Source organism: Nicotiana tomentosiformis, chromosome 6 (assembly GCF_000390325.3).
Source record: "Nicotiana tomentosiformis chromosome 6, ASM39032v3, whole genome shotgun sequence".
NCBI classification, from domain to species: Eukaryota; Viridiplantae; Streptophyta; class Magnoliopsida; order Solanales; family Solanaceae; genus Nicotiana; species Nicotiana tomentosiformis.
In genome coordinates, this window is record NC_090817.1 from 52,466,510 (window position 1) to 52,538,598 (window position 72,089).

General features: G+C 41.7%; 2 long non-coding RNA genes across 2 annotated transcripts; both read left to right on the forward strand.

Annotated features, from left to right (window-relative positions):
- Nucleotides 1-22,561: 22,561 nt before the first annotated feature.
- LOC138893313 (uncharacterized) lies at nucleotides 22,562-24,339 on the forward strand. The gene is made up of 2 exons (XR_011408562.1): nucleotides 22,562-23,258; nucleotides 24,044-24,339. It is a non-coding gene; the product is annotated as an uncharacterized lncRNA (long non-coding RNA).
- Nucleotides 24,340-25,718: 1,379 nt separating this feature from the next.
- Nucleotides 25,719-45,687, forward strand: LOC104085315 (uncharacterized). Its single transcript, XR_011408563.1, has 2 exons — nucleotides 25,719-28,017; nucleotides 28,100-45,687. It is a non-coding gene; the product is annotated as an uncharacterized lncRNA (long non-coding RNA).
- The last annotated feature ends 26,402 nt before the right edge of the window (nucleotides 45,688-72,089 follow it).

Genomic DNA, 72,089 nt, shown 5'->3' on the forward strand with positions numbered 1-72,089 from the left:
CTTAACCTAGGACTATAGAAACAAGTATATAGATTACCTAAAGACCGGAAATTGTCCTCGAATCCTAAAGAATCGAGAGCTTTGCGCACAAAGGCGATAAAGTTTAGCTTGTCCGAAGACAACACTCTATTCAGGAGAACGTTCGATGACCCGCTCACCATATATCTGGGACCGGGAGATACCGAATATGTTTTGAGGGAAGTTCACGAAGGCACCTGCGGGAACCATTCGGGTGCTGAATCGTTGGTTCGTAAGATAATCAGAGCCGGGTACTACTAGATCGACATGGAGAAAGACGCAAAGGAGTTCGTGCAAAAATGCGATGGATGCCAGAGGCATGCACCGATGATTCATCAGCTCAGGGAGCTACTACATTCGGTCTTGTCAACCTGGCCATTCATGAAATGGGGAATGGACATCATTGGTCCCCTGCCATGGGCACCCAGTAAGGCTCAATTTATATTATTTATGACTGACTATTTTTCTAAATGGGTGGAAGCCTAGGCATTTGAGAAAGTTAGGGAGAAAGAAATTATTGACTTCATTTCGGACCACATAATATGCCGGTTCGGAATGCCGGCCGAGATCATGTGTGACAATGGGAAGCAGTTCATCGGCAGTAAAGTGAGTAAATATTTTTAGGACCATAAGATTAAAAGGATCCTATTGACACCCTATCACCCTAGTGGGAACAGGCAGGCGGAATCTATGAACAAAACAATACTCCAAATCTTAAGAAGAGGTTGACCGACGCCAAAGAAAAATGGAAAGAAATTTTGCCCAAAGTCTTGTGGGCATATCGTATGACCTCAAAATCTAGTACTCGGTCCACCCCGTTCTCATTGGTCTACGGTGCTGAAGCGCTAATACCGGTCGAAGTAGGAGAACCAAGTCTCAGGTTCCGATATGCAGCCAAAGGGTCAAACAATGAGGCCATGAGCACGAGCCCGGAACTGTTGGATGAGAGGTACGAGGCCGCCCTTGTCCGATTGGTCGCCCAAAAACAATGGATCGAAAGGTATTACAACCGAAGAGACAACCTCCGACATTTCAATATTGGGGACTTGGTGTTAAAAAGAGTGACGCTAAACATCTATAATCCGAACGAAGGTAAGCTGGGACCGAATTGGGAAGGTCTGTATCTAGTTATCGAGATCACCAGCAAAGGATCATACAAAGTTGAAGCAAGGAATGGAGAGCGACTACTGAAAAACTGGAACGTGACCTACTTAAAATGGTACTACTGCTAAGGTACGACCCCATTCATTCTTTTCTTTACATATATTACGAATTGAACTAACACTTGCAGGCAAGGGCCAAAGAATGATGCAGTTATTAGGCCTAAAAACATGCGTTGCACTCTTTTTTTCTTGAACCAGTTTTGTCGCAAATGGGTTTTCCGGCAAGGTTTTTAACGAGGTAACAGTAGATCGTGCTAACTTAGAATTGAAGACCATCTGTGAACCAAAATTGAGGGTCACATCAACAATATCCCTCTCTACCATCGGCCTCAAAAACTGGGGGCCATCACCCTCGGATAATGATTTTAGCAAGGAAAGAAACATTGTGCTCAAACAGTCTGGGCTCGGTGGATAGGATTTATTGTAAGGGCCAAACGGTCAAACGAACAGTGTCCACATAGACCACTTATGCTATAACACGAAGCTTGTACATATTTTCAATCTTGTATGTTGCGCACAGAAATGAAAGAAAGTTTCTACCTTGCAGATACATATTTTGTCTCCTAAAAACTACTACATTTTGTTCCTTAAGGACATCGAGCCCAAGGGCCACCTTTATCCGGATCCAAGAGATCACCCCCACTCGGGGACTGTCGTCCAAGGTAAAATTGGATGGCTCGAGCTGTTGAAGTCCAGGGGCACAAAAACCTATTAGGCAGTGCCCGAACTTTAAAGGCTACATCCACCCCCACTCGGGGACTATCGTCCTGGGCAAGCCCGGACGGCTCGGGTATCGAAGCCCGGGGTAATAAGCCTATTAGGCAATACCCGAACTTAAAAGGCTATGGCCATCCTAGAAACGACTTGGAGAAGTCCGAAACCTGTAACAAAAAATAAGGCCTTGAAAACATCCAAACGGGTTCAAAGGCTACCCTCGACAATATTATAATCTAAAAACTTCTAAGTAAGCACTTTGGGGAAAGCTTCCGGTCATACCAAACCCCCACGAGTTTTAAGAAATATTACATCAAGAACAAGCCTTGTTCGAACCTCCAAACAAGACCTTATTACTACGTGTTAAGGCATTTGAAATCTTTGCAATCATAAAAAAAAGCCAAAAGAAACAAACTTGAAAATTGCCAAAAGGAAAAAAGAAAAGCCTTGTATATATATAAAGATCTTTACAAAGGCCAAACGGCCTCAACAAAATATACAAAAATACAAAAACAAAGAAAATCTACAAGGCACCTAAGCCTGATCTTCACTAGAGCCCGCCTCGTCACCGGGACCAACGGGGTCTTCTCCGCCCTTGGATTCGCCAAAACCCTCGGAGCCTTCCTCTTCCTCGGGATCTGCCAACTTCTTGGCCTTGGCCTCGAGCCTCTTAGCGTTTTCGATCTCGGCCGAAAGGTCAAAACCCCGGGCATGAACGTCCTCGATAGCCTCTCTTAGGGACAACCACTTCACGTATTTGATGATAATGTTCAGGCAGTCCCGGGCTGCCTCAGCGTCAGCTTTGTACTGGTCACCATCTCCTCAACATCGGTCCTGGTTATTTCCGCCGCTGACTTGGCCATTTTAAGCTCCTTGCCAAGAGTATCCCGTTCAGCAACGGCTGAACCCAGTTGAGACTGGAGGTCTTCGATATTTTTGGACCGAGCCTCATATTTCTCCCTCGCCGCTCAAAGTTGGACCTCCGCCAAGGCTAGCTGCTCCCGGGTAGTCTCCTTTACCAAAGTCAATCGGTCTATTTTGCTCTTCCACTCTTTGGCTATGGCCTTGACCTCGTCCATCTCGACTCAAAGCTGGTCGATCCGATCAAGCTTCTGCTGGACCTGCGGGTTTTGACCGTTAGTCGCCAAGCATAACTCACCATCACTAACTTTGAAGATCTTTACCTGTTCCACCAGGTCAGCATGTTCTTCCTGAGCCGCGTCCAACTCAGCCAGGAGATTCTTGACTTCTCCTTCATGTTGCTCGTTGAGAAGCTTATACATGCACCTCTTCTCAGTAAGCTCTTTGACCTCAGCCTCGAGTTGGCTAAGCTCATCTCGGTACCGGAGAAATGTTTCATGGTGGAGCACCGAGGCCTGCAAATTATGAAAATGAAAAGGCATTAGAGTCATAAAAAACTGAATTCAAAGACAAAAGAGTGTGATAACACCTTACCCGGTTCAACACCTGTTGTGCTTCGTTGAACAAGCATGGCGCATCCACCTCGTTCATTTTTACCTGGTCTTCTTCGGTTGCCAGGCACCAGAGGTAGCTAGCTACCCTGATAGGGGCGGAAAGAACGCGGGCATCCTCTGGGACGGTGATAACAACTGATCGCTTCTGGCCAGGATCCGTTCTTAAAGCAGGGAACCGATTGATCAACCTCGGCTCGAGTTCGGCCCACCGACCTTTGAGGATGCCTAGATCATCCTCCCCTAATTGCCGACCTACCACTACCACCACTAGAAGAACCACCAAAGTTGCCCGCGGACTCGGCCTTGCTACTACCCGCACGCTCCATTCTATTTTTCAGTTTACGGTTCTCTGTAGCTTGATCAAATGCCACCATCTTTCCATAGTTCATATCAGATTTCAAGGCAGCTGTAGCGGCCTCATTAATAACCAAGGGGCTACAGCCCTGCATAAATCGGCGCACTCTAGCCTCCATAGTGGGCAACATGTGAATAGCATACTTGGACAGGAGCACGAACTCCATATGGTACTCCCACACACTCATGCTACCCTGCTTCAGGCTCTCAAACTCAGCGGCACGGGCCGCCTTAGTCTCGACAGGCAAGAAATGATCCATAAAGGCATCTGTGAACTCACTCCACCTCGCCGAGGGCTCCCCTCCTCACGAGACTCCTCCCACATCTCAAACCAAGAATAGGCCACCCCTTTCAGGCGGTAGGAGGCTAACTCCACTCCCTCTGTCTCAGTAGCACGCATAACTCGGAGAATCTTGTGCATCTCATCAATAAAGTCCTAAGTGTCCTTCTCAGTATCAGTACATGTGAATACTGGAGGATCCAACTGGAGAAACTTGTTCACCATGGAACTAGCGGAATCCTCTGGCTGACTAGAAGAAGTGGGTGCAACATTTGATCTCTGGGCCTGGGAGGCCACTATCTAAGTCAACATCTTTATGGCTCCCCTAAGATCCCTATCAGAAGCACCGAGACCGGAAGCTGGAACTGGAGGTGGAACTGGAATATTAGTTAGAGGGACCGTTGCACCCTCAGTAGGTGTAGGAACTGGTGCAGTCTGAGCAGGAATAGTAGATTCAAGCGGTGAAGTAATTGGGGGAATATCCTCACCCCTCCCCCCCAGGTGCTCACCCGCATCATCAAATATAGAATCAACTGCCACTCCTAGGGTGACATTGGCTCCCTGGCTAGTTCTTTCCTTCTTCCTAGGCGCCATGCATAGAAAGCTAGAGCAAAGCACGAATTAAAGGAAGAACAATCTTACAATCAGCTTTATCGCACGATCGAGAACATCAAAGACGGGTATTATTCCTAAATGCCCAAGTAGCCTCCTAATTATAGATGTCGTCAACAACACACCGATAAGAAGGACTCTACTAGACACGGCTCCAAGACATCCTAGGACACTTTAAAACCTTACGCTCTGATACCAAGTTTGTCACGCCCAGACCTCGGGGGGGCGCAACCGGCACTCAACCGAGATAACACGGCCAAGCAAGCCTACTAGATTTACTTCTACCCAATTCACCGATAAATAAAGAGAAGATAAACTTCATTAATTAACACCAAGAGGGTTCATGAACAACAATAATTCCATCACCATTAGTTACTTCATTTATAAAGTCTCAAAATACATACACTTTCATAGTTTGGAGTGGAACATGTAATACACATACGACATTACTATCTTGACTTTCCCAATACAAATACACAACCCACACCATGTCTATGGAGCCTCTAATAGATACAAAAGAGTACAATGATAGTGTCGGCAACAAGGCTCCGGCTATACCTCAAAATATAATACACACAGAACAAAATATGCATGACCCCGAAATGAAGTAGGGCTCACCAAGTCAACTGGGAAGAGAGTGTACCGCTATCACTGGCCAATGCCTTCCACTGCGGAACCACCTGCATCCACTAAAGATGCAGCGCCCCCGGAAAAAGGGACGTTAGTACATCTCGAATAGTACTAGTATGAAAACCAAACACCAACGCAAGGACTTGGAAATACAACATGAATATGATGAATCATGGTAACAATAAAAGGCTTAGATAGCCATTAAAGCTATAGCAAGTATATTAAGAGCTTTCAATAACATTTATAATTTTTTTAAAGTCGGGGATCCTATACAACTACCTTTACACAAAATAGCCCTGCCGCCTCAACCCCAATGTATGCGGGTGGAGGTGCAATCACAATACTAGAAACTCTACACAAAGCGGTCCTACCGCTTCACCCCAATGTATGCGGGTAGAGGTGTATTCACAATACCACAAACTCTACACAAATAGGCCCTGCCGCCTCACCCCAATGTATACGGGTGGAGGTGTATTCATAATACCACAACTCTACACAAAGCGGACCTACCGCCTCACCCCAATATATGCGGGTGGAGGTGTATTCACAATACCACAACTATACACAAAGCGGCCCTGCCGCCTCACCCCAATGTATGCAGGTGGAGGTGTATTCACAATGCCACACTTCGGATTCCCAAAAATGATAATAGTTTGTACAAAAGAGTTCCCTTTCAAATCTACCATTTGGCACCATTGGTCTTAGCAAGTGTAAGTTTATAAGGTTTCATCATAAGAGAAATAAGTGTTTAATCACATTGATTTCATACAAGATCTTCTTTCCAAAAGAGGTATAACATAATTAAGTCAAAAATAGAGAATCATTAACACATGAGGGTGGGTTCTAACATGTTATGCCAATCAGGAATTAATTTTACTAGTTTGAATACCCCATATCAATAGCGTTCCATGTTGTAACTTCACACGATGGAGTTTTGTAAGAACACGGGAATTCCAATACTAGAAAAAAAAAGTTTAGCCTTCATACCTCTAAAGAGCTTTTCGTAGTGCCAAAATAATGTCCCAACACTCCTAACGATGCCAATCTATCAATGAGGAGAGAATTATAAGCAGGATTAGAGGAATTCGCATGGCAAGGGCTATTACAAGTATGACCCGACCTTTCCCTCAACTAATTCAACAACAAAACCACCCAAGATTGTTCAACACCTTTCCCGCAGTCTCTATTAGCTCATGCATGTGATAAAACGTACCCTCGTCACCCACAATCAACCCAAACCCGAAATTGAAGAATTGGGGGAAGAAATTCTTACCTTTTTGAAGCCCTAGCAAGTTCCTTTTGATGGAATTCCAAGGTTTGATCAAAGCAGAGTAGTAAAATCCTTAGTCCTCCCTTTCCTCTCTCTGGAATAGCTTTCTCCTCTCTCTAAAATATCGGGTAATCCCCTAAAAATGAACCCTTAGGCTAGATAAATGAAATGGGGGTCGGGTTATAATATTGGAAAAATGGAGCCCCAATGCAGATCTATGATCACATATGCAACCGCATAACACTTCTACGATTCGCAACATGGACCGCATAATGGCCCTCCAGAACTAGGCGTTTCTGCTTCACTATGAGATAGGTCTGCGGTCCGCAGGCCAATTATGCGGTCGCATAATGGACCACAAAACCTACTTCAAACATTTTTCATGCTGGATCTGCGATGGGATCTGCGACCCGCAAAATGGTTCTGCGACCGCATAATGGGCCGCATAATGTTCCTCAAAATTGGAAAATTTATCTGCTTCAATCCACGGTCGATCTGCGGTCCGCAAACTAGTTCTGCGGATGCATAGTGGACCACAGAACTGCCATATTCTGCAAACTCTTTCCTTCAACTCCTCGACGCACTGAGCAACCCCAAAAGTCCGTACCGCGTCGAGCTTGCTCGCAGCGAAGAATTTCTACAATCTTCAAACACATTAACTTACCTCGGCACCACAAAAACTGGGTTTTAGGTAAAATTTTATGGGGCCTTACATCCTCCCCTGCTTAGGATCATTCGTCCTCGAATGAGGATCAAAATTCATCATTAGCACCCAATGTGACTCAGCTGCTATAACACACACCAGCAGTTCCAAAATTTTGACTAACTCCCTAAATTTTCAAAAAATTCGCTAGAGTCTCTCCTGTAATTGGGGCCTATCCACCTGCCAGAGAATCTAAAAACCAGTCCTAACAACATAACCACAACACAATGATATAAAATAACAGGAAAACAACACCGGGCACAATGCCATTAAACATTACATTACCAAGGAGGAGCAACCACAACATAAGTCGTACAGGGGAAACATAATTTATAGAAAGTTAGCTTTCAACATCATGGACACAATTACATAGCTACTCAAATAAATTATGATACTTCTTCTTCATCTCTTCCTCGGCCCCCCAGGAGGCCTCTTCGACTTAGGTTTTGCCACGACACTTTCACGGAGGCCATCTCTTTATTCCTCAACTTTTGAACTTGCCTATCAAGAATTGCAACTGGAATTTCTTCATTAACCTCAATTATATCAACCGGAATAATGAGCGACGGATCTCCAACCACCTTCTTCAACATGGGTACGTGGAACACCGAGTGCACTAAAGACATCTCTGGAGGTAGTTCAAGCTTGTATGCCACCCGACCAATCCTCTGAATGATTCTGTATGGTCCGACATACCTCGGACTCAACTTCCCTTTCTTACAAAACCGCATTATGCCGTTCATGGGGGAAACCTTCAAGAATACCCTATCATCCTCTTTGAACTCCAAATCACTGCGACGCATATCCGAATAGGACTTTTGATGACTTTGAGAAGTTTTTAACCGATCCTTAATGATCTTAACCTTCTCCATAGCCTGATGCATGAGGTCTGGTCCTATAAATTCCTCTTCCCCAATCTCAAACCACCCAATGGGAGACCTACATCTCCTACTATATAAAGCCTCGAATGGTGCCATCTGAATACTAGCATGATAACTGTTGTTGTAGGCAAATTCTACGAGTGGCAAATGATCATCCCAGGTACCCTTGAAGTCAAGAACACAAGCATGCAATATATCCTCAAGCGTGTGAATAGTCTGCTCTGCCTGCCCGTCAGTCTGTGGGTGAAAGGCTATACTAAGATTCACCTGAATACCCAAACCTTGCTGAAATTTCTTCCAAAAGTTAGTTGTGAACTATGCCCCTCGATCCGAGATAATAGAAACTGGAGTGCCATGCAACCTGACTATTTTCTTGAAATACAACTGAGCATACTGTTTGCTGTGTCAGTAGCCTTAACAGGTAAGAAGTGAGCTGATTTTGTGAGTCGATCCACAATCACCCAAATCGAGTCATACTTACGAGGTGTGCGAGGTAGTCCCACCAAAAAGTACATATTGATCATTTTCCACTTCCACATTGGAATTTCTATGTTCTTGTTACACCCCATATTTTCGTACGTGAAAGTAGGCCATAAGTAAATTGATGAAAGCTCGGAAAATGAGATGTTACATCCCGCATTTGCGTACGTTAAAGTTTCGTCGTAAGTTAATCGACGTAAGTTCGGGGATGAGGTTATTTTGAGATTATAAGCATTATGCTATTTCAAACAAGTGATGAGTAAATTCGTGAAGGAGAGAGGGTAAGCAAATCAAAGAAAATGAGTTTTGTCAAAGTTTGGCAATTTGGGATAAAATACGGTCCAAGCTATAATACCCCGTATTTATGGACTAGTACCTTACAAGGTACCATATGACCATGATAGTAAGGTGTATAAGGTGTGTCAAAAGTGAGTAGTATTTTAAGTAATTTGAGATAATTCTTAATTATGTGGGTAATTTATTAATTGTTGGTTTAGTGGAGAATTACCAAGTTAATTAAGAAAATTGGTAATTAATTAAGACATTTTGGATAAAATTCTTGAAGCCCAATGTGGCAGCCCACTATGCCTATATAATGACTCTTGAATTATGTGGTAAGGTGGCCTAATTAGAGGCCTTTAGGCAAGGATGAGTCATTCAAGTGGGGCCCACTCAATAAGATAAAAATTCAATCTTCCTAATTCATTAAAGGGAGATGGATTAAGAGATTCAACAAAGAGTTTATATGAAATCTTCAACAAGGTAACAGGTGGAGCTCCTAACTTTGAGAGATCTTCTAATCTGATTTAAAGTATGATGCTAAGCTTAATAAGATATTTGTTTGGTGATGTTAAGATTACGGATGGAGTTCAAGGAATTTGATTGAAACTTCATGATACGATAAAGCGTGAGATTGGCGATTCTAAGGGATTACGGTGCAATCTTTCTCAAGAATATCATACGGATTTTTCTCTACTTCGATCCGCCGTTATGTGATTTGTCGCAATTGACGTGTGTTATAGGGATTGTCAAGAGATTCAGCTCAGGTATGTTAAGACTAAGCCCTTCCTTCATTTTGGAATGATCTCGTAACTAAATGTGTTTGATAACGAGGCATAAAGAGAAGTTCATACTCCCGAATTTATATACATTATCCTAGTCTCATAAGTTATAGTATTCTCCCTTATCAGGACTTTATATTCAATTGAGTATTATCTTCTTCCAGTCAAGAGAATAGAGGGTCTATATACATACAGTACTACAGTATTTTCACCACCATCGAGCTATAATCGATGGGCAGGACCCTATTGGGCAACCTTTGATCATATGGTAAGTTATATACCGAGCCTACTGTGGCCGAGCGCCTATGAGCGAGCCCAGAATGGCCGAGATACAGAGCCTAGTATGGCCGAGCGCGTATGAGCGAGCCTACTATGGCATAGCAGTTATATATACCGAGCCCTATAAGGCCGGACATCTATTTTACTTACGATATTGAGAGAGTTGAGTCAGTATCAGTAGGTAAGCATATCTTTAGATTATCTTTGAGTCCTAGTTACTTTTAGTTATTATATTATCAGTTCAGTTTCAGCTTTCAGTTATTTTGTTGCCTTACATACTCGGTACATTATTTGGTACTGATGTCCCTTTTGCCGGGGACGCTGCATTTCATACGTGCAAGTTCAGACAGACAGACGAGTAGACCTCCTCAGTAGGTGCTGCCCGAGTTCAGCTTTATCAGTAAGCTTCGCATCTTTCGGAGTTGCTGGGTCTAGAGTTTTACGTACATCTTGTGTATATATGTATATATATGTTATGGATAGGTTGGGGACCTGTTCCGATCAAAGTACATCCATCAGTAGAGGCTTGTAGATATATCCTGTCAGTTAGTGCAGTATGTTAGGCTTGTAAGCCTTGTATGTACATTTTATTGGTTTGCCAGCTGTAGTAGTTATGACGGCCTTGTCGGCCCAACTTTAAATTGATGTTTAGTTAGCGTTCGCAAATTGTCTTGCAATGTGGCCCATGGCCAAAGTATGACATTATATGTTTAGAGTCCCTTAGTCGCAAGTTGGTATGCAAGGATAGGTGAGGCACCGGGTGCCGGTCTCTCCCCCCAGGTTCGAGGTGTGACAGTTCTGTGTCAACCCACCGGGCCGTTGGTGTTTGACCTTTACTTGTTGACAATGTGGGCATCTTGCCACAAAGTCCGCTACACTCCTCTTCATATTATTCCACCAGTAGACATCCTTAAGATCATGATACATCTTTGTAGATCCCGGGTGCACGGAATACCTAGAAGTGTGAGCCTCGATCATGATTCTTTCCCGGAGACCATCCGCATTTGGAACACATAGTCGCCCTTGGTACCTTAGTGTACCATTATCCATGCCAAGAGAAAAGGCCATGGTCTTATGTTTATGAATCCCCTCCTTCAATTGTACCAACAATGGGTCGTTGTACTACTTTTCCTTGACTTCCATAACAAGCGATTATTCAGCCCTATTTTGAACAATCACTCCTCCTTCACTAGAACCCGCAAGACGAACTCCCAAACTAGCCAACCAATGAACCTCCTTGGCCAACGGCCTTTGATATGCCTCCAAGTGAGCCAAACTACCCATAGATTTCCGGCTAAGAGCATCCGCTACAACATTAGCCTTCCCCGGATGATACAGAATATCGATGTCATAATCCTTGAGTAACTCAAGTCATCTTCTCTGCCTCAGATTCAATTCCTTCTATTTGAAATGTATTGGAGGCTCTTATGGTCCGTGAATATATCCACATGGACCCCATACAGATAATGATGCCAAATCTTCAATGCAAATACCACTGCCGCAAGCTCTAAGTTATGTGTTGGATAGTTCTTTTCATGATTCTTGATTTGCCTAGAAGCATAAACTATCACCTTGCCATGTTGCATTAATAGAAACCCACGTCCTATTCTTGAAGCATCATAATATACCACAAACCTATATGTACCCTCTGGTAGGGTCAACACCGGTGTCGTAGTTAATCTTGATTTCAACTCTTGGAAGCTCCTTTTACAAGCATCTGACCATTGGAACTTAACCGTCTTCTGCGTCAATTTAGTCAACGGAGAGGCAAAAGTGGAGAACTCCTCCACAAATTTCCTGTAATACCAGGCTAAGCCCAAGAAACCGTGAATCTCTGTTGGAGTTGTAGGTCTAGGCCAATTCTTCACAGCTGCAATCTTCTGGGATCAACCTTAATTCCTTCTCTGGAGATGACATGACCCAAGAATGTAATAGATTCAAGCCAAAATGCACATTTCGAAAACTTCGCATACAACTTGTGTTGATATAGAGTCTGTAGAACTGCCTTGAGATGATCGACATGGTCCTTTCGACTTCATGAATATACCAGAATATCGTCAATGAACACTATCACAAAGGAGTCAAGAAAAGGCTTGAAGACTCGATTCATAAGGTCCATGAAAGGTGCCAGGGCATTTGTTAGCCCAAAAATTCATAGTGCCCATACCGGGTCCTGGAAGCAATTCTCGGAATATCCTGCTCCATGATCTTCAATTAGTCATACCCGGATCTTAAATCAATCTTGGAGAAATACTTAGCACCCTGCAATTGGTCAAACAAACCATCTATCCTTAGTAGTGGGTACTTATTCTTGATCGTGACCTTGTTGAGCTGACGATAGTCAATACACAGCCTTAATGACCCATCTTTCTTTCTTACAAAGAGGACTGGTGTGCCCCAAGGTGACACACTCGGCCAGATGAAACCCTTCTCTAACAAATCCTTCAATTGTTCTTTTAGCTCCTTCAATTCTGCTGGTGCCATTCTGTAGGGTGTAATAGATATAGGCTGCGTGCCCGACATCACATCAATCCCGAAATCAATCTCCCTATCTGGTGAGATCCTAGGGAGCTCATCCGGAATGACCTCCGAAAATTCATTCACATAAGGCACAGACTCAAGTGTAGGTGCCTCAGCATTGGTGTCCGTAACCCGAACCAACTAGTAGATACACCCCTTGTTAATCATCTTCGTGGCCTTAAGGTAAGAAATAAACCTACCCTTAGGCACCACATCATCCCCCTTCCATTCAATCACTGACTCATTTGGAAATTCAAAACTACCGATCCTGGTTCGACAATCAAGCTTAGCGAAACATGAATAAAGCCAGTCCATCCCCATTATTACATCAAAATCAACCATCTCCAATTCAATGAGATCGGCCAGGGTGTCCCGGCCACGCACTATGACAACACAATCCCTATAAACCCTTACAGCCACAATAGACTCGCTAACCGGAGTAGATACAGAGAACGGCTAATGAAGTTGTTCCGGTTCTATCCTAAATTCCATAGCAACATAAGGAGTGACATAGGACAATGTGGAACCGGGATCAATAAGAGCATATACATCATGGGATTGGATAGTCAATATACCTGTGACAATATCTGGAGAAGCCTCTGAATCCCGACACCTCCGCATAGCATAAAATATGTTGGGTCCTCCTGAACTCTGTGCACCACCCCTAGCTGCACCATGCCCTACGGGTGTTGGGATGCCTCGAGCTGGACGAGGTGTTGTGGATGTAGTAGCTGCAGAACTAGCTGGCTGCGCCGCACCTTTGCCCATGATCGGGCAGGATGAGCAGCAATCCCTCTGAATGTGACCCTTCATACTGCACCTGTAGCATATAGGTAGGTCCATGAAGTAGACCCCAAATTGCATCCTTCCACACTTAGAGCATGGGGCCTCCGCTGCTGCTGGAATCTCTCTCCAGGCCGACCCTGCTGGTGGGGTCCCATGTTGCCCTGACTGGGCCCAAATGGTTGTGCACTTATCAAAGACTGAGCGAATGACTGAGACGGCCTTGATGACCACCCCCTAAATGCCGACCTACCACCACCACCACTAGAATAACCACCAAAGTTGCTCGCGGACCAGGCCTTGCTGCTACCCGCCCGCTCCATTCTATTTTTCAGTTTACGGTTATCTGTAGCTTGAGCAAGCGCCATCATATTCCCATAGTTCATATCAGAATTCAAGCAATTGTAGCGGCATCATTAATAACCAAGGGGATAAGGCCCTGCATGTAAGGCCCCGTTAAAAATCTCCTAATGATTTAAGATTTTAAAGTGCGCCAGCGGTATTTGAGGATAATGTATTCGAGTATTAAAGGAGACCTATGGGATAGGACCATATCATTTTGTAATGAAAGTATATGTTTAAGGTGTGTTGGAACATACGAAGGAGTTTTGTGAATGGCAAGAGTTTATGTGGAACAAGTTGGATACATTAAGTGGAAAGGATGTCTCAATTCGCACAATATCCTACTTCAAACACATTATGCTACCAAACTATAACGACTTATGAGGTGATCTACCTATCAAATTAAAGCCCTTTGCGTCTAGTTTCCAACGCATCAAACTGTTCATCATTTGGATATTTCTATAGAAAGTTATGGCCATTTTAACGGACCTATTCCATATGCGCGACCAGATGCGCGGCCGCGCATATTAGAGGGTATTCTGCCTCAGGTGCGCGACCAGGTGCGCAATCGCATACGTAGGAGCCCATTAAATACCCCCAAGGCCAGATAGAGAGAGGGGTTAAGTCATTTCTTGCGCTAAAATCTGATATTTTTAGAGTGAGAGTGTGCCTTAGAGTGGGAAAGTGTTCCTCAACAATTGTTCTTCAATTCTTGCTCAAAGCTTGCAAGATTAACAAGAAAAACCCACAAGGTCTTCATCCTAAAGGTAAGATTCTACACCTCAACCCTCAATCTCGAATTTTATCTAGAATTTGGTAATTAGTAAGATAAATTTTGGGCATGAGAGTTGTTCATCTTGCATGCATGTGTTATCAAAGAGTGTAAGAAGATTGTTGAGCTAAGAATGGTAGATAATGGGTTTGGGATGATGGAATCCACCATAGGAGGACCTTGAAACCTTAATGCACACCTAGTGTTTGATAAAATTCTCAAATGAGCTAGAATCATGATCATCCTCCTAATTTTGGTTCAATTTGTTATATTTCTAAAATAGATTGAAGTTTCTAGAAATCCGGAACATTTTAGAGTTTAAGGAAGCTCAATTGAGTTATGTTGGCTAAACTACTCTCTTAAAATTAAATTCCATGATGTTCCCGTAAGTTTCAAGTATGGTTGTTTCAAGTTCCTTATTCTATGTTCCGAGTTGTTCCCAATAAATTCGATTGTCCCGAATAAGCAAAGTGTCGAGAATTATGTATTCAAAATGTGTTCCGAATGTTCCTATCACATTATGTTATCCTTTGGGAATATGTTCAAGAATGATATGTATATTAAAATGCTATATCTTTGAGTCCTGTTTCAAATGAAGGTTATGATGTCCAATTATGTGTGGAAATCTCAATATGCTTAAGACTCTTAATTGCTCATATGTGTACCTAAAGTCTTGATTGGAAATGTCTTATTGTTGATAATCTATAAAGATGGTTGGAAGTAAAATAAGTGAATTGGGGATAAAAAGTGTGGACAGCGTGCCAAGGGTGAAAGTTATACTTGTGACCAATGGTGCCAATGAAATGAGGTGATATGAGAAAGATTATGAAATGAGCTTTCATTCAACTGTTCCAAAATTGACTTCGAAAATAGAATTGCCTAAAAGCTTATGAACTCAAGTGATGCCCGTATATGACTGTTTTAACTAATGTTATGCCTTGTAAGTAGTTTTGATGTGTTTTGCATTCTACATATTCTTGAGTGGAAATTGTGTATCGCCCTTTTTGTGGAAAAGTGTTTCAAGAATAAATGATGTGTTACTCGTTTATGATTTTAACTTGTACTTCGATTGCCAACCATTTTACTCCATTTCTTGGAAAGAAATCCATTGTGTTTAAAGTCTTCATTACTAATGAACTTAAAGTTGTGATTTTTGAAATATTATATATGTTGATATTTATGATGACGATACATGAGAGGGATGATATGAAAGTGTGGAATATCAAATACGGCCACCGTGCCTTGAATGATGAATCATATGTATGGCCAAGAGAGCCAATGAAGTAATGATGTTGAAAGTGGTTGAAATTTCCAATGAGGCTATATACGGTATGAAAGGTTATGAGGTAAATGCATTTGTATTGTTGTTTTCTTTGTAAGCAAATCAAAAATATTTTTGGGAGTATCGATAGTCACCGAGGAAGGGTAGGTTGAAATAACCTAACCCCGAAACTACACGTGCTAGTGTAGAAGTGGATTGTGATCATTCCCCTTATTTGGGATGAGATTGATGTGATAAAATTATTCCCCTTATTTAGGATGAGATTGATGTGATAACATTATTCCCCTTAATTGGGATGAGATGATTGATAGAAAAGGATCATGTCGATCCACACGGCATTGTGGTGAGATGGCCTAGCCGATCGAGTCATTATCGGACGCCATGCCGCACACACAGTGGTGATTGTGCTGGAAATTGTGATTGTGGTTTATGTCTCTAATGAGATAGCCTAGCCGATCGGGTCATGATCGGACTCCGTGGTCAAAGTACGGTGGTATTGGTATTGAGAGTGACTATGGTTGATGTCTCTAATGAGATGGCCTAGCCGATCGAGTCGTGATTGGACTCCGTGCTAAAAGTATGGTGGTATTGGTATTGTGAATATTGGTACTGTGAACGGTGGTATTGGTAGTGTGAATATTGGTATTGTGAACAGTGGTATATCGCTGCTAAAGATTTCCCAACCAAAAATAATATTATCTTCGTATTTTGGAAATTAATATGTTTTAACTTGAAAATTGGATATCATTAATTGTGACTTGTTGTTTCCATGGTTTTCCCTTTAATGTTGGCATTCTATTTTGAAAGAGGACAGTTAGCTTTACATACTAGTACTATTCTATATGTACTAACGTCCATTTTGCCGGGGGCGGTGCATCTTCAATGGATGCAGGTGGTTCATCAACGGGCAGCTTTGGTCCTCATTAGCAGTCACTCTCTATTCAGAGGGTTTTGGTGAGCCCTACTCAATTACGGGCTTTATGTCATCTTATGTTGTATTTTGTACTATGAGGTATAGTCGGGGCCTTGTCGACGACATTTCCATTCTTCAGTTCTGTTGTACTTAGAGGCTCCGTAGATAGGTTCTGGGTGGTAGTCGATGTTGGGAATTGAACTAGAAATGTTCGTATTTGGCAGACATATTTTTCATTATAAAATTGTAATATTTTGTAAATTATGAATGAAGCTTCTAATGGAAATGAAATGGGAGTTGTTAATGAAATCTTATTAATGTTTGATTAATGGAGTACATCTCCTCTTTATTCATGGTTGAATTTGGGTAGAATGAAATCTAACAGGCTTGCTCAGCTGGGTTTACTCGGTTGAGCGCCGGTCACGCTCCCTGAGTTTAGGGCATGACACTACACAAACTGGCGCACTCTAGTCTCCATAGTGGACAACATGTGAATAGCATACTTGGACAGGCGCACGAACTCCATATGGTACTCCCACACACTCATGCTACCCTGCTTCATGCTCTCAATCTCAGCAGCACGTGCCGCCTTAGTCTCGGCAGGCAAGAAGTGATCCATAAAGGCATCAGTGAACTCACGCCACCTCGCTGGAAGGCTCCCCTCCTCACGGGACTCCACTCACATCTCAAACCAAGAATAGGCCACCCCTTTCAGGCAGTAGGAGGCCAACTCCACTCCCTCCATCTCAGTAGCATGCATAACTCGGAGAGTCTTGTACTTCTCATCAATGAAGTCCTGGGGGTCCTTCTCAGGATCAGTACCTGTGAACACTGGAGGATCTAACTGGAGAAACCTGTTCACCATGGAACTAGCGGAATCCCCTGGCTGACCAGAAGAAGTGGATGCAACATTTGATCTCTGGGCCAGGGAGGCCACTATCTGAGCCAACATCTTTATGGCTCCCCTAAGATCTCCATCAGAAGCACTGGGATCAGAAGCTGGAGCTGGAGGTGGAACTGGAATATCAGTTGGAGGGACCGTTGCACCCTCAGTAGGTGTAGGAACTGGTGCAGTCTGATCAAGAATAATGATGCAGGCGGTGTAGTAATTGGGGGAATATCCTCACCCCCCGGGTGCTCACCCGCATCATCAAATATAGAATCAATGCCACTCCTGGGGTGACATTGGCTCCTTGGCTAGCTCTTGCCTTCTTCCTAGGCGGCATGTACTGAAAGTTAGAGCAAAGCACGTGTTAAAGGAGGAACAATCTTACAATCAGCTTTATCGCATGATCGAGAACATCAAAGAAGGGTATTATTACTAAATGCCCAAGTAGCCTCCTAATTATAGATGTGGTCGACAACACACCGATAAGAAGGACTCTACTAGACACGGCTCCAAGACATCCTAGGACACTTTAAAACCTTACGCTCTATACTAATTTTGTCACACCCCGACATCGGGGAGTGCGACCGACGCTCAACCGAGATAAGCCGATCGAGCAAGCCTACTAGATTGCCTTCTACCCAACTCATCCATAAATAAAGATAATATAAACTTCATTAATTAACACCAATAGGGTTCATGAACAACACTAATTCCATCACCATTAGTTACTTCATTTATAAAGTCTCAAAATACATTCACTTTCATAGTTTGGAGTGGAACATGTAATACACATACGAAATTACTATCTTGACTTTCCCAATACCAATACACAACCCACACCATGTCTACGGAGCCTTTAATAGATACAAAAGAGTACAATGATAATGCCGGCAACAAGGCTCCGGCTATACCTCAAAACATAATATACACAAAACAAAAGATGCACGGCCCCGAAATGAAGTGGGGCTCACCAAGTCAACTAGGAAGAGAGTGTACTGCTATCACTGGTCAATGCTTTCTGCTGTGGAACCACCTGCATCCATTAAAGATGCAGCACCCCTGGAAAAATGGATGTTAGTACATTTCGAATAGTACTAGTATGAAAACCAAACACCTATGCAAGGACATGGAAATACAACATGAATATAATGAATCATGGTAACAATAAAAGGCTTAGATAGCTGTTAAAGCCATAGCAAGTTTATTAAGAGCTTTCAATAACATTTATAATTTTTTTTAAGTCGGGGATCCTCTGCAACTACCTTTAGACAAAACATCTCTGCCGCCTCACCCCAATATATACGGGTGGAGGTGCAATCACAATACCAGAAACTCTACACAAAACGACCCTTCCGCCTTACCCCAATGTATGCGGGTGGAGGTATATTCACAACACTACAAACTCTACACAAAGAGGCCCTATCGCCTCACCCCAATGTATGCGGGTGGAGATGTACTCACAATACCAAAAATCTACATAAAGTGGCACTACCGCCTCACCCCAATGTATGCAGGTGGAGGTGTATTCACAATACCACAACTCTACACAAAGCGTCCCCGCCGCCTCACCCCAATGTATGCGAGTGGAGGTGTATTCACAATATCAAAACTCTACATAAAGCGGCACTGCCATCTCACCCCAATGTATGCAGGTGGAGGTGTATTCACAATACCACAACTCTACACAAAACGTCCCCACCGCCTCACCCCAATGTATGTGAGTGGAGGTGTATTCACAATGCCACACTTCGGATTCCCAAAATGATAATAGTTTGTATAAAAGAATTCCCTTTCAAATCAACCATTTGGCACCTTTGGCCTTAGCAAATGTAAGTTTATAAGGTTTCATCATAAGATAAATAAGTGTTTAATCACATTGATTTCATACAAGATCTTCTTCCCAAAAGGGGTATAACATAATTAAGTCAAAAATAGAGAATTAATAACATATGAGGGTTCTAACATGTTATGCCAATCGGGAATCAATTTTACTAGTTTGAATACCCCACATCAATAGCGTTCCATGTTCTAACTTCACACGATGGAGTTTTTTAAGAACACGGGAATTCCAATACCAGAAAAAAAAAGTTTAGCCTTCATACCTCGAAAGAGCTTTTCGTAGTACCACAATAGTGTCCCAACACTCCTAACGATGCCAATCTATCAAGGATGAGAGAAATATAAACACGATTAGAGGAATTCGTATGGCAAGGGCTGTTACAAGTATGACCCAACCTTTCCCTCAACTAATTCAATAACAAAACCACCCAAGACTGTTCAACAACTTCCCCACAGTCTATATTAGCTCATGCATGTGATAAAACCTACCCTCATCACCCACAATCAACCCAAACCCGAAATTGAAGAATTGGGGGAAGAAATTCTTACCTTTTTGAAGCCCTAGCAAGTTCCTTTTGATGGAATTCCAAGGTTTGATCAAAGTAGAGTAGTGAAATCCTTAGTCCTCCATTTTCTCTCTCTAGAATAGCTCTCTTCTCTCTCTAAGATTTCAGGTAATCCCCTAAAAATGAACCCTTAGGCTAGATAAATGAAATGGGGGTCGGGTTATAAGATTGGAAAAATTGAGCCCCGACGCAGATCTGCGGTCGCATATGCAACCGCATAACACTTCTGCGGTCCGCAAAATGGACCGCATAATGGCCCTCCAAAACTGGGCATTTCTGCTTCGCTCTGCGACAGGTCTGCGGTCGCATAATAGGCCACAAAATCTCCTCCCAAAATTTCTCATGCTCGATCTGCGATGGGATCTGCGGCCAGCAAAATGGTTCTACGGCCGTATAATGGTCCTCAAAAGTAGAAAATCTATCTGCTTCAATCCGCGGCCGATCTGCAGTCTGCAAACTGGTTCTGCGGTCACCCTCGACACCATTAAACCTCGGGTTTTAGGTAAAATTTTGTGGGTCCTTACAGGCCAGCCCAAATGACATTGCTAGGAACTTGTAGTGACTATACCGAGTCCTGAAAGCAATCTTCAAAATATTCGGATCCCGAATCTTCAGCTGATGATACCCTGACCTCAAATCAATCTTCGACAACACTCTGGCATCCTGAAGCTGGTCAAATAAGTCATCAATGCATGGTAATAGATACTTATTCTTGATTGTGACATTGTTCAATTGCCTATAATCAATACACATCCGTATAGTCCCATCCTTATTCTTAACAAACAGAACTGGAGCACCCCAAGGTGACACACTAGGCTGGCTGAAACCCTTATCAAGCAACTTCTAAAGCTTCTCTTTCAATTTCTTCAACTCCATATGTGCCATACGATATGGTGGAATAGAAATGGGCTGAGTGCCCGGCACCAAGTCAATACCAAAATCAATATCCCTATCGGGCGGCATGCCCGAGAGATTTGTTGGAAATACATTTGGGAAATCTCTCACTACCAAAACTGACTCAACTGTAGGAGTATCAGCACTAACATCTTTCACAAAGGCTAAGTATGCCTCACACCCCTTCTCAACCATTCATTTTGCCTTTAGGAAGGATACAACCCTACTAGGAATATAATCCAATGTACCCCTCCACTCCAACCGCGGCAAACCTGGCATAGCCAGTGTTACAGTCTTGGCGTGACAATCTAAAACATCATGATAGGGTGACAACCAGTCCATGCCCAAGATCACATAAAAGTCTACCATATTGAGTAACAATAGATCAACTCTGGTCTCAAAACTACCAATAAAAACTAAACACAACCAATAAATACGGTCCACAAAGAATCATATGTTATATCCAAATACGGAGCAAAGTAAGATGACACATATGAGCAAGTGGAGCCCGGATCAAATAAAAATGAGGCATCCCTGAAACAGATCGGAACAATACCTGTGATGACTGCATCTGAAGTGGTAGCCTCCGTCCTACCCGAAAAAGAAAAGAACTGAGCTTGGACTCCCCCTCTAGGGCGACCTCTGCCTGCCCGACCTCCACCCCTAGCTAGCGGTGCAGGTGGGGCGGCAACTGAAGCAGCAACCACGGCCTGTGGACCCTGTGGAATCCTTGGAGCCTATGTAGTCGGTGGAGGTGCACCCCTCCTGAGTCTGGAGCAGTCCCTCACCATATGCCTAGTATCACCACACTCAAAGCAAGCTCTCGGTGGGCACGACTGCTGAAACTTACTCTGGCCTGATCGGCTGGACTGACCACTGAATGCACCCTGTTTGGGAGGTGCGCTAGAAAGTGGATGAGCATGGTGGGCAACCTGAGGCCTAGAAATAGCCATAGCACTGCTAGTAGCTATAAGTGTTGAATGAACTAGCCGACTCACATACCCCCTACCGTGACGGGATGTAGTTGCAGTGTGGCCACCACTAAATCCTCCAGTACCTCGAGGCTTCTTGTCCGCCCTGTCCTCTCTCTCTCTCGGCCCTGCATACCGTCCAACCTCCACACGATCTCCACTACGTGCTGATACAGAGTGTTGACACTCAATGTTTACCCTCTGTATTTAAAAATTAAATTCTGCAGGCTTCCTTGTCAAAAAAAGATAAAATGTAGTATTTTGTACATTTTTAACTATGATGCAATTTATTGATAATCATTCCCATTTTTACAAAATACAGGAATTTTTATCGTTTTTATTGTAATTAATTAAATACTACCATTTTTGTGCATTTTTATAAAATTTAAATAATTTATTGATAATTGTGCTATTTTTCAAATATTAGGATATTCTATCAATTTATTGTCTTTTCAAAAAATAAATAATAATTACTACAACACAATTGTAGTAGTTATATTTTTAAATAAATACTACAAGATTTTCTAATTTATAGCGCAGTCTATTTAATTACATGGAAGCCAGTAGAGTTTACTCCAAATACGGATCAAGCCCCATCAAATCATACGTCTTGTCCACATCTAATGTGATATGATAGTTGATGTGACTAGACACATGACATGATGCCTAGTGTGACATATCATGTGATGTGACATGATGCCTAGTGTGACATGTCAATGGATGTGACATGACTCTCTTTTATCCAATGGGTAAACCTTCTACCCAACGGGTAAAGACCATTGGTTTGTCTTCTCCCGTAAGTCAAATAAATTGCACTGATACACATGTGCATACACAGATAAATAAAGGGTACATAGTACATTGCCCATGGGTTTCAAACTTAGTGGTTTTATTTTGGACCACATGTTTATTTTTACATTGTCTTTATTTTTTACTTAAAAATAATGACCACATATTTTCCTTACATGTACTTATTCTACACTATGCATGAGAGGGGAACCATATCAGATTTTTAAGGCAAAAAACCCTAGCTATCTCTCACTTCTGATCTCTCTAAACTTAGAGAGATCACCCGCATTCTCTAAAAATTGGAGACTCTTATTTCTCTCTATCTCACGCCTGTCAACCCCCCTCCCTTTCTCGCCGGCCAACCGTCGGATTTGACTACCGGTGGGTCTGGTCGGCCACCACTGCTACCACCTCACCTCCCTGCTCACATCTCTCTCACCTCTTTCTCTGTTGCGACGAACTCACTGAAAATCGGTGAACTTGCACATGGCATTTCAGATCTAACAAGATCTGGCTATAATTGATGTTAAATCTGGCGACCTCTATGAAACTAACACCGCTTGACCGAAGAACATTTTTTGGTAATCTTTTGAATGTTGAGGCGTCGTTCCGATACTTTTGCCGTTGAAGCGGCGTCATTGACTCTAGAACTCTCTAGATCTGGCCATTTGTCCATTTTATGCTAGTTGCCTGAATTTTAGTTACCAGAACCTTATTTTCAGTGACCCTCACATTTTTCGGCGAGCTTCACCAGCGGACGACGCCATTGTTTTTTTTGGTACTATTCGGGTGTTTGTTTTCCCTATTGTTATGGTCGATGGCTCCTGTCTCGGTATTATTGGACCTCGTCCCTATGATGTTGGTTTTTATGTTGGTTGGACTCTTGATTTTTTTCGGCAATCTCTTTGGTCGCTATTTTGTGTTATTGTTTATGTTCATGGATGTTAATGTTTTAATTCTTTTGGTTGACTTATCTTTATGGTGATGGATGTTGTCGGCTTTAACTCCACTGTGGCTCCCTCTACTAGCCGGAAATTTGTTGATGATTTTAAGACTATTTGCCTCTTTAATAATAGTATCTTTGTTTAGGCTCAGTTATTTCTTGTCCACGTTGTCGATGCTGTTGTGCGGATGCTTTAACAGTATTCATGTCGTGGATTTTGTTGTGATATGCTCGATGGGAATACTTTTTAGAGGTACGATGCCCCGAATGACTCTCAGATTTGGCCTGAAATAACGAGCCGATGACCATAAACATCGAAAAGGAAAAAGATGAGAATTTGACGAACCAATAGCCCTTCGAAAATACGACACAATTAGCTATCTAGTCGCAACCAAGGCGGTTATCGTTATCATGTCTAGTCGGATATTACATATATCTGAGCCTCCTATATTATTTTTCTAAACTATTTTCCAATAAATAAACAATTTTCCAAAAGCATTTTCAAACTATTTTCAAAAACAATCTTCCAAAAATATTTTCAAATAAAATCATTTCAAAATAAATTAGTTTATTATTTACTTTATATTTTACTAATAATTTCCCTTCTTTTGTCTTGTGAGGTACTATCACACGAGGTTGCTTTCGGAAGATGATACCCGAAGACGAAAAGACAAATCCCCGTCAAGCCTCCCATTTCGTAACTTCCCTTCTTAGATGTACAAAACGCAAGTACAGTGAAACCGTAGATAGATATCATATTTGCTAGTTTACTTGATGTTTACATATTTGCCAACACTTCGGTTGTGTTGCATCTAGTTAATAATCCGGTCAACTTAAGATATTATGTGCTAGATAATTTTGCGAAACTTGTACGCAGATTTAGTATGTCAGATATATTTATAACTCATTTGATTAATTAGGATTAGTGTACACCTAGTTAATTAATTGAGTTAATAAAATGAAAGGCGTGTCATTTCCTTGTCAAAATAGGCGACTTTACCTCTTTACAACTGCATTAACATGATCTTTCTTTTAACCAATCTCTTTGTAAATTATTTTTGACTATCTTACTTCAAATAGACATAACTTGTAAAAGCATAAATGAGTCTACCATATGTAGGATTAATTCAACTATTGCATACACATGGGTCTAACTTGATGACAACGTTCTTTATGGGCTTTTATGATATTTTGTACAGGGTTGGTAATACTCTTAGCCTCTTTATATATTTGTTATCTACATATGCATTTTATATTTACTTATCTGTTCATTCAATTCTTTTGAACCAAGCTCTAGTTGCTTTCTTGTATGGTCTTAATTTTCTTTTGTTATAAAAATCAATATTCCTTTATACTCATACACTCTTGACAAAACCTTTTACGTTTTATTCTTTATACATTTAGTCAAGTATTTTAGTCAAGTATTTTAGTCAATTACAAAACACTTACTCATTTTTGAAGATAATTTTCTCCATTATTTATTTATTTTTTACATATTTTCTTGTATATTTAATACAACTCATTGTAGTAATTATTTGACTTTAATCATAAAATAACTTCTTCAAGTTTATTCAAACTCTTTTAGAACGTTTCACTTGTTGATATACATTACTTATATTTGATTTAATTACTCCATTGTTATATGTAAGATTTATGTGGATAATTTCCTTTTTATACTCCCCTATTCATGACAACTTTCCCTACTTTAGTCGATCATTTCTTTAAGCTAATTGCTAATTGTTTTATTTAAAATAATTCTTTACCATTTTATTATATGCGTTCAATTAAGATCAATCTTGTACAGTCAAATCACTCGACGTTAATTGTAAATTGGGATCTCCTTTATACCTTATTTAGAACCCAATTCTTTCAATCGAACTCCGAAAACGATTTTTTTTTGTTCATTAATTTACTTTGCATATCTTACTGTATATATTTTACCACAAATGAAATGATCATACTTTGAATATTTATCCACCTCATGACATTGCATTGGCTACTCTTTGATAGGAATTCTTTTTGAAATAACTAATCATTCTTTTCAACCTTCCCTCCCTTATTTGATCGAGTCAACCAGAACTATATTTTTGTGGATATTGAGGGATGCCTAACAGCTTTCCCTCGAGATAACTTGAACCCTTACCTATAATCTCAACAGTTTCGCAGAGTACTATAAGTTGTAATTTATTTCGTCTTGTGTAAAATAGGGTGCAACAACATGGCGACTCTACTGGGGATACTTCAGTTTCTAATCACAGCAGACTTGATCAATTACTTGAGGGATTACAGGTTCTCTGATACTCCAACTTCTATTCTTTCTGTCACATGCTTCAACTTATATATTCACTGCTTCAAGTTTTATACTCTTTGTTTCAAGCTGTATATTCATTGCTTTAAGTTGCATATTCTTTGTTTCAAGTTGTATATTCTTCATCGCATGCTTAAAGTAGTCTATTCTTTGTCATCCGCTTCAAGCAGTATATTTTGTTATGCGCTTCAAGCGGTATATTATTGTTATGCGCTTCAAGCAGTATATTCTTGTTGTGCATTTCAAGCGGTATATTCTTTGTCATATGCTTTAAGTGGTATATTCTCTGTCATCTGTATCAGGCGGCGTATTCTCTGTCATGCTCATGTTGTATATGCTCCCCACATATCTAAGTTGTATATTCTTGTTTATCCTAAAAAATGGAGAACAATTAAATTTGTTAGTGGTTTTAAGGATACGTGGATTTATTCAATACAAACGGTAAAGAATGCTAGAATAAACAGATAAGAGATGTAATAAATTATCATACCTCTTGAAAATAAAGGGGGGTGATTCTGGACTCGAGGGCAACCTCAATGAATAATCAGACCCCCCTTTATATAGTAAGGGAGTCCTACTCTAGGTACAATTCTATAAAAGGCAAAAAATCTTTCGTTTAACTAATCATCGAATTTCCGCCGGTACATGCCAAGATCCACGTCGCGATACCCAGCTGGTCAGGGATATCACGACCTCCCGTTAATCATGTTCGGTTGCCCAATAATGCTCTCTGAATTCTTTTAAGATTTGGACCGATACCAGGGTCACGGCCCCGATATTCTCGAGGGCGGGCATCGTGCTCCCAGAACCTGTGTCAATGAGTCCCTTACCTCGATTTCGGCTCCTTGTCATCACGTCCCTTACTCAATTTATTTTATCAAAAATCGGGCTGTTTTATGAGTCCGATTTCACCCGTATACAGATAGTCCCCTCGTTTCTCGGAGAGTAAGTTTTACGGAAACGACGAGGAATGACATGAGTTCTTCGATCTCTTCTCCAACACGCTGCGACACGAAATGATAAAGAAACCGCAATGTCCCATCAAAAGCGTCATAATGACCCCCAACGCGTATCAGTCGTCAGCAGGCCACTCCTGGATGTGAAACGGCGTGAATCCCCTATAAATACCTCTTCTTTCATTCATCTTTTACTTTTGACCAAGCTTCTACCTTCGATCCTTCAAGATATCATTGCCTTCCTTCATTCTTCAATATTCTTACCTTCGTTCTTCAAATTGCAACCTTTCTTTTACCCCTCACTTAAGCCAGTGTTTTCTTAGCAAGTTCTCACCCTTCATCTTCTCATTCTCCTTCATACCTTCAAACCTTTTTATCCAGATAAAAAAAATGGCAAAGATTTCCAAGACCGTTCCCCAGAAAGATTCTCCTTCTTCTACGCAGCCGACCACTGAGGTCAAGGAGACCCCGCTCCTGATGTGGTCATCCTCGAGAGGTGCGCTCCGAGCGTGGCCACTGATGAATCGGTAGCTGAGCCCCTCTTGAAAATGTTTGGGGGGGGGGGGTGTTCGGTTAATGATGAATTTAAGGTCGAAAAGCCCTCTTCGATTCAAGGCCGATGCGAGGTGGTGTCACTGTACATCTGCTCCATTACTAAGGCCGTTCTTCCTGCAGTTCAAAAAGACTGCGACTGGGTGGATAAGGATGTAGTGATTCTCGGGCCCGATGACGATATCACTACCCATGTTGAAGGATATATGAGTATTTACACTTATCTCTTTTACATTGGGCCCGGTGGACCCGGTCATCTTGGGCTTTTGTAGGAGGTACGACGTATGCATCTGCCAAATCCACCCATCGCTGTGGAGGATTGTGATCCTCCTCTGATTCTTTGTGAACAAAATCGATTCATGTACGTTCACCATCGATCATCTACTCCGCTTGTACAGTCCCCGAATCTTACGGGAGGGAATGATAAAGCTTGTACGCTGGGCCAGCAAAGCCCCATTTTCAAGTATCGACGAGGACCAGAATTGGGGTTGGCAAGGATGCTTTATCCAGGTGAGGACCTCCGACCTGATACCTGCCAAGTGGAGGCCACTCCCCGAGAAGTACAATGTATCACGTAACTATAACTCCTTTAAAACATTGATTTTATGTTTTATCTTCACTTTTCTAATTGGTGTTTGTTGTGGAGCAACCCTCGCTCGAGTCCCAAATGCCATTACTCGGCTCAAGGAGTGGATCAGAGGCATTTGTTCGCAGATTTCTTATGCCGAATGCTCATGGCACGAGCTCTCGAAGAGCCGCTGGGAGGCCCATTCTCACGGTAAGATTCTACTCTCCGAGTAAGTAGCACTAGACTTTCTTTTTCAATACTATGTCCTCATTGCTTCTCTTCTTTTTTGCAGGCTTGCCTAAGACCATCGAGCTTAGGCCCTTGGTAAGAGGCGAGTACCTGCCCGATGATCGTTCTGCTTCGGGGCAGCCCAGAGCCATAGCAGGAGAGAAGAAAAGGAGGAGGGCCCCGAGTTCCCCTAGCTCAAAGAAGAAGAAACCAAGGAGAAGGTTGGCTCGTAAGCCAAAGGAAAGGTCCAGCTCCCGAGTGCCTGATTCAAACTCACTCTTCTGGTTCAGGGACGAGCCCGAGGAGGACCATCCTTTTGTGGCCCGCGAGCCGTCCGTTCCCGAGGAACAGATGGCAACCAAGGGGGAAACAATGGAGGCTAATCCCCCTCAAGTTCATGAGGCTGGTACATAGGCGAGGGTCGAGACCTCTCGAATCGTGGGCTTCGCCCAGTGTTATAGAAATTTTAGGATCTCTCTCATTCACAGAACCCATGTTCGATGAAGCCCGAGCGACGAAGGAGCAATCCAATGAAGTGGCTCATGGAGCGGACGATCCCCTTTGATGCTTCTTTGATGGTGTAGACTCAACCGCCCTAGAAGACTTCTTCGGGTTGATGAATGCACAGTCTTTCGCTCAGTCTTTGATGAGTGCACAGCCATCCGGGCCCAGTCAGGGCAACAGGGGACCCCACCAACATGGTCGACCTGGAGGGAGATTCCAGCACTAGCGGAGGCCCCCATGCCCTAAATGTGGAAGGATGAATTTTGGGGTCTGCCTCATGGACCTACATATATGCTACGGGTGCGATATGAGGGGTCACATTCAGAGGGACCGTTGCTCGTCCCGCCGGATCATGGGAAAAGGTGCGGCGCAACCAGCTAGTTCTGCAGCTACTACATCCACAACACATCCTTCAGCTCGAGGCACCCCAGCACCCGCAGGGCATGGTGCAGCTAGAGGTGATGCACAGAGTTCGGGAGGACCCAACAAATTTTATGCTATGCGGAGGCGTCGAGATTCAGAGGCTTCTCCAGATGTTGTCACAGATATATTGATTGTCCAATCCCATGATGTATATGCTCTTATTGATCTCGGTTCCACGTTGTCCTATGTCACTCCTTATGTCGCTATGAAATAGAGGAGATGTCTTTGGGTGCTGCTAAAGAAAATGTCTAAACACATTCAGGGACCATGGTTGGTCACCGAGGACTTCAGCTTCATGAGCCGTTCTCTGTATCTACTCCGGTTAGCGAGTCTATTGTGGCTGCGAGGGTTTATAGGGATTATGTTGTCACACTGCATGGTTGGGACACCCTGGCCAATCTCATTGAATTGGGGATGGTTGATTTTGATGTAATAATGGGGATAGACTGGCTTTATTCATATTTTGCTAAGCTTGATTGTCGAACCAGGACTGTTAGGTTTGAATTTCCAAATGAGTCGGTGATTGAATGGAAGGGGGATGATGTGGTATCGAAGGGTAGGTTTATTTCTTACCTTAAGGCCACGAAGATGATTAAAAAGGGGTGTATCTACCATTTGGTTCGGGTTACGGACATCGATGTTATGGGTCCGTGCCTGTTATGGGTGAATTTCCGTAGGTCTTTCCGTATGAGCTCCCTGGGATCCCACCAAACAGGGAGATTAATTTTGGGATTGATGTGATGTCGGGCACGCAGCCTATATCTATTCCACCCTACAGAATGTCACTAGCATAATTGAATGAGCTAAAAGAACAATTGAAGGATTTGTTAGAGAAGGGTTTCATCCGGTCGAGTTTGTCGCCTTAGAGCGCACCGGTCCTCTTTGTAAGAATGAAAGATAGGTCATTAAGGATGTGTATTGACTTTCGGCAGCTCAACAAGGTCACGATCAAGAATAAGTACCTACTGCCAAGGATAGATGATTTGTTTGACCAATTGCAGGGTGCTAAGTATTTCTTCAAGATTGATTTAAGATCCGGGTATCACCAACTGAAGATCAGGGAGCAGGATATTCCGAGAACAGCTTCCAGGACCCGGTATGGGCACTTTGAATTTCTGGTAATGTCTTTTGGGCTACCAAATTCCCCGACAACTTTCATGGACCTTATGAATCGAGTCTTCAAGCCTTTTCTTGACTCCTTTGTGATAGTGTCCATTGACAATATTCTAGTATATTCATGAAGTCGAGAGGACCATGTCGATCATCTCAGGGCAGTTCTACAGACTCTATATCAACATAAGTTGTATACGAAATTTTTTGAAATGTGAATTTTGGCTTGAATCTGTTACATTCTTGGGTCATGTCGTCTCCAGAGAAGGATATAAGGTTGATCCTAAAAAGATTGCAGCTGTGAAGAATTGTCCTAGACCTACAACTCCAATAGAGATTCGCAGTTTCTTGGGCTTAGCCGGGTATTATAGGAAATTTATGGAGGGGTTCTCCACTCTTGCCTCTCTGTTGACTAAATTGACGTAGAAGGCGATTATGTTCCAATAGCCAGATGCTTGTGAAAAGAGCTTCCAAGAGTTGAAATCAAGATTAACTACGACACCGGTGTTGACCCTACCAGAGGGTACGGATGGGTTTGTGGTATATTGTGATGCTTCAAGAATCGGACTTGGGTGTGTATTAATGCAACATGGCAAGGTGATAGCTTATGCTTCTAGGCAACTCAAGAATCATGAAAACAACTATCCAACACATGACTTAGAGCTTGCGGCGGTGGTATTTTCATTTAAGATTTGGCGTCATTATCTATGTGGGGTCCATGTGGATATATTCACGGACCATAAGAGCCTCCAATATATTTTCAAATAGAATGAATTGAATCTAAGTCATAGAAGATGGCTTGAGTTACTCAAGGATTACGACATCGATATTTTGTATCATCCGGGGAAGGCTAATGTTGTAGTGGATGATCTTAGTGGGAAATCTATGGGCAGTTTGGCTCAATTGGAGGCATATCAAAGGCCGTTGGAGAAGGAGGTTCATCGGTTGTCTAGTTTTTGAGTTCGTCATGCGGATTCTAGTGAAGTAGGAGTGATTGTGCAAAATAGGGCTGAATCATCACTTGTTGTGGAAGTCAAGGAAAAGCAGTACAGTGACCCATTGTTGGTACAGTTGAAGGAGAGGATTCATAAACATAAGACCATGGCCTTTTCTCTTGGCATGGATGATGGTACACTAAGGTACCAAGGGCAACTATGTGTTCCAAATGTGGATGATCTCCGGGAAAGAATCATGATCGAGGCTCACACTTCTAGGTATTCGGTGCACTCGGGCTCTACAAAGATGTATCATGATCTTAAAGAAGTCTACTAGTGGAATGATATGAAGAGGATTGTAGCGGACTTTGTGGTGAGATGCCCAAATTGTCAACAAGTAAAGGCCGAACACCAATGGCCTGGTGGGTTGGCACAGAACATAGAAATTCCAATGTGGAAGTGGGAAATGATCGATATGGACTTTGTGGTGGGACTACCTCGCGCGCCTCGTAAGTATGACTCGATTTGGGTGATTATGGATTGACTCATGAAATCAGCTCACTTCTTACCTATTAAGGCTACCGACACAGCAAACAGTATGCTCAGATGTATATCGAGAAAATAGTCAGGTTGCATGGCACTCCAGTTTCTATTATCTCGGATCAAGGGGCATAGTTCACAACTAACTTTTGGAAGAAATTTCCGCAAGGTTTGGGTACTCAGGTGAATTTTAGTAGAGCCTTTCACCCACAGACTGGCGGGCAGGCAGAGCGGACTATTCAGATGCTTGAGGATATATTGCGCGCTTGTGTTCTTGACTTCAAGGGTACCTGGGATGATCATTTGCCACTCGTAGAATTTGCCTACAACAACAGTTATCATGCTAGTATTCAGATGGCACCGTTCGAGGCTTTATATGGTAGGAGATGTAGGTCTCCCATTGGGTGGGGATAATTTTGGTATGGTTGGACTCCTAACAGAATAGGTGTTTGGAATTTGTGAGTTTGGTCGGGTTCTAAGGTTGTCACGACCCCAATTTCCCCACCTTAGGATCTCGTGATGGAACCTAGTCTCTAAGACTAGGTAAGCCTAACATTCATTGATAGCTTAGCAAGATTTAACAACTAAGATAATAAGATAATTCGTTAAAACTCATAATAACTCAAAACGGAACATCTGTAACATAATTCCCAAAACCGATGGAACTGAGTCATAAGCCTTACGAAATAATCTAAGAATCTCTAATACAACATTATCTGAATAGAAGATAAATAGTAGTAAAAGTAATGACTGAAGGTGACTCCGAGGCCTGCAAACGCCAAGCAGGTATACCTTGAAGTCTCCGAAATGTATGGTCAAATCACTAATGCCTAGCCTGAGCTGAGTACACCACAATGGTACTCAGTATGTATCAAACCTAACCTCGATATATTAGTGATGAGTTCAGGTCAAGACACCTACTTGGATAAGAGAAACTGAACAAGGTATAGTATAGGCAAATAATGGAAGACGAGGAAATAAATGACTATAAAGCAGTTCAATAAAGTAAGCTAACAATGGAATTTAAAACAATAAAGGCAACAAGGAGTGAACACATGGTAAGAACATCAAGAATCAATACGGACGAGTACAAGTAGGGAAAATAAAGAGATAACAAAACTGTTCAACCAACACGCCTCTTTAACATAGAATGTACAATAAGAATCACAACTGAGGTACCGCCTCATATCCACTTTTCACAATTCAAAATCACAACATTTCCTTATACCGCCGCGTGAGCCTTACATTAAGATATTTTGAAAAGATTTTTTCCGAAATAGCTACACGCACTTTAGCCCTTTTATGTCGCCGGGTGACTTCAAGTAATTTCCTTACTAGCAACTTGCACATAAAATCCCTCCTTATGTCGCGCACGCACATTAACCCCTATCCTTATACCGCCGCATGCGCATCAATATCACAACACAATAACAACTCACACCACAAGTGCCCATATGCCACAACTTGCCAAAATCAACAATACCAAAGTTACCACAACGTATAGCCCAGGGCTCAATCACAATGTGAACAAGAATCTCCATAATAACAAAGTGAGTGAGAATTTCTCAACAAGGAAAGACATCTCAATAATCAACAACTTCAAACAAGAATAACCCGGCACTAAAGGAGGTGACATAACAATAAGAGAGATAGCAAAGGCAACTAAGGCATATAAGAGCATGTTTGACAATAAGAGATAGAGTAGGTGATACAACATCAAGTAAAGCATGTAAGAAAAATTTAACAATGGAAGATCTAACATGATATTTCAACTTCTAATTAGATACATCAAAGAGTCTAAGAGTCTAAACCGGTCAAAATACCCCATATAAGCCTGTGTACATACTTGTCACCTCGTGCACACGTCTTTCACATAACCCAAATAACGTAAATCAACCCAAGTCCTAAGGAGTAGTTCGCCCACAAAAAGTTAGGCAAGATACTTACCTCAAACAAGCTAAATCAACCCACTAGTAAGCCTTTTTCGTGCAAATTCAACTTCGGATGGCTCGAATCTAGCCAAAATAACTTAATACCATAAATACAAACTATAGAAAATGATTTCGGATAACAAAGTTGCAATCTTTAAAGAGAATCATAAGGTCAACTCAAAAGGTCAACCCCGGGCTTGCACCTCGGAACCTGACCAAACTTACAAAATCTGAACACCCATTCTGATACGAGTCCAACCATACAAAAATTACCCAATTCCGACCTCAAATCGACCTTCAAATCCTCAATTTATAGTTTAAGACAGTTTTCACAAAATCCCCAATTTCTCCAACTTAAATCACTAATTAAATGATAAAAACAATGATGGAATCATGAATAATAAGCAAATCCGAGTACAAAAAAAACACTTACCCCGATCCAATCCTTGAAAATCCACTCCAAATTCGCCCAAAACCGAGCTCTCTAACTCAAAATATGAAAAATGGAATAAACCCTCGATTCACTCTTATTTCTGCCCAGGCTTTCTGCACCTGCGGCAATTCTGTCGCATTTGCGACTCCGTATCTGCAGAAAATCCATCACAGATGCGGCTTCCACTAAAGGTCAGAAACTCCAGATGCGCGGCCGCTCTTGTGCAACAGTCACCGCAGATATAAGTGCGCAGATGTGCAACCGCAGAAGCAGGAAAAGCTCTTCCAAACATACTATCAAGTCCCAAAACACTACACGAACCTACTCGAGGCCTTAAATCACATCAAACAATATCAAATCTACGAATCACACCCCAATTTAAGCCTATTGAATTAATTAACATTCAACTTTTAAAACTAATGTCGAATCATATCAAACCAACTCTAAATGAGCTCAAATTTTGAATGCAAGTCCCAAATGACACAACAGACATATACCAACTCCCGAAATCACAATCCGGACCCGATATCAATAAAGTCAATCCCTCGGTCAAACCTATCAACCTTCAACTTTCTATCTTTTGCCAAAAAGCACCAATTCAACCTACGCAACTCCAAATCAACTTCTGGACATACACCGAAATCCAAAATCACCATACAAAGCTATCAGAACCATCAAAATTCCATTCTGGAGTCGTCTACACAAAAGTCAAACTCCGATCAACTCTTCCAACTTAAGCTTCCAACCTTGGGACTAAGTGTCCCAATTCACTCCGAAACTCACCCGAAACCAAACCAACCACTCCGGAAAGTCACATAGCCACAATTGAACTAGAGGAGGCAATAAATAGTGGAACGGGGCTAAAATACTCAAAATGACCGATCGGGTTGTTACATTATCCCCCTCTTAAAACAAACGTCCATCCTCGAACGAGTATAGAGACATACCTGAAGTGTTAGAAGGTGAGGATAACAGATACAGATATCATGCTCGGTCTCCCAAGTCACCTCCTCAACTGGTTGACCCCTCCATTGAACCTTCACTGAAGCAATGTTCTTTGACCTCAACTTTCGGACCTGTCTGTCCAAGATGGCCACTAGCTCCTCAAAATAAGTCAAATCCTTGTCCAATTGGACTGAGCTGAAATCTAACACATGGGATGGCTTTCCGGAGCATGGAAACATGGAACACCAGGTGAACTGCCGATAAGCTGGGTGGAAATGCAAGCTTGTAGGCCATCTCCCCCACTCCCTCAAGGATCTCAAAATGACCAATATACCTAGGGCTCAACTTGCCCTTCTTCTAGAATCTCATCACACCCTTCATGGGTGAAACCCACAACAAAACTCTCTCCTACCAAAAATGCTACACCACGAACCTTCTGGTCGGCATAACTCTTTTATCTAGACTGTGCTTTACGAAGCTTGTCCTGAATCAACTTGACCTTCTCCAAGGCATCCCGAACAAGATCAGTACCCAACAACCTAGCCTCCTCCGGCTCAAACTAACCAACTGGAGAACGACACTGCCTCCCATATAAGGCCTCATAAGGAGCCGTCTGAATACTGGATTGTTAGTCGTTGTTGTAGGAAAACTATACAAGCGGAAAGAATTGATCCCATGAACCCCCAAAATCAATAACACAGGCATGTAGCATATCCTCTAAGATCTGAATGGTGCGCTCATACTGCCCGTCCATTTGGGGCTAAATGTTGTACTCAACTCGATCCGTATGACTAACCCACGCTGCATAGCTCTCCAAAAATGCAATGTGAAATGCATGCCTTGATCATAGATAATGGACACCGGCACACCATGAAGACGAAAAATCTTACAAATATAGATCTGAGCCAGCTGCTCTGAAGAATAGGTAGTCACCAACAGAATAAAATGTGTCGTTTGGTCAACCTATCCACAATAACTCACACTGTGTCAAATTTCTTCAAGGTCAAGCCCAACAACGAAATCCATGGTAATACTCTCCCACATTCACTAGGGAATCTCAAGTCTCTGAAGAAACCCACTCGGCCTCTGATGCTCGTACATCACCTGCTGACAATTCAAGCACCAACCCACATACTTCACATTATCTTTATTCATTCTTCTCTAACAATAATGCTGCCTCAAATCTTGATACATCTTAGCGGCACCCGAATGAATAGAGTACCGCGAACTGTGGGCCTCCTCAAGAATCAACTCACGCAACCCATCCATATTGGGCACACATAACCGACCCTGCATCCTCAACACCCCATTATCTCTGATAAAAACCTCCTTGGAATTGCCATGTTGTACCGTGTCCTTAAGGACAAGCAAATGGGGGTCATCATAGTAATTATCTCTGATGCGCTCAAATAAAGAAGACCGAGAAACCACGCAAGCAAGAACCCTACTAGGCTCCAAAATATCTAATCTCACAAACTGATTGGCCAACGCCTGAATATCCAATGCTAGCGACCTCTCACCAACTGAAATATATGCAAGGCTACCCATACTCTCAGCCTTTCTACTCAAGGCATCAGCTACTATATTGGCCTTCCTAGGATGGTATAGAATAGTGATATCATAGTCTTTCAACAGCTCTAACCACCTCCGTTGCCTCAAGTTCAGGCCCTTTTGCTTAAACAAGTACTGTAGACTCCGATGATCTGTGAATACCTCGCAAGACACGCCGCCTCCAAATATTCAATGCGTGAACTAAAGCTGCCAACTCTAGATCATAAACGGGGTAGATCTTCTCATGGGACTTCAACTGGTGCGAAGCATAAGCAATCGCCCTATACTCATGCATTAAGACTCACCCAATACCAATCCGCGATGCATCACAATAAACCATATATGAACCCGATGCTGAGGGCAAAACTAGAACTAGAGCTATGGTCAAGGAAGTCTTGAACTTCTGAAAGATCTCCTCACACTTGTCAAACCACTGGAATTGAGCACCCTTCTGGGTCAATCTAGTCAAAGGTGCAGCAATAGACGATAGACCCTCTACAAAACAGCGATAATATCCAGCCAAACTAAGGAATCTCCGAATCTCAGTAGCTGAAGACGGTCTAGGCCAACTCTGAACTGCCTCAATATTCTTCGGATCTACCTTGATCCCCTCGCTCGACACCACATGACCCAAAAATGCCACCGAATCAAGCCAGAATTCACACTTTGAGAACTTTGCATACAACTTCTTCTCCCTCACAGTCTGGAGCACGATCCTCAAATGTTGCTCATGATCTTCCCGGTCGCGGGAATACACCTAGATGACGTCAATGAATACAATAACAAAAGAGTCAAGATATGACTGGAATACACTATTCATCATGTGCATAAATACTGCTAGGGCATTGGTCATGTCACCCCTCGACCTCGGGGAGCGCGACTGGCACTCAACCGAGATAACCCGGCCGAGCAAGCGTACTAGATTGCCTTCTACCCAAATCACCCATAAATAAAGAGAAGATAAACTTCATTAGTTAACACCAAGAGGGTTCATGAACAACACTAATTCCATCACCATTAGTTACTTCATTTATAAAGTCTCAAAATACATACACTTTCATAGTTTGGAGTGGAACATGTAATACAGATACGACATTACTATCTTGACTTTCCAATACCAATACACAACCCACACAATGTCTACAGATCTTCTAATAAATACAAAAGAGAACAATGATAGTGCCGGAAAAAAGGCGCCGACTATAACTCAAAACATAATACATACAGAACAAAAGATGCACGACCCCGAAATGAAGTGGTGCTCACCAAGTCAACTGGGAAGAGAGTGTACCGCTATCACTGGTCAATGCCTTCCGTTGTGGAACCACCTGCATCCATTAAAGATGCAGCGCCCTCGAAAAAATGGACGTTAATACATATCGAATAGTACTAGTATGAAAACCAAACACCTATGCAAGGACTTGAAAATACAACATGAATATGATGAATCATGGTAACAATAAAAGGCTTAGATAGCCGTTAAATATATAGCAAGTATATTAAGAGCTTTCAATAACATTTATAATTTTTTTTTAAGTCGGGGATCCTCTGCAACTACCTTTACACAAAGAGGCACAGCCGCCTCACCCCAATGTATGCGGGTGGAGGTGCAATCACAAAACCATAAACTCTACACAAAGAAGCCATGTCTCCTCACCCCAATGTATGCGGCTGGAGGTGTATTCACAATACCACAAACTCTACACAAAGAAGCCTTGCCGCCTCACCCCAATGTATGCGGGTGGAGGTGTATTCATAATACCACAACTCTACACAAAGCGGCCCTGCCGCCTAACCCCAATGTATGCGGGTGGAGGTGTATTCACAATACCACAACTCGAAACAAAGTGGCCCCACCGCCTCACCCCAATGTATACGGGTGGAGGTTTATTCATAATGCCATACTTCGGATTCCCAAAATGATAATAGTTTGTACAACAGAGTTCCCTTTCAAATCAACCATTTGTCACCTTTGGCCTTAGCATGTGTGAGTTCATAAGGTTTCATCATATGAGAAATAAGTGTTTAATCACATTGATTTCATACAAGATCTTCTTCCCAAAAGGGGTATAACATAATTAAGTCAAAATAGAGAATCATTAACACACGAGGGTTCTAACACGTTATGCCAATCGGGAATCAATTTTACTAGTTTGAATACCCCACATCAATAGCGTTCCATGTTTGAACTTCACACGAAGGAGTTTTGTAAGAACACGGGAATTCCAATACCAAAAAAAAAGAGTTTAGCCTTCATACCTCGAAAGAGCTTTTCATAGTGCCACAATAATGTCCCAACACTCCTAATGATGCCAATCTATCAAGGAGGAGAGAATTATAAGCACGATTAGAGGAATTCACATGGCAAGGGCTGTTACAACTATGACCCGACCTTTCCCTCATCTAATTCAATAACAAAACCACCCAAGATTGTTCAAAAACTTCCCCGCAGTCTCTATTAGCTCATATATGTGATAAAACCTACCCTCATTACCCACAATCAACCCAAACCTGAATTTGAAGAATTGGGGGAAGAAATACTTACTTTTTTGAAGCCCTAGCAAGTTCCTTTTGATGGAATTCCAAGGTTTGATCAATGTAGAGTAGTGAAATCTATAGTCCTCTCTTTCCTCTCTCTAGAATAGCTCTCTCCTCTCTCTAAAATGTTAGTTAATCCCCTAAAAATGAACCCTTAGGCTAGATAAATGAAATGGGGGTCAGTTTATAAAATTGGAAAAATGGAGCCCCAACGCAGATCTTCGATTGCATATGCGACCGCATAACACTTCTGCGGTCCGCAAAATGGACTGCATAATGGCCCTCTAGAACTGGATGTTTCTGCTACACTCTGTGATAGGTCTGCAGTCCGTAGACCAATTATGGGGTCTCATAATGGACCACAGAACCTCCTTTCGAAATTTCTCATGCTGGATCTGCGATTGGATCTGCGGCGCGCAAAACGGTTCTGCAGCCGCATAATGGGTCGTATAATGGTCCTCAAAATTGGTAAATCTATCTGCTTCTATCAGTGGCCAATCTGCAGTCCGCAAACTTGTTCTGCGGTCGCATAGTGGACTGCATAATTGCCATGTTCTGCAAACTTTTTCCTTTAACTCCTCGACGCACTGAGCAACCCCAAAAGTCAATTCTTCATTAACCTCAATTGTATCAACCAGAACAATGAGCGACGGATCTCCAACCACCTTCTTCAACATGGATACATGGAACACAGGGTGCACTAAAGACATCTCTGGAGGTAGTTCAATGTTGTACGCCACCCGACCAATCCTCTAAATGATTCTGTATGGTCCAACATATCTCAGACTCAACTTCCCTTTCTTACCAAACCGCATTATGCCCTTCATGGGGGAAACCTTCAACAATACCCAATCATCCTCTTTGAACTCCAAATACCTGCGACGCACATCCGAATAGGACTTTTGATGACTTTGAGCAGTTTCTAATCGATCCTTAATGATCTTAACCTTCTCCATAGCCTGATGCACGAGGTCTGGTCCTATCAATACCGCTTCCTCAATCTCGTGCAATACCACTCTTTCTCACCAAGCACATGTACAAAAATACCAAGAAAGGTAGAAAGCATATAGCTAACATCAAACTCTCGAGTCCACCATTTCTTCATACTCCAAAAGCAGACGAGCAACTCTACTTCTACTTAGCAGTCCCGGAAATCGCGGTAAGTGGAGTCCTAGATCGAGATGAGCAAGGTACGCAATTTCCTATTTACTATCTTAGTCGAACTCTAGGTGAGGCCGAGACCCGGTACCCACACTTAGAAAATTTGGCGCTTGCCATAATAAGAGCCTCTAGGAAATTAAAACCATATTTTCAATGTCACCCAATTTGTGTAGTGACCACTTATCCTCTTCGCAATATTTTGCATAAGCCCGAACTCTCAGGCCGATGGCCAAATGGGCCATCGAAATCTATGGGTACGATATCGAGTATCAACCCCGAACGGCCATCAAGTCTCAAATCTTAGTAGACTTCATGGCCGACTTTACGCCAGCCCTCGTACCTGAGGTCGAAAAAGAACTATTATTAAAATCGGGTACAACATCAGGGGTGTGGACCCTATTCACAGACCGCGCTTCAAATGTGAAGGGGTCTGGGCTAGGCATCGTTTTGAAATTGCCCACGGGTAATACAATTAGACAGTCTATCAAAACTTCCAAGTTAACTAACAATGAAGCCGAGTATGAGTCCATGATTGCAGGTCTCGAGCTAGCTAAGAATTTGGGAGAAGAGGTTATCGAAGCCAAATGTGACTCCTTACATGTGTTAAACCAAGTCAACGGAACCTTTGAGGTTCGGGATGATCGAATGCAGAGATACCTGGATAAATTACAGGTGACATTACATCAGTTTCAAGAATGGACCCTACAACATGTACCTCGAGAGCAAAACAACAAAGCCAATGCCCTTGAAAATTTGGGGTCATCGATTGAAGATGACGAAATTAGCACGGGGACTATCGTGCAACTTTCGAGGTCAGTGATCGAAGAAGGCCACGCCAAAATAAACTCCACAAGTCTGACCTGGGATTAGAGGAATAAAAATATCGAGTACCAAAAGAACGGAAAGCTTCCGTCGGATCCTAAGGAATCAAGGACTCTACGTATGAAGGCCACACGATTCACATTGGCCGAAGATGGAACACTATATAGAAGGATGTTCGATGGACCATTGGCAATACGTTTGGGTCCCGAAGACACCGACTACGTCCTACGGGAAATTAACGAGGGAACTTGCGGAAATCATTCTGGTGCCGAATCATTGGTTCACAAAATCATCATAGCAGAATATTACTGGGCCAATATGGAAAAAGATACGAAGGAATTCGTTTGAAAGTGCGACAAGTGTCAAAGATATGCGCCAATGATCCACCAACCCGAGGAGCAACTCCATTCGGTCCTATCCCCATGGCCATTCATGAAATAGGGAATGGATATCGTTGGCCCTCTACCATTGGCCCCAGGTAAAGCTAAATTCATTTTATTTATGACTGAGTATTTCTCTAAATAGGTTGAAGCATAGGCCTTTGACAAAGTCAGGGAAAAAGAGGTTATCGACTTCATTTGGGACAACATTATATGTCGATTCGGGATGCCTACCGAGATCGTATGCGACAATGGAAAACAATTCATCGGCAGTAAAGTAACAAAGTTTCTTGAAGACCACAAAATCAAAAGGATCTTGTCAATGCCATATCACCCCAGCGGGAACGGACATGCAGAGTCAACGAACAAAACCATCATTCAAAATCTAAAGAAAAGGTTGAATGATGCAAAGGGAAAATGGAGAGAAATGTTGCCCGAGGTCCTTTGGGTGTATCAAACAACGTCAAAATCCAGAATGGGGTAAACACCGTTCTTTTTAGTATATGGCGCCGAAGCTCTAATCTCGGTCAAAGTCGGGGAACCTAGCGTCAGGTTTCGATATGCAACGGAAAAGTCGAATCACGAGGCTATGAATACAAGTCTTGAATTGCTAGATGAAAAACTGGAAAGCGCCCTCGTTCGAATGGCCGCACAAAAGCAACGGATCGAAAGGTACTACAACCGAAGAGCTAATTTTCGACATTTTATAACAGGGGACTTAGTATTGAGAAAAGTCACCCTCAATACCCAAATTGGGAGGGACCGTATCAGATCCTCGATATCGTCAGAAAGGGATCTTACAAACTCGGCATGATGAACGACGAACAGTTGTCAAATAATTGGAACGTGTCACTCCTCAAACGATATTACCGCTAAGGTACAACCTTCTCCATTTTTATTTATATTTTATACTAACTGTTTGCAGGTGTGTAATCGAAAACATCAAGGGATCCTTCAAACGCAGTCCTTGGGTCTGAAAGCACCCGTTGCACTCTTTTTCCCTTAGACCGGTTTTAATCCCAAATGGGTTTTTTCGGCGAAGTTTTTAACGAGGCAACCATTGTTCGTGCTAACTTAGAGCAATTCAACAGTATCTGAGGCTCCTTTATAATCAACCTCGAATACTAGGGGGCATCACCCTCAGATAGTTACAAGGAAAATACTTCGTGTCGACAGGGTCTCGATAGGTAAATTTTCTAGAGGACCAAACGGTAAGATGAACCATGTTTGTGTAGATTACTCGAGCCCTAATGGCAAAACATGTACGCATGTATAATTTATTGGAAGAAGTATTTTCCCTTTCCAGATGCCCCATGTTTTAAAATTTATAATTTGCAATCTCATACTTATGATCTATGGTGGAAACTGGCTTAAGGGCCGATCACAACTGAAGTTCAAACAATTTGTCCGATACTCCGGGACTGCCGTCCAAAAAACCGACACGATCGAATTACTAAACCTCGAGATCGTAAGACCTTAAAAAGGCAATCCTCGAATTTATGGACCACGTCCACCCCACTCGGGGACTGATACTTCGAACAAGTTTGAAGTATAATAGGGGAGCAAGCCCAAAAGGCGAATCCCAAGTTAAAGGCTTTGGCCAAATCAACACGGTTCAGAGACGTCCGATTTTTGTTATTAAATAGGCCTTCGAATATTTTCATAAATCGGTTAAAAAAGGCTACCCTTGGCTAAATTTCTAAGGGTCTCGATAATATCGACCATCGAAAACCCTAATGGATACAAAGGCGTTCGAACTCTCGAATAAATTCTTTATTTTATGTTAAGGCACTGCGAAATAAAGGGTCTCGATAATATCGACCATTGAAATTCCTAATGGGTACGGAACCGTTCGAACTCTCAAACAAATCCTTTATTTTGTGTTGAGGTACAACAGAATTTATATGATTAAACGATAAACTTATCAAGCCGAAAAGGGGGAGAAAGCCACTTTTTTTCTATGGCCGTGTTGGCCTAGTTTAAGAGCCTAAAAGGCCAGTTTATTTTTGAGTTCGAAGAAATCATCCTCACTCAATTAAAACCTAAGGGTCACCCTATTCCGAGTTCGAGCAAGTACTCACTCGATTATAAAAACTACACTAGTCTGGTTTCGATCAAAATGCCTAAGCCTCAAACTTATGAACAAAACATTCACAAGGCATAAAAGAAATAAAGACAAGTCAGAAAGGAAAGAGATAATTATATATATATGAATATTTACAAGGTCCGATCGGGATCCTATACAAAAAAGATCAAAAGTGAAAAATCTTAAGGTTCCTGATCTCCTCTGGGGGCAGCTTCTTCTACATCGAGGTCCTCCCCATTCTCGGACCCGCTCTTGCTACCATCATCATCATTGTCATCGGAAGTGGCCAGCAATCCAGCTTCGGCTTCATGCTCTCTGCCTTTGCTATCTCATTGGTAAGATCGAAATCCCGAGCGTGAATTTCCTCGAGGGTTTCCTCCGAGATTGGCATTTGGTGAGTTCAGCAATCCAATATGCTCGAGTTTGTGCGGACTCGGATGCCTCTCTCGCCTGGACTTGAGCGACTTCAGTATCCGCCCGATAGATGACCACGATCGCATCCGCCTTGGCTTTTGCTTTTTCGGCTTCAGATTTGGCCTTGGCAAGTTTAGAAGCCAACCGAGCCTCGAGCTCCTCTATTTTCCTGGCTTGAGTCAAGCTCCTATCTTTCATGCCTTGAAGTTGACTTTCGACCTATGATAATTGGGCTCGATTAGTCTCTTTTTCTGCAGCAAAGTGGTCCATACCTTTCTTCCACCCCAAGGACTCTGCCTTTATTGTGTCGACCTCCTCACAGAACTGCTCGATCCTCTCGATTTTCTGTTGCATCTGTGAGATTCAAAATATTAGCCACCGTTCCCGAGTCGAGCCGATGAGCTTTCAAGCTTTTCATTACCTGCTCGATCAGCTCTATCTGATCTTGGTGAGCCTTGGCCAACTCGGCTTGAAGATCTCTGATCTCTTCCTCTTTCTGACCACTAAGAAGTTTGAGGGCATTTCTCTCATCCGAAAGCCCTCGGAAGTCAGCTTCACATCGGCTCAGCTCCGCTCGAGACTTGGAAAATGCCTCCTGATGTAGAGCTAAAGCCTATATAAAAAGAGAAAAAGTTAGGCAGAAAATGGAAGAATATGACATCAACAAAGGGAATCAAGACTTACCCGATTCAGGGCTCGTTGAGCCTCGAAGAAATGACCCGATGCGTCACTCGGGCCGGCAGCATCCTCGATACTTGTAAATAAATCACGGAAGGGGTCCTCTCCCTCATGAGCTCCATCCACCTCGAGGGTCCCCAAATATCGGGCTTCCCGAATCGCCCTTTCTGAAAAAGCAGGGAGAGTGGGTGAGTCTCCGATTACTATTACCCCAAGGGAGTCACTTGGGGCGTTCTCCTCAGTTCGAAGAGCTTCAGGGTCGGTCCCTTCAGATATACCCATTGTTTTTCATTTCGGTGGGAGACATCCTCGATCTCCAACGTCTCAGGGACTTTTCCCGAGTCCTTCTCGGATATCCCCTTAGTTCGAGGCGGAGCCTCATCAACCACCATTGATCCAGTTGTCTTTGGGGCATCGATGGTTTTCTTTACTCGGGCCACCAGTATGGAGTTGTCGTCATTTTCTTCTTCTTCGTCTTCATCCCTCAGACGCCGAATAGATTCTTTCGTCAGAGGGATGGTGTTCTTCCTCGGCTTACGAGCCGTCTTTGTCTTAAGTTCTGGATCTTCGGAAGCCGAGGCCCTTTTTCTCTTGTTGTCTTTTGCTAGTTTCGGAACCGGGGCCGAGGTCTCTTCCTCGCCAGATGGCGGCCTCATGACCGCATCTTTGTCCAGGCCTACACACAGGAAAATTGGTTATGTTTAAGAAAGACATTTTGATCGAATCATCAAGAACATAGGAAAGGGGCTTACCATGAGTTTTGGCCTCCCATCGGTCCTTTGATAAATCGTGCGTTGAGCTCTCAGCGTACGAAGAGGTCGAGGCCAGGTCCCGAACTCAACTCTTGAGGTTAGGAATTGCACCGGGCATCCAAGAAACCACTACATCACGGAAAAGGATATCGATGAGAAGAAGCAAAGGGCCAAAACAATAAATAAGAATTAACAGTGGAATTATACTTATGCTTCATATTCCATTTCTCCGGAAATGGCATTTTCTCGGCCGGGATTACGTTGGAAGTCCTCATTCGAACAAACCAGCCCATCCGGCCTCAGTCCTTGTCCTCATCTATGCTCGAGAATAGCACTTTGGTGGCCCGGCATTGGAGTTTTATCAACCCGCCTCGATAGAGGCGGGGGCTGTATAACCTGATGAGGTGGTCGAGGGTGAAAGGCATCCCCTTGACTTTGCTCACAAAGAATCAGAGCAGAATAACAATTCTCCAAAAAGAAGGGTGGATTTGGCCTAGAGTTATGTGGTACTGACGACAAAAATCGATGACGACGGGGTCGAGGGGGCCCAGCGTGAAAGGGTAGGTATAAACACTTAAAAACCCTTCCACATGGGTGGTAATGTCTTCTTCCGGGGTCGGTATCACCACTTCTTTGCCTTTCCAGTTGCAGTTTTTCCTTAACTGCTTAAGGTACCCTTCAGTTATCGAGCATATGTACTTCGTCATTGGCTCGCATCGACCAGGAATCGATGAGGCTTTATCAGTTTTGAAGTCAGAAGTAATAACACACCCCCCGGGAACACACTCTTTATGTCGTGGCTCCACCGTTGTTTTGTTGCCGGCCGGCCACGATGAAGAAGCATTTTCCTTTTGAGGAATAGTCTTTGATGTTTTTGCCATTTTTGTATGGATTTGAAGTTAAAAATAGATGAAGATGATAATTTGGTGTTTTGAGAAGATGGTAGCAGTGAAAATCGTAGATGTGCATATGAAGAGGTTAGAAGATATAAAAAGCTTTGAAGATTAAGAATCTAAAAGTAAAAGTTCGAAATAGTGGAGAGAGGGGCTATTTATAAATTTCACAACAACGGTTCAATATTGGCGGTGGCCGACCACTGACTGACGTTTATTTAATGCCTAGGAAACTGTATAGACGGGACGTTTCAGTCACTTCTGTCGCTTATGTCATAAGGATGACGTCCCGATAGGTCGGGGTAGAAAATCGAAGGCTCAATTCATTTCTTGTCATTACACTCCAAAATAACGAGGGGACTATCTGTTCACGCTTAAAATCGAGCCCACCCAATTTTACTGTTTGACCGAGACCGGGAGTTTGCATCGAAGGACGACTCCAAAGTAGATCGGATCGAGGCAAGAATACAAGGTACCAAGATCGGGATTCGAGGCACCTTCCAAGATCGAGCCTACAACAATCAAGACCGAACGAGATAAGCGAGATATCCGTGACTGGTCGAAGATCATGGCAAAAATCTCGGAACAGATCAAATCAAAAACGGTTGTTTAGTTAATCATGGGATTTACTTCTGTAATTAGAATTGTACCATATATAGAATTCCTCTACTATATAAAGGGGAGTTCTAACCATTTGTAGGCACAACTGATAACAAAGCAATATAATTTTCTTCCTCGCTCACACTCTTGTTCTTCAGCTTATTGCGTTTTTATTGTCCTTGCATCAATCAGTTCGAGGATACTCTAACGCAAGGGTTGAGTTCTACTAAAATACTGGTTTGATTTACTTTATTGTATAATTCTATCTTTAATCTTCATATTTATCAATCGGTATTAAGTGAAATCACGTGTCCTTAAATCCACATTATAAGTTTAATTGTTATCCAATTTCGAGGGTAAACAGATCTTTATCATTGTTAGTTGGCCAATTTGATGAAGTTAACATCATAATTTAATATGCAAAGTAAGTGTTCACCAGAAGAGAACATGTAAGCATCAAATGTGCGAAGGAGTTTTTATTAATTTAAAGTGTTGTTTCAAAGGGAACACCAAGTAAAAATCATGGTACAACTTTTGGCAAAATGAGATATTTCAATTGAATGAAAGTAAAATCCCTTAAAATATAATTTTAAGGAGGCATGGATAAATAAATCCACGAAATCGTTTACAAGAAGAAAGGCGCAAATTCTTCCCTTGTTGATACTTCAAGCCTTGTCATTATATTGACACTCTGACAAGTCTTGAAGTAGGGGCATTTGTAGACATGTAAAATTTATTTTATTCAAATTAAATAAATAATTTAATTTATATTTTACATATACTAGTCCAAATAAATTACAGGCTAATATAATTAGATTAATTATTTAAATCCAATAAATATTGACTTGGATAGCCCATTTGATTGGGCTGCAAGTGATGAGCCCATTTAATTGGGCTACAAGAGATGAGCCCACTTAATTAGGCCCAAGATGTCAGCTTCCTAAAGGCCCAATTTGATGCCATGTGTCAAATGAATGTGACACGCCAAGTCAAATAGAAAAGCCAATAGGATCTTGCCACGTGTCAAAATGATAAGGCATGCCAAATTAAATTATAAGGCCAATGAAACCGTACCACAGATGCAAGTGTAATGACCCGGCCAGTTGTTTTGAGTATTTTAGCCCTGATCCCCTATTTATTGCCTCCTCTATGTTGTATTATGGTTATGTGACTTTTCGGGGGTGTTTGATTTTGGTTTGGGGGAGTTACGGAGTGAAATGGGACACATAGTCCCTAAGTCAGTGCTTAAGTTGAAAGAGTTGACCGTAGTTTGGCTTTTGTGTAGATGACTCCAGAATGGAGTTTTAATGGTTCCAATAGCTGCATATGGTGATTTTGGACTTAGGAGCATGTCGAAATATTGATTTGGAGGTCCGTAGGTCATTTCATCTTGAATTGGCAAAAATTAGAAAATTTAAGGTTTGGAAGGTTAAGAAGTTTGACCGAGAGTTGATTTCATTGATATCAAGGTCGAATTCTGATTCCAAAAGTTGTAATAGGTATGTCATGTCATTTATGACTTGTGTGCAAAATTTGAGGTCGATCGGAGTTATTTTGGTATGAACCGACATTAGTTTTGGAATTCAGATGCTCATAGTCTCAATAGGCGTGAATTGGGTTGCGATTCATTGAATTGATATTGTTTGATGTGATATTTTGCCTCGAATAGCTCCATTATGTGTACTAGAACTTGTTGGTATATTCGATGGGGTCCCGGGAGCCCCGGGTGTGATTCAGATTGAATCCGGAACAAATATTGACTTGTGTGATTACTAAAGCATGGTTGTGTCTGGTGCATTCATACCTGCGCACTTTGGGCCGAAGGTATGACACCGTAGAAGCGGCTCTCGTAGCGCAGAAGCGAGATTTGGCTTGTCAGCTGTGACCACATGTTGTGTCGTTAATTCGCATAAGCGGACCCGCTGCTTCGGGGAATGCATCGCCGAAGCGGAATGGGCTAGCCAGCCCTAGGGTCGCAAAATTGGATGACCCTCCGCAGATGCGCTTAGGGGTCCGTAGGTGCAAGTCTTCAGAGATTAAGGTGGAACCGCACCTACGATGGATTTTCCGTAGGTGCAGCGTCGCAGGTGCGACCTCATGCCCGGAGACGTGAGGATCACTGGGCAGAAAAGGGGCCTTCGATGGTTTGATCTCATTTTCCATTTTTGGACTTAGAGAGCTCGGTTTGTGGTGATATTTTGAGAGATTTTCAAGGAAATCATCGGGGTAAGAGATTCTAACTTGGTTTAGGCTATATTACATGAATTCATTGTTATTTTTGTCATTTAATTAGTGATTTGAGTTGGAAATTTGGGAAAATATTGTGAAAACTTCTTAGACTAAATTTTGGGAATATGAAAAGCGATTTGAAGTCGGATTTAAGTAATTCTTATGTGGTTGGACTCGTTATCGAATGGGTATTCGGATTTTGTAATTTTGGCCAGGTTCCGAGACGCGGGTCCAGGGTTGACTTTTTGACTTGACTCTTTGTTTCTCTTTAATGATCGTAACTTTATTGATCGGAATAGTTTCCTATAGTTTATATTTATGGTATGAAGTTGTTTTGGCTAGATTCGAGTCGTTCGGAGTTGGATAATCGAGGGAAAGACTTACTAGTGGATGTAGTAGCATATGTTGTGGTAAGTGTCTTGCCTAACTTTGTGTGGGTAAATTACCCCTTAGGATTGGTGTTGTTTTGTGTTAATTGTGATATGTGAAAGCCGTGTACGCAAGGTGACGAGTGTGTACACGGGCTAAATGTGGTAATTTACCGGTTCTAGCTATGTAGATTCTCTTCATGCCTTTAATTAAGTTACCATAATATGTTATATTCATCATCTTTAGTCTATCTTCACATACTTTACTTGTCTTACCTCTTACTTGTTAATTGCCTTTACATGCCTAGTTGAAATTATTGTTTCCTCTATTCCTTATTCATTATTTAATCATTGAGTTCCTTACTTGAAGTTGTTAATTCTTGGAATTTCTTGTTGTTGAAATTGGTATTGGGCTATAAAGGCCGTGATTCACGTTGAGGCAAAGTTGTTAAGTTGTGAAATAATATTCTTGTTGAGTTATTCATTTTCGATTGTTATTGTTGAGACTTTTGTGCATATTGTGGTTGAGCCCTGGGCTATTTAATGTGGAAACACCATTGTTGTTGACTTCTTTGGCAAGTTGTGATATTGGGCACTTGAGGTGCGATTTGTCATACATTGTGATATTGATACGCATGCGGCGGTACAACGTTTGGGGTTGAAACGCATGCGGTGAGATAAGGTGGGCTTGATACGCGTGTTGCTAGTAGGGGAAGTACTTGAAGCCACGCGGTATGATAAGGTGGGCTAATACGCGGGAAGCTATTTCGGGAAAATGATTTTCAAAACTAAATGCAAGTCTCCCACAGTGATATATGGATAGATTGTGAATTGTTTTGTAAAATGTGACTACGAGGTGGTACCTCAATAGTGATTTTTGTTGATACTTTTCTATTACTTCACTTGTGTTTTGGTTGCTTTGTTTACTTGGCATATCATTCTTTGTTTTCTTCCGTGATGCATTATTTGCCTTAGTTCAGTGTAACTAATCTTGGTATATTTCTTTATTGCTTCATTTCCATTGTTATCATTATTACACTATTATATATACCTGTTCAGTTTCTTATTTATTCCAGTGGGGCCTTGATCTGACCTCGTCACTACTCTACCGAGGTTAGGCTTGGCACTTATTAGGTACCATTGTTGTGTACTCATTCTATGCTTCTACACATCATTTTTTTGTAGATACAGGTACTTCCTACCAGCCCAGGCACAAGTCAGACAAGCTCAGCTTCGGAGAGTCCGCAGGCCTCAGAGTCACCCTCTATCTAGTTTACTTCATTTTCTTTCCCTTTCATAGACACTGTTGTATAGGGATGATCAGTATTTATTCGTAGAGCTTGTGACTTATTATCACCAGATTTTGGGAAGTTTTGTTATGCTGAGTTGAGAAGTTTCTTTTATGATAGTTGTTGAGAATTTGAGAGAGTTTTATCAATATTTTTGTCATATTCTACATGTATGTTAGGCTTACCTAGTCTTGGAGACTAGGTGCCATCATGAAATCCAACTGAGGGAAATTGGGGTCGTGACAAGTTGGTATCAGAGCCCTAGGTTCATAGGTGTTATGAGTCACAAGCAGGTTTAGTAGAGTCTCGCGGATCGGTACAGGGACGTATGTACTTATCTTCGTGAGGCAATAGAACTATTAGGAAAATCTTCACATCATTGATTCCTTATCGTGCGAATTTGTTGACTTTGAAATTCTAAATCTCTATCTTTCTATTCTCTCACAGATGGTGAGGACACGCATAGCTAGATCTGATGATCAGACACCCGCACCCCCTGCTAGAGCTGCGAGAGGCCGGGGCAAGGGAAGAGGCCGAGGGCGGGCACGTGGTGCAGCCAGAGCACCTGCTCGAGCAGCTATAGAGGAGCCACCAGTAGCTCCAGTTGGGGGGCAGGCACCAGAGACGCTTGTTACTGCCCCTGCACTTCAGGAGACCCTCACCCAATTTTTGAGCATGTTCGGCACTCTAGCTTAGGCGAGGTTGATTCCACTTATTCCTGCCACATCTCAGGCCGGGGGAGGAGCACAAACTACCGCCGCCTGTACCCCAGAGCAGCAGGTCCAGGTTGTCCAGGTCCTAGAGGTCATACCAGTACAGCCGGTTGTCCCAGTTCAGCCCGAGGTTAGGGCAGCAGCATCTGAGGGGAAGCAGATCATGCTCGAGAGGTACCAAAAGTACCACCCCCTACTTTCAGCAGCTTATCTTTAGAGGATGCACATGGTTTTCTTGAGGAGTGCCACCATATCCTTCGTACTATGGGTATTGTGGAGACGAGTGGGGTGGTTTTCACTATGTTCAAGCTTAAGGAAGCGGCTTATCAGTGGAGGCGAGCATATGAGTTGGGTAGCCCGGCCGAGGCAGCTTCACTCACCCGGGCTCAGCTTTCAGAGATGTTCATAAGAGAGTTTATTCCCCAGAATCTTCGGGATGCATGGCGCGCAGAGTTTGAGCAGTTACTACAGGGTGCTATGACCGTATAAAAGTATGTTTTCAGGTTCAGTGAACTGTCCAGACATGCATCAGCCTTAGTCTCCATAGTCAGAGAGTGAGTCCATCGATTTAACAAGGGGCTCAACCACTGTATTAGATTCAGCATGGCTCGAGAGTTGGAGATTGATACCTTATAGTAGAAGGTGGTGGAGAATTGAAGGGTATGTGGGGTCGGGAGAGAGAGGAGAGGGAGGCCAAGAGTCCTCAAGATTCTGGCACATATAGTGGTGCCCATGCTCCAGTTGCAGCGCGTCATGGTAGAGGCTTTGTGAGCCGTCTTGTTCAGTCAGCACTCCCAGCTTCCAGCGGTATTACGGCTACTCCTAGGTCTCAGGTTGACCATTATGCACTGCCACTATTTAGTGCACCTCCTGCACGGGGTGCTTTAAGCAGTCAGTCCAGCCGACCAGGGCTGAGCTAGTTTCAACAGCCACGTCCTCTAAGAGCTTATTTTGAGTGTGGGGATACTCTTCATATGGTAAGGGACTTCCCTAGAATCAGGAGGGGTACACCTCCACAGACTACTCAGGCTCCACGTATTCCATAGGGTCTCCAGACTTCTCAGGCCATGGTTATCACACCAGATGTTATGCTCTACCAACTAGGATGGAGGCGGTTGCATCGAACTCAGTCATAACATGTATTGTTCCGGTTTGTCATAGAGATGCATCAGTATTATTTGACCCAAGCTCCACTTATTCCTATGTATCATTTTTATTTGCTCCATATTTGGGTATATCCCGTGATTCCTTGGGTTCTCCTGTCTATGTGTCCGTGCTAGTGGGAGATTACATTATTGTTGACCGTATGTATCGGTCGTGTTTAGTTGTCCTTGGTGATTTTGAGACCAGAGTTGATTTATTGTTGCTCAGTATGGTAGATTTTGATGTTATTTCAGGCATGGACTGGTTGTTTCCCTATCATGCTATTCTTGATTATCACGCCAAGACAGTGACGTTGGATATGCCAGGTTTACCGCAGTTGGAGTGGAGGGTACTTTGGATTATGTTCCTAGCAGGGTGGTATCTTTCCTTAAGGCATAGAAGATGCTTGGGAAGGGGTGTGATGCATATCTAGCCTTTGTGAGGGATGTCAGTGTTGACACTCATACCGTGGAGTCAGTTCCGATAGTGAGGGACTATCCAGATGTATTTCCGGCAGATCTTCTGGGCGTGTCGCCCGATAGGGATATCGATTCTTGTATTGACTTATTTCCAGGCACTCAGTCCATTTCTATTCCACCATATCGTATGGCCCCAGCGGAGTTGAAGGAGTTAAAGGAGCAGTTGCAAGAGTTGCTTGATATGGGCTTCATTCGATAGAAATTCATTGATCCCGGTATTCGGTTCATCCGAGGTTAACCAAGATGTACCATGATCTTTGACAGCTATACTGGTGGAACGACATGAAGAGGGACATTGCTGAATATGTCACTCAGTGTCCGAATTACCAACGAGTTAAGGTTGAACACCAAAAACTAGGAGGATTGCTGCAAAATATGGAAATTTTGACCTGGAAAAGGAACGCGATCATCATGGATTTCATTATCGGATTACCGCGATCACGTCGAAGGTTTTATTCTACATGGGTTATCGTGGATCGACTCACCAAGTCAACCCACTTTCTACCAGTTAAGACTACCTTCTCAGCAGAAGATTATGCTAAGCTATACATTAAGGAGGTAGTCTGACTCCACGGGGTTCCGATTTCCATCGTATCAGATAGAGGTTCCCAGTTCACAACTAACTTTTGGAGGTTATTTCAGAAAGGATTGGGTACAAAGGTCAACCTTACCCTTAGATGGCCAGACTGATCGCACTATTTAAATACTCGAGGAATACCATGCGAGTATTCAAATGGCACCATATGAATTCCTATATGGACAAAAGTGTAGATCTCCTATCGACTGGTTCAAAGTGGGGGAAACAAAGTTATTGGGGCTAGGATTGGTGTAATAGGTTGTGGAAAAGGTAAAACTAATTGGAAGCTGATTATTGGCTGCCCAAAGTAGGAAGAAATCCTACTCGGATAACCGGCAGTGATATTTGAAGTTCGTCGTAGGGGACTGGGTGTTCTTCAAATGTGTCACCAATGAAGGGCATAATGAGATTTGGTAAAAGAGGCAAATTCAGCCCTTGGTATATCAGACCATATTGAATCATACAGAAGGTCGGTCAAGTGCCTTATAAGCTTGAGTTTTCCCCGGAACTGGAAGTAGTGCATCCGATATTCCACGTGTCTATGCCTCGAAAGTGCTTGAGTGATCCATCTTGTGTTACCCCTATTAAGTATATCCAAGTTACATAAGATCTATCTTCCAAAGAAATTCTGGTGGCCATCTTAGATCGTCAAGTCCGTAATCTACAAACTAAAGAGGTAGCTTCAATTAAAGTACTTTGGAGGAGCAATAGTAAAGAAGAAATGACCTGGGAAGTGGAGGAAGACATGAAGTCTAGGTACCCCCATCTATTCCACACCACGGAAGGAAAAAAGGAAATCACCATTAGGGGCTGCGATTTAACATTCGAGGATGAATGTTTCGAATGGGGGAATGATGTTACACCCAACAGCTAAGTAGAGTTTGGTAAGTGTGGCTTCTAGCGCGGCCAATCAGGTGATGACGTGTTTGAAGCCAGAAGTTGGTTATGTACATTTCAGTGGGCTTGGGCTAAATGTCTCTCCCGGTGTCATGACCCAAAACTTGACCGATCGTGATGACGCCTATCATAGTACTAGGCAAGCAGACATCTCACACATACCAACATTTTTAAAACTCAAATATGCTGAAGTAAATTTAGATAATTAAGAATTTCACAAATACGGGATATGAACCTCAAAAATCAATACAAGAATCCTCCCAAAAGATCTAGGTGTCACGGAGTGCATGAACATCTATATATATAACAACATAGTATGCTACACTGTCTTAAAAGTAAGACAAAATACATAAAACTGAAAGATAGGGAAAAGAGGATTAAGGTCTGTGGACGCCAAGCAGCTACCTCGATGATCTCCGAACAGGTAGACTCCACGATCAACAATCGTCGTGCCCAGAAATGCCAGAATCTGCACACGAGGTGCAGGGTGTAGTGTGAGTACAACCAACTCAATGAGTATCCCAAATAAATAGGGCAAGGTAAGAGAAGCTTAATTTGTTGAAGTCGCTAGTTAAATCAGTACAATTCTATCCTTCTTGATTAACATAATATTAGATTTAATGCTAGCTCATAAGGCTTCCTGATACGAATATCGGTGTGTGCATGTGTACTGTCCTCGACTACCCCGCTCAACAGTATTATGGCATATAGGAGAAATAAAACAAGTAAATCAGATAAATGATCAAGAAAATACAAGTTTCACACACTGCATGGACAACTCACGTGCTGCACGGACAACTCACGTGCTAACAATAGGGTATGCACGGAAAACTCGCGTGCGACACGGACAACTCACGTGTCAATAATATCAATATATGGATCCGCACGGACAACTCACATACTACACGGACAACTCACGTGCCAATAATATCAATATGTGGATCCGTATGGACAACTCACATGCCAATAACATAATCCGCCCGGCATAGCCGCAGGCCCCAGTACAAAATATCATACAGAAGCAATAAAGCAAGTGTGCAGGTATATAATGAATGAAATGAGATTTTCCTATCCCTGAACTGGTGTAAATAACATGCTAAAGTGTAGGCAGGTGCAAAGTGTGCTATCATAGCTAAATCTAGAAATTTCATCAATGAAAAGCATTTATCAAGTTCGTTTGGGGATTATGCCTCTAAGTAGACTCATCATGGCTTAATTAGATCACATAAACTGTTACCACATGTTAGAAGCTTAACAGTCATTTCTCGGCATATAGATGCCCGAGCACAATCCAAACATGAATACACAACCCCGGTGCCCACACATGGGATCATCCTCGCACATTTGTGCACCCAAAAGCACGTGGCTATCACAACAATTCAGTCAACTGGTGCCTTAACCTAGTTTAAATATGATACTTACCTCAAGCAACTCGAATCACTCCGCTAGCAAGCCCTTGCCTTGCGAATCGGCCTCCGAGCGCCTCGAATGTAGCCATAAACAATTCGATACAATCAACACTAGCTAAAGAAATCGATTCCATAAGTAAATACCAACTTCGTAATAAAAAGTCAAAAAGTCACTCTAAAGCCGGCCCCCAGGCCCACGTCTCGAAATCCGATAAAGGTCACAGAATTCGGAAGCCCATACAACCATGAGTCCAACCATACCAAATTTACCAAAATCTAACACCAAATCGACCCCCAAATTCCCAATTTAAACTCTCCAAATTCCTAGCCTCAAACCCCCAAATTACACCTTAAAAGCACACAATCTGCGTGGGAAAATCAATGGGGAAGCATAATTATTGAGCAAATTAAACCACAAGTGACTTACCTCAAGAATCCCTTCAAAATCCCTCTCAAAATCGTCTAATCTCGAGCTTGGAAATGTTCAAAAATGAAGAAAATCTCGGAACCCTCATTTTTAATACACTGCCCAGCCTTTTCCGCACTTGCGGAGCCTGGGCTTGCACCTGCGCTCCGGATTTTGTGGAGAAAAACTCGTTTCTGCAAAACTCACTTAACAGCCGACCAAGCGCACCTGCAGTCCCAGCTTCGCACCTGAGGGACCGCATCTGCAAACCATTCCCCACTTCTGCGACTCCCATGCTACCCGTCCTTATCCGCTTCTGTGGTCGACCTCGCGCAGATGTGTATCCACATCTGTGAAACTTTTCCGCTCTTGTGACCTCCAGTGACCTTCCTCCGCTTCTGTGGCTCCGCACCTGCGGCCAATCCCACCGCAGGTGCGATGACACCAGATCTGCAGCACCTCGGCATAACACTTAAGCCAAATTCAATCCGTTAACATCCGAACTCCACCCGAGGCCCCCGAGACCTCAACCAAACATACCAACAAGTCCTAAAACACGATAAAAACTTAGTCGAGTCCTCAAATCGCATCAAAAAATATCAAAAACACGAATCGCACCCCAATTCAAGCCTATTGAAACTAAGGAATTCCAACTTCTACAAACGACACTGAAACCTATCAAATCACGTCCGATTGACCTCAAATTTTACACACAAGTCACAAATGACAACACAAACCCACTCCAACTCCTGTAACCCCAATCCGAGCCCAGTAACCACAAAGTTCACTCTCGGTCAAACTTCTAAATTTCCAACTTTCGCCATTTCAAGACTAATTCATTTATAGACTTCCAAATCACAATCCGGACACGCTTTTGAGTCCAAAATCACCCAACGGAGCTAACGGAACCATCAAAACTCCTTTCCAGAGTCGTTTACATATAAGTCAATATCCGGTCAACCTTTTCAACTTAAGCTTTCAACCTTGAGACTAAGTGTCTCAACTTATTTCGAAACCTTTCCGGACCCGAACCAACTACCCCCAGCAAGTCACATAGCAGCTATAAAGTACAAAATGAGCAGTAAATGGGGGAATAGGGCTACAACTCTCAAAACAACCGGCTGGCTCATTACACTCGGTGCTGCAACCGGGGCGGGACAACCTATTTTGCATGTGGAATGGAAAAATTTCCAATGCTTGGTATAAATATATAAAGGTAGTAAGGCTCATTATCATTGAATCCATGAGAAGTAACACCCACCATAACTCACCAAAACCACCCTCACATCTCCTTTGAAGTTTCAAAATAGCCTAAACTGAATTATAAGACGACTCTATTAGGACTTAGCGTGAAAAGATTTGGAATAATTGAAGTAACATCTATCTTCTGGTGGTATTGATATGAAGGTTCATTAAAGGAAAAGTTAACCTTCATAGAAGTGCAGTTAGATTTTCAACAAGGTATGTAGGACAATCTTCTTTCTTGGCATGAGTTAGTGTAAGACTTTCCTTCCTTCTAAATGAATCCTCCACTGTAAGGTTTGGTAGTTCTAAGCCCCTTTCACTGAAGTTATTTTGCCCTTGCACATTCTTGATGGGAGAATTTCTTTTGATGTCTAAAATGTCCCAATTTGTATCCTGAAGGTGGGGTGCTTTATTCATTTCGAGTTTATAGTTAAAATTCCCTTGAAATGGACATTACATTGCACTTATATATATGTATCTATTTTACTTTACTGAGCCGCGCTATAGTCGGCCGGACGTGGAACCTGTTGACGATCAATTTTGACCTTCCCTTTTAAATTTATTTATTTATTTATACTTAATGATTTTCAATAAATGTCTTGAAAATATTTTTGATCAATAATACCTATTTTTACAAAAAAAACAATTTAGTAATTAATAGTGTTGAAATTAATAAATTAGTATTATATAATTAAAAAATATACCGTATTTACTATTTTGAGATTATTAAAGTAACCTCTATATTCCTTAATTTTAGTTAATTAGGCTATTATTTCAATAATTCGAAATCAATGTCATAATTTGGAAAATAAAGTATTTTTATAAATAATTAATTAATTACAATAATTTGCAATATATTTGATAATTATAATTTCTACTATATTTTATTGAAAGTAATTAATTTTATTTAAATTAATTTTAAAAGGGTTAAAGACTAAGAGGCTACAATTGCAATGTCCTAATTAAATACAAAGTGGCTACTATTTAAATTATTTTTAGCCCAAATGTGAAGCCCAATCCGGACCTGACCTAGTCCAAACTACACCTCCAATCAAATATGGCAATCCATGCCACTCTTTGTGAGCCAATGTAACGACCCGGCCGGTTGTTTTGAGAGAATTAGCCCAGATCCCCTATTTATTGCTCCCCTTATTGCACTTTGTAATTTTGTGACTTGCCGAGGTGCTTGGTGTCAGATTCGGGGGAGTTTAGGAGTGGAATGGGACACATAGTCCCCAAATTGAATGTTAAAGTTATAAGAGTTGACCGTAGTTCGACTTGTATGAAGACGACCCCCGAACGGAGTTTTGTCAGTTCCAATAGCTCCATATGGTGATTTTGGTCTTAGGAGCGTGTCCGGATGTTGATTTGGAGGTCCGTAAGTCATTTCAACGTTAATTGGCGAAAGTTGGAAGATTTTGAAAGGTTTGACCGGGAGTGGACTTTTTGATATCGGGGTCGGATTTCGATTCAAGAAGTTGGAATAGGTTCGTAATGTCAATTATGACTTGTGTGCAAAATTTGAGGTCAATCGGACTTGAATTTATAGGTTTCGTCATCATATGTAGAAACTAGAAGTTCTGAAGTTTATTAGGCTTGAATCGATGTGTAATTCATGTTTTTAGTATTGTTTGTTGTGATTTGAAGGCTCGACTAAGTTCGTATGATGTTTTAAGTCTTTTTGGTATGTTCGGATGGGGTCCCGGGGGCCCCGGGTATGATTCGGGTTGAATTCAGACCAATTTTGGACTTAGCTTCATTTCTGAAGTCCCAGGCCTGCTGGTGTCATCACACCTACAGAGAGTTTGACCGCAGGTGCAGAATCGCGGGTGCGTAAGGTGAAGCACAAAAGCGAAAAGGAGAGCCCAGGCCTGGGCTCGCAGCGGACACCTAGGTGCAGGTGCGCCTCCGCAGGCGCGACCATTTCCTCCGCAGAAGCAGAAGTGGAGGAGGGGCTTTGGGAAGGACCGTATGTGCGGTCTCTTTCTCCGAAGTAGCGGGCTCGCAGGTGCGACCCATGGTTTGCAGAGGCGGAACTCCTGGTCTTAAGTGGAATCCGCACCTGCGATGGTTTTTCTGCAGGTGCGGCATCGCAGAAGCGACCAAAGTCCTCAAAAGTGGGAGTTGCTGGGCAGAAAAGGCCTAAGTTCGAGGGTTTTATTCATTATCCATTTTTGGACCTAAAGAGCTCGATTTGTGGCGATTTTTTTGAGGGTTTTGCAAGGAAATAGTTGGGGTAAGTTCTAACCCATTTTTGATTAATTCCCACGAATCTATTGTCGTTTCCATCATTTAATTAGTGTTTTAGTTGGAAATTTGGGGAAACTTTGGGGATTTGAAAGGCGATTTGAGGTCGGATTTGACTAATTCTTATATGATTGGACTCGATATTTAATGGGTGTTAGGATTTTATAATTTTGGTCGTGTTCTGAGACGTGGGCCCGGGTTGACCTTTTGGAGCGATTTTTTAATTCTTTGCTAAAGTCGTAATTTTATTATTTAAATTAGTTTCCTATAGTTATATTTATAGTATGAATTGTTTTGGCTAGATTCGAGCCTATCGGAGTTGGAAAAACGAGGCAAAGGCCTTCTTATTGATTGATTGAGCAAGGTTTGAGGTAAGTGACTTGTCTAACCTTATGTGGGGGAAATTTCCCTTGGGATTTGGTACTGTTATGGTAAATTGCAACACGTGAAGTTCGTGTACGTGAGGTGACGAGTGCGTACTCGGGCTAAATGTTAAAAATCCATTTTTTGCTATGTAGTTTCCTTTTATTTCCTTAATTGAGTTACTCTAGTATGTGTAGTCATCATGTTTAGCCTAATTTTAACATGTCTACGTGTCTTATCTCTTATTTGCAATTTTTACAATATGCGTAGTCGAATTACATGTTTTCTTGATTCCATATTCATTCTTTAACTGTAGGATTCCTTGATTGTATCATTATTGTTTTAATTGTTATGTGTTTGTTTTCGTGATTATTGGTGAGACGACTGTCGGTCGTAGCATGAGGTTTCTGTCGTGCGGATTGTTATTGTGGCACGAGGTTTCTGCCGTGCGGATTGTTATTGTGGTACGAGGTTTCTCCCATGCGGTTGTTATGGTTGCACGAGGTTTCTGCCATACCATTGTGTGATATTTACTTTTGGGACTACGAGGTTGTACCTTGGGAGTGCCCTTGTTGTTCTCCTCTGTTTGCTGCCTTGTTGTTGTTGTTGTTGTTCCTTAACTTGTAAGATTCGTGCTTCCTTACGTGATGTAATTGTCTTCTTTGATTCTGTGTTGTTATCTTCTGTGAATTTCTATTGTTACACTTCTCTGTCATTTCATAGAATCTTTATATCTTCTGCCTTGTGTTCTTATTATCCCCAGTAGGGCCCTGACCTGATCTCGTCACTACTCTACAAAGGTTAGGCTTGGCACTTACTAGGTACCATTATGGTATACTCACACTACGCTTCTGCACATGTTTTTGTGCAGATCCAGGTCCATCCTATCAACCTCGATATTAGTGCACTGTGTTGCTGCTTTGGAGACTTCAAGGTATACCTGCCCGCGTTCGCAGGCCTCGGAGTCCCTTTCTATCCCGTTCTTTTTCTTATTTCCTTACATTTTGATAGACATTGATTTATAGGATTGTTCGGTACTATATTTAGAGCTTGTGACTTATATCTCACTAGGTTTTGGGATTTTACGTATTGAGTTTTTGGTAGATTCTTTTTTTATAAAATTGTTGGGATGTTCAAGTTTTAAATATCTCATTTAATGTTTCCGCATATTGATTAGGCTTACCTAGTTTTAGAGACTAGGTGCCATCACGATATCGTACGGAGGGAATTTGGGGTCGTGACAACCAATAGCAGTGCACCACGTCACCCATCTCTATCACTCACACCACAAACACAAGCAATCTGAGCCGTCGATCCAAGCCATCAACGGTTCACATTTATCCATATTTTCTCTTCTATTTTTAACCTCTCACCGGATATTACCACCACTGTTTGATCACACAAATCCAACGGTTCCCGTGTTTTATCATAAAAACATTTTAAAAACTTTTAATCCCTAATTTATCAAGGCCGTATCCAACGACCCAGATCTATTCTCCTGTTCTTAACCCTAGAGACCAACCCTAATTACCTTCAATGTCACGCCCCAAAACCGAGGAGCACGACCGGCACTCAACCGAGTGAACCCAATCGAGCAAGCCTGTTAAATTTCATTCTGCCCAAACTCATCCATGAGTGGAGATAATACATATTTTTATTAATTAGACAAAAAGGCGTTCATGTCTACAATACCAATTCATTACCAATAGTCTCATCATTTTTAAAGTCTCAAATGGACAAATAATACAGCCAAAAAATAACATATTTTGACTTTCCCAGCACCAATACACAACCCACACTATGTCTACGGAGTCTCTATAGTCAAAGAAGAGTACAATGATAATGCCGGCAACAAGGCCCCGGCTATACCTCAAACAGAATATACAAAGTACAAAGATACATGACTCCGGGATGAAGTGGGGCTCACCAAGTCAACTGAGAAGAGGGTGTACTACTATCACTGATCAATATCTCTTGCTGTGGAACCACCTGCATCCATTTAAAGATGCAGCGCCCCCAGCAAAAGGGACGTTAGTACCATCGAATAGCACTAGTATGTATAACTAAATACCCTCTCGATAGAATGACAAATAATACAAACACGATTATCATAATATCAATGAAAGCCTTAATCAACATCAAACCTCAACTTAAGATCAAGACAATGTTCAAATTAATTTTCATATCTCACATTGGGAGATGTTTAGCATTGATATGCCATTGTTCACAATAACATTATTCACAATACCAATATCCACAATACCAATACCACCGTACTCTCAGCACGGAGTCCGATCACGACCCGATCGGCTAGGCTATATCATTAGAGACATCAACAACAATTTCTTTCAGTGTCAGTACCACCGTCTTTAACACGGAGTCCGATCACGACCCGATCGACTAGACTATCCATTAGGGATATCTACCACAATCACAATTTCAATTATAATTTTCAGCATAATCACCACCATGTGTGCGGCATGGTGTCCGATCACTACCCGACTAGCTAGGCTGTCTTATTCGAGACATCAACCTTTTTATATCAATCATCGCATTCCATACTTCTTTTACATCTTTTCATCTCATTGGCACTAGTGGCCAAAATTATAAAATCATTCTTGGCACGTTGGCCGTATTTAGTATTTCATGCTCACCTTTTCAATTTAGAATATCATCATCATCATCAACAACAAATACAATTCAAATCAAGGTGTGTAGTACACATGTGAGCAATTTAGAGTCTAAGGCACATAGAGATATTTCACAAAATTTGGCATAATAGCCTTCGTTTGAACTTGACTTGAAGTTGAAACATTATTAATGCACAAACCATATTTTAACACATTCTCAATTGATAACATAACATGAATAAAGCATTTGAGATACTTGTCGAATATATATCTTTCAACCCAATCTTACTCGGAATAGCCAATTTTATAATGAACCACTCGGGACTTACATATTTTTCATGAATATCGTGTAATTCAATTCTAAGAGAAGAGTTTAGCCAACATAACTCAATTGAGCTTTCTTAAACTCTAAAATATTTCGGAATTCTTAGCAACTTCAATCTATGGTAGAAATATAACAAATTGAATCAAAATTAGGAAGATGATTATGGTTCTAGCTCATTTGAGCATTTTATCAAACACTAGGTGTGCATTAAGGTTTCAAGGTCCTTTTATGGAGGATTCCATCATCCCACAACCCAATCTTTACCATTTTTAGCTCAACAATCTTCCTACACTCTTTGATAACACATGCATGCAAAATAAATAACTCTCATGCCCCAAAAATTATCTTGCTAGTTACCCACTTCTAGACAAAATTCGAAATTGAGGGTTAGGATGTAGAATCTTACCTCTAAGATGAAGATCTAGTGAGTTTCCCTTCTTAATCTTCCAAAACTTGAGCAAGAATTGAAGAACACCTTCTCACTCTAGGGCACTCTCTCTCACTCTAAAATGTCATATTATAGCTCAAAAATGGCCCAAAGAGTATATTTAACGAAATAGGGTCGGGTTTTAAAAACCCAAAAATGGAGCTCCGGAACAAGTCTACGATCGCATATGCGATCGCATAATCAATATGCGGACCGCATATCGGTCGCATAATTGCTGACCAAAACAACCAAAAATCTGCCTGTGTTTGCGATCACTATGCGGTCCACATAACTGTTATGTGGTCGTATAATGAACCGCAGAACAGTTATGCGGCCGCATAATTGCATCCAAGTTGACCCTCTTGTGACTCACTTCTTCGGCCATTATGCGGCCCGCAGAGTGATTATAGGGTCGCATAATGGACCGCATAAACGTGTTCTTCCGCCAAAAATTTTTCTTTACTTTCTAGTGCATTATTCAACCCAAAGCAAGCCGCAAAAAGTTTATATACTCCTCAAACACGTAAGCCCAATTCTGCACATTCAACCCGAAATCATTTCCCCCTTTGACCGCCATCCCCATTTCACTTTCCTCTCTCTATTCTCTCAACTCACCAGATCAAAGCCAGTCACAGACATTGCACAAATTTGTGCAAGGTCACAAATCAAGCCTGAAACCATCCTTTTGCCTTCGGAAATCTGCGAATCCAGCCGACTATTTCCTATCTCATCACTCAAAATTCAAATTCCCAAATCTGAACCCAGATTCAATGATGTAATATCAAATCTCTGATTTCTCTCATGTGTTGTTAAATCCATGGCATGCATGGCATTTCTTTATCATCAAAACTGTTATTCTTTGTCCAGAGGTCAAATGTAGTAGCCTCTAGACATTAAAGTCTTATCCGATGGTTCTTTTCCTTCAACGTCCATTATTCAATCATTTAAACTTCTTCATTATTTTCCCCTCTGTCCCCTTAGATTTTCACTCGATTTTTCTTGCATCACCACTCCCTATCACTCTCCAGTATCAATTTGAATCAGTTGAGCCCTAAGCCTTCCATGGCAACTATAAATTAGGACTTTTAATGCTTTCACCTAACATAAGAGAACATACATACGAAATTAATAAAAAATAATCAATTTCATGTCTTGAAAGTAAAACTAGGTTTCTTTCTAACTAGTTCTCTACTTTTTTCCGATTTTGAGCACTACACTGGTTAGAGTCTTGAGTCTTGGGTTCTTAATGGTTATATAAAAGTCTCATTTGGTTTGCTGCCTTAAAGGAGGTCAGTGAACCGCAACGCTCCTCCTCTTTTAATCGTTTGAATTTGCAAGCATGATTGTTATGTTATCTTTTGTTAAATGACACTATCGATAATGTGTTATGATTGACTATAACTGGAATCATAAGTTCCTTAATGTGTTTAAATTAGAACCATGTATTGATTAGTTAATCCTGATGAACATTTTTGATAACTTATATGTACTGTTAAACTTTTGAGAATAACCAAAGAAACCTTCAAATAACCTTAATAGTTGGCTTAATCTCCTGATATTCTGTTGTAACCTTCATGTGTGTTATGACTTAGTGTTATTGTCATGATTCACTTGATGTTCGGCCAAATTGGGCATGAATGTGTGCTATTGAGTATAGGGATATCACATGATCTAAGCATGGTAGTTTACAATGCGTGAACCATCTCTATCTTCAAATGTATTCTTCTATGATTCTGTAACTCTAAAAATCAGTGTAAGACTTTTTGTCAGCTCCCATAACTGTTTATCACATATGTGAACTTCGTTATATGAGAGAATGCCTTAGTGTAACTGGATTAAGCTCTAAGGAACCTATGCACTTCAGTTCTGTCTTCTGCTATCTACTTGGATTAAGTCATATCTATAAATCTAACAGAAATTGTACCTGCTATAGTTGAATACCATCTGATTGAACCATGTGTTGCAAAACCTCATTATGTCAACTAATCTACTTAACTTGTAATTGAAATATGCTTGCCTAGTATAAATTTTCACTTATTCAGGACCAACTATGATGCACATGCAAGTCTAATTCCATGTTTAGTACTTAGTGTTGTTGTAATGTGGTAGTATTAGTTAGAATACAACATGTACACATTTGAATATCACATATTAGGAGTTCTGTACTCATCAATGCCTTAAAGGAAACTATTGTTTGTATATCATGTTTATGACTGTGTTTCTATGTCATTAAAATTTACTAAGTTCAGTGAAGTTTACCTATAGACTTAGAAGAATCCCTTTAAATGTTTATCTAACCTATTTGAATGTAGTACTATATGTTTATCTCTTAACCAACCTAGATGTGGATGAAGATCTCTTTGGAGATCATTTGCAAATGTATTTGCCTGCCTCTATTTTCTTAAGAATATTGAAGTGGATTGTTAACTTTCTCACTTAGTAAGGAATCGAATATTGGTCTGTATGAAGACTCTCATTAAGTATGCATGATTAAGTACATGATTACAGCTAATGACCTTCATAAGTATGAACATACTAATATGGCTATTGATGTTGATATGCTTGATACCTCCCACGTTCCTTTGAACTACACAGTTTACTTATTCCGAACCCTTCTATTCATGTCCTGCTATTTTCTCACTGTTTGCTAGAACCTATAATTGATTTTGTCTGAGTGACCTTAAGCTTGATAAGAGTTCATGATAGCACTGCATCCTTTGTGTGCAAATCATGAGATGATGCTTTGGTGTTCTGGATATGTTATTGAAATATATCTCTCATTGTATATAAATAACCACTGTGGTATTGTAGTTTATAATGAACACCTCATTAGCACCTAAATCTGTAGAGAAGAGTAAGTGTGATTAGTTAGTTCTTGATTGAATTACTCTCCTTGACACAAGCACTGTTCAGGGTCCTTGAGACCCTTGTGAACTTTGAAATGCTAGGGACCCAAAGAGTACCTTTGCCATGAATGAAATTCTACCCTAAGCCTTTAATCAATTGATATTTATTAATTAGGTTTAGTGTTCAATGGAAACAAAGGCTTTCACTGTAAATTGCTTTACTATATGTGATTTTATACTAATTTTGCTTTCTTGATTACTGTCGATTTTATAGTTTATCTTGGATTTATATTACTGTTACTTACATATAATTATGTATAATGGGCCACATATCTAATGAATTTCTCTTTCTTTTGTATGTCTATTTAAATTGGGCCTGCCGAGTTCAAAAGGAACTCTGGCCCAAGTTCTTTGCCTAAACCTTTTGGAGTTTGAAGCTGCTATTGTCCGTATTCGCTATATGATGGGCTTACCTTCCGTCAGGACCAAACCCAGAGTCCACCTCATTCCCTTATCGTTTAAAGTCTATTGATTATTCTCATATGTATATAACACTTATGATATTTTATTGAATGCTTTGCTTTATATCTTTGAATTATGTTAACAACCTAGGCAAGCTCTAAAGATATAGGATAAAATAAACACTGTGACTTAGTAACAATAATTCTAATTTGCTAATCATTCCTATTATTCAGTTCTTAGCCTTTACTAATGATTATCATGAAGTCTTTTTGAAACTAAGACAACCTTCGCAAAGGTCGACAATATTCTCTTTTCTAAAACCAAAAAATCCAATCGAAAATGATTTTTAAAAGGTTGAGCTTTTCTACAAAAAATCGAACAAACGCTGCTGCAAAGCCAAAGGTTTCAAATGATTTCTTCAAATTAAATGTCAGATTTGAGAATCAATCCTCAAGGTATACCTATGGCCTACTTCTTTAAACACCTTAACTTTACTAGAGTTATATAAATACCCACACCATTTCAAAGATAATTTGTTTTAAACTTAGCCACATCTCACAAGGTTTGTATAAACAAACATTATAAATATACTTCAAAAAACTTTTTCAATCATATAGATGTAAACATTTTTAAAGGCTTTTACTAATGAAATCTATGTCCTCTTTTCAAAATTACATATATTATTTTCAAGTGATAAGCTTTAAATTGGACATACAATAAGCTATACTTTTCCTAACACTAATTAGGCAGAATATAAACATCTAATTCCTTAAACCTAGTCTAAGTCCTATGGAGCTACCTTAGGTAGATTTTAAGGGTTGCCTAACACTGTCCCCTTAGAAACACAAGAACCCTTACCCAAAATCTCACCGGTTAGCAGACTAATAGAGAAATGATCTTAGTAATTAAACATGTACCCTAGTATACCTTTAAATATTAGGTGGCAATTCTCTTTTATCATCAACAAGGAAATCACTAGTTGAATCTTCTTTTGACTCGTGCAAAATAGGGTACAATAACATGGCGACTATGCTAGGGATTTCACACTTAGGTTCTGACCTTAGAGGACTTAGACCAGACTTGGAATTTAGGATTGCTTGTACACTACTTTAATTGTGTTTGATTTGCAATTGTATGCTTGCCTGCCTTACTTGCTCATGATGTACTTATCTGCTTGCTTCAATATTATTATTAATATTCCACTATCTGCTACCGCTTTATATATATTGTCATCACACTCTTTCCTATCGTGTCTTGGCCGTACACTATCACACACAATGGCACGCGAGGATTGTCTTTTACACCCCTCCGAACTTTCTTTCGAAACTCTTTAGTTTCAGAGAATGACTTTGTCAAGTCAACTGACATAACTTCTTGCAGTATTTAGTCCAACTCAAAATTAGGAAACACTCTACTCTAGCTAACATAGGTCATATTGCATAAACCTCAGGTGGGTCAATCCTTGGCATCGGCACACAATTAGAAAAGCCACCTTAATGTCAAGGGGTCATGCACCCAATAACATGACTTTTGTGTAAAGACGAACTAATCATGATGAGACATTTATGATTCGAAGAAAACACTTATCAAACCCATTTTTCTTCACCTTTTTCAGAAATGGAAATCAACTAGAATATCACGGAGATCAATATGGTGATGGGAGCACCTCACAAGCTAAAGCAATTGTGGAAGAAAATCCTCCAAGAGCATGGAGACGAAATCAGGACACACCTAGGAGCATTGACTGCCTTACTAAACATCCGGGCTGACAGGTTGCTTACACGCTTGCTGATAGAATTCTTGGATACGGCCAAAGTAATTTTCAAGTTAGCTGACTTTGAGTTGGTGCCAACTTTGGAAGAAGTTACCAGTTTCATAGAGCTACCATTTACTGGGAGGAAGCCTATATTACCAGTTACCATGCCCGGCTACAGGTTTCTTGATGCTTTAGGTCTGGAAAACAGTCAAGGTTTGAGAAACATTGAAGATGGATGGGTAAGCCTAGACCAATGGTTCGACAAGTTTGGACATCGTGAAAGCTATGAATGGTACTTGGGAAAATTTCAGTGTGATCCGGAAACCTGGGAAAGTCTCCGATCCATAACCTTCTCTTTGGTGCTGCTAGGATTGGTGGTTTTCCCACAAAGGAGAGGACAAATCAATATCAACTCGCTGTATGTGGTCTTGGCAATATTCTGGGGAAACTTTCAAGCCACTTTGGTACCTATGGTGTTAGCAGAAATTCTCATAGTATTGTCTGCATGTTCCCAGGGGTACGATTTCTTCAAGAGCTACAACCTGTTTCTTCAAATATGGGCCAAAGAGCACTTCTTTCAGCGAGAGGCCACAATTGACTACTTTGTGGGCGTTAGCAACTTGATTCGAATCACAATGAGAGAATGGAGCATTGAGTCTCCCCGCATGGATAGGAAGAATGGAGAGAGATGCTGACTAATTTAAGGGGAGAGTGGATCAATTGGAAGCTATCATGGCTTAGGGAAGGGAAATTCTAAGGACTCCCCAGAAGTATTTCATAGAGCTGATAGGACTTGATGGCATCCGACCATACTCACCCCTACGAGTTCTCAGGTAGTTTGGGTTGATTCCGGATGTACCTCTCTAGACGAGGACGACACTGTATGAAGACGAGTACAATGGGAGGATCATGATACCAAGGATAATGAGGCTTCAGGAGAAGTGGAGCGATCTAGTCACAATGCCAATGGGTCAGAATTCATGGTGCACTCCAGAATATTATGTCTGGATCAACGAAGAGGATGATATAGCCCGACCAAGCAGGGAAGGAATAAATTGGACGAAAGATGCAGTGGCGGCTTTGCAAATCTAACATGAGTTTTTCCCGCACTACCTCGTGACTACCTCCATGCACCGCCAAGTGGTCCTAGGGTCAATTGATCACATGATGCCGCCTCCCGAGGATAGAACCAGAGGAAGACCCAGAGGAAGAGCCCAAGTTCAATGATGATGAAGAAGAACCGGAAGAAGAAGAAGAAGAGATGGGGAATGATTCCGGGGATGGATATTAGAAGCCGGTTGATTTCACTCCTTTTCCCACCTTGTACCTTTTATCTCGAACCTTTCCATTTCCCTAACGGCATGTTTGTTTGAGCCCATATAATCTTATGAATAATGAAAACAATTATGTAAATTTTGCTCCCGTCTGTTACAATCCAAATATTATCAATGAAAACCAAAATTTGCTTTAGATCTAAATGTGTCAAATCTAATTGTTTGTCAAATATTCGTGACTTAGGCCTGCCTCCGGCAAAGAGAGGTCCCCCGAACGTTAGGAGACACACTTGCTTGAATACGTGAACTAACTACTCTGTGTGCCTATATTTGTGCAAACACTGAAACTGACTTCTGTTCTTTTCTTTTTCTTTTCTTTTCTTGTATTAATTTACTATTTATTCCCAAAAAGAAGAAGTTGGTTTATGTTGACCCAAAAATGGCGGAACCACCATAAAACTCTAGATTGAAAGGGAAGATGTCTGCGACAGATAACCCGACCGAACACGCTCTGGTAATAGTTGATAGCCCGGGGCGATCGGGAGAGAAGGATGATACGCATAATGAAGAACATGTGGCTATGATGGTCCAAGAGATAGAATCATTAAGGGAGAAATTACAACACATTCAGGAATTGGCACATCTTGTCGTGACAACGCTACCACAACCACCCCATTTTCCTTCCCTAGATTCAATCCCCGACCACTTTCCTTCAACTACTCGCCAAGCAAACAATACCACGACTTTAGTCCCTACCACCCAAATTATACCCCCAGTAACCCCTGCAAACCTACCGAATCCTCCTGTACACACCCCTTATGTACCAAATTATGTTTAGACGCCTCTAAATCCACCATCTATAACTAACGCAGTTCATACCCCTCCTCGTGATGGCATCACCTTCACCACTAATCAAAACCAGCACATACACGTGGCACATACCGCTGCACATGAGCGATATGTTCGTCCCGTATATGCCGTTTCTGAACTCACTTTCACAGCACTCGTCACGGTCAGACTTCTATATGAAGTTGATCAATATGCCGAAATGGAAAGAGAAGCTATGTATAAGGAGGAAGAATCTATATCCTAACAATTATGAGCATTGAGAAAACAAATGAAGAGCCTTCAGCTCGCTAGAGGAAGCGAAAGTCTAGATTATGAGGATATGTGTATACACCCTGATGTGGACATGCCGATAGGGTACAAGCCTCCGAAGATTGATATCTTTGATGGGACAGGTGATCCCCATGCACACTTGAGAGCCTACTGTGATAAACTAGTTGGAGTAAGAAGAAACGAGAAGTTGAGGATGAAGTTGTTCATAAGGAGTCTGACAGGGGAGGCACTTACTAGGTACACTCGCTAAGATCCTAGGATCTGGAGGGAATGGCAAGATATGGCAGAAGATTTCATGAACCATTTTTGTATAAACACAGAAATTACCCCCGATAGATTCGCTCTAGTAAACATGCAGAAGAAGCCGTTAGAATCATTCCAAGAGTATGCACGTCGATGGAGGTCGGAGGCTGCAAGAGCACAACCCTCGTTAGATGATAGTGAATTGACTACGTATTTCACCAGGGCTCAGGAAGGAATCTATTTTGAGAAAATGATGGGCATGATAGGGCAGACGTTCCATGAACTTGTTAAAATGGGAGACTTTTTAGAGGAAGGTATAAAGTCTGGCAAGGTACAATCTATGGCCGCATTGCAAGCAGCTAGCAAAGCAATCCAATCCGGTTCAATAGGCAGTGAAAAGAAGAAAAAATAAGAGGTATTAGCAATCATTCCCTATTACCAATCCAATCCACACTATGTAAACAACTCTTATTCTCTGAATACTCATTCCCCACACCCACCAACTTATGCTCCAGTATACAACACACAACCACACTACAATCCCCAACCTCAATATAACCCATCTCGTGCCCATACAAATCAAAATCCACCATGACCATAGACTCTTCAAACTACCACTTATCAAAACCAACCCACCTATGCACCCCGACCTCGCCCAAAATTTGAAGAAAGAGGTCTTAGAAACTACACCCGATTGCTGAACCTTTGGGTCAACTATTTGAAAGACCGAGGAGAGAAGACTTGATATATCCAATAGAAGGAAGGATTCCTGAGTATCCTTCAAAATCCTTTGATGCAACAAAATGGTGCGTCTACCACTCAACCGTACCGGGGCATGATACTGAGGATTGCTTCAAACTAAAAAATAAAATTGAGTCACCGTTCAAAAGTGGAGCCATTCAGTACACCCC